Genomic DNA, 72,089 nt, shown 5'->3' with positions numbered 1-72,089 from the left:
AATAAACACGGGTTTAGTTGGGAGTAGCCACACTAAAACTGCGATTGGATAAAAAAAGCATTATAAAATATTTAGAATAACAATAACACACGCTTTTAACATCTCATTGGAAGACTCTCATTTTATTTTTAACAACTTCGCCAAAGAGATATTTCACAGTTGGGTACGTACAAAAAAATTTGTATGCGCCTATTTTATGGATGGAAACTTTAGAGATGCTAATTGTGTAAAAAATTTGCATTTAGTAGTGTTATCGACATTGTTGACTTAATTCAACGTTATAGATCAAAGCGATAAATCAATAATTTAGTTTACGCCTGTATGTATCATATTAAAACATCAATTAAAATCGAGAGACCATGATGTAAATAAATGTATGCATGATTAAAAGTAAACAAAAACAAAAAGTAATAGTTGATCATTAATAACAATTTTGTTGAAGAATAGTCTCATTAATTAACGCAAAATTTATTAAATTCCCTTTTCGCTGTTTTTTTCCGATAAAAACATTAAAAATTTGTTTAAATATGAAATAATTAATGATAGTTGCATCATTGATCGTTAAACAGACAACAACCGGAGATGATTCAATAATTTTTATTATAAATTTACATAAATTTTAAAAAACAATTCATAAATTTGGAATTTGAATGAAGACACTTTAACATATTTATAACAAAAAATCGCATAGCATATAAAAAATTTATTAAAACGTAATTAATTTCATCATACAAAATAAAATCTTATAATTAACAAAAATTGATAAACATTTTTTTAACAAGTTATGGATAAAATAATCGACTTTAGTCAATGACAAATATTATAATTCTGTGTATTTTTCCGTCTAATCTAAAGCTTCATACACATTATTTCGAAAGAATGTAATTTGTCTATAGAAAAGCACTGATTGTCATTGTAAAAAAAAAATTTTCATGGTGGGGGAAACGGACGAATTTTGCCGACTTAAATTCTGTCGAGGAAGTTAATGAATTCGTTATTTTATTATTATTTTCGTTTATATATCGGCAGCTACTAACAGAAACTTCGTGCCAATCGAAACGTTTGTCTCTTGATTATTTGAAAGATATAAATAAATTGTTTAGGGCATATTAAATCGTAGCTTTGGAACGAATTCAATTCTGCTCAATATGTTTAAAGAAAATCATTGACAATTTTTGTATTTTGTTTTCAATGATTTTCTTTAACATGTTCGATAACTCACAAACCAATCGTATAAACATCGAAAAATTTGATCACGCTTTTCTTTCAAGCAATATATGTTCTGAAAATCATACGCAGTTCGATCGATTTGCATAGATACCGGTTTATTACCATCAATAAAAACATAACCTCAACAAGCAAGATGCAAATAGAAGAAAAACAACGTTACGCACAAATAAATAACACAAAAACCGCAGTACGCAGAAGTGTTACGCAGGTAAATATACACATTAAACAAAAAAAAAAATTAAAACTTACCCTAAAATATTCTCAAAAACAAACATAAAAAAAACTAGATTTTCACTTTTAAAAACCAATAAAACGTTTCACAAAAAAATATTGTTGACCACTTTTAATTTAAAAAAAAAAAAAAAAAAAAAAAATAGATAAATTTAATTTAAATAAAAAAAATAAAATGTAACAAAATTACAAAAATATAACAAAATAAAACAAAATATTACACATTAAAAGTATGTATTGTAATAACAACAAGTTGTATTAAACTAAATGATAATGATGATAAATAATAATTCTAAATGAATAAAATATTATTTAATTATTTTAATTATAATTATTGTCGTCATCATACGTTTGTTCATATGTATACAATAAATATATATATATACACTTACATGGATACACTCATACGTATACATTTATGTTGTAACCTCATATAGTCAAAGCTCCTTGATTATAGTAAAACTATCAAAAAATTATTATTAAAAAAAAAAACACAAATCATCTACTATGTCAATCGACCATGAATCCATTTCAATTTTTTTTGTATATTATTATTATATTATTATTAAGGATATGTGAGTGTGTGTGATCAAGTCATTTCAGGTAAACAAGTAAAAAACAAGTGAAAACAAACAATTGACTGAGTTAATTGTTGAAATACCATGTATAGACAGTGTTGATTACTCTGACACATTACACATACATATTTGTCACACACATATAACTGATATACCCATATATTAATACAATTTGCGCATAATATGCGCTCTCATGGGTAAACAGTGATGTTTAAGAAAAAATATTTCAAACAAAAGTTGTTTATTTTTTTATAAGGAACATTTTTTACATTTTAACTTTAGTTCTATCTCTAATGGTTTACAAGATGGATCCTACGGAACCAAGACCCAATTGCCCTATGTTGCTCATTTACGAACTCGACCTCACTTTTTACGTCCTCAGCACGCTTTAATTTTCAGCTTGATATCTCTTTTCGTTTTTGAGTAATCGTGATGATAGACGGACAGACAGACGATAGACGATAGGCAGACAGACAACCGGAAATGGACTAATTAGATGATTTTATGAACACCTATACCAAAATTTTGTTCATAGCATCAATATTTTTAAGCGTTACAAACTTGGGACTAAACTTAATATACCTTGGTATATTTCATATACATCGTATAAATATATTTTTTCTATTTTTAACCCACGAACTAAAAAAAGGGGTGTTATAAGTTTGACCGCTATGTGTGTATGTCTGTCTGTCTGTCTGTGGCATCGTAGCGCCTAAACGGGTGAACCGATTTAGATTTTTTTAGTTTTTTTGAAAGGTAATTTAATGGAGAGTGTTCCTAGCTTTGTGCAAATTTAGGTTTCCGTATTTGCTTACAAATTTGCATAAATAGATAACTTGAAATTTTAATAAAATATTCTTTTAGTCCACCTATAAAAAAGTGTCAGGCTCATACATCCTTAAATGGGTCATTTTTTTCTGTTTCGTTTCGTCATATTTTTTCCATTGTAATAAAGACAATAGAAAATATTTTTTTATGCAGATCAACTTACTAATAATGTAGGTGCTGGCACGTGCTCTATAAGGTGTTTCACCTGTTTTTTAAAAAGTAAAAAATTTTTTATTTTTTCATCCACATCTGCTATGTGTTTTAAAAAATGCAGATAGCAGGAATCTGACAGTGCGAACAATTATAAATTGGTTCTATGGTTCTAAAGCAAAGAAAATGGCTTGTACTTCATATAATACTTACCCAATCCATAGAAAAAAGTCCTTACTTAAAACTGTCAAAGCTGTCTACCGTCTAGCATATCCAAAAATGAGATAATTTAATTGAGAACCAATTTCTAAAAAGTTTCTTATGTCGCCCTCTACATTCAAAATTATCAACAATTCTTTTTAACTAGTTTTATTACAATAAACCGGTTTGGATGAATGTGTGATTTGCGATATTATCATATCAATTAAAAATATACATTTATTGATGGTATTGAATATCATTTAATTTATAAAAAAATATTTTTGATAATGAATTGGAGTGACTGTAATATTTTTATTATACGTAAATCGGTTAAGCATGAAAAATACCTTCTACAAATAGGATGCGATATGCTAAAATAAAAATAATAAGAGTTGAGATTAAAACAGAGAACGTATTCAAGGTTATGTAAAGATCATTTTTGTTTATTCATTACAGCAGTAATTACACACATTATATAATTTTTAAGAGTACTTATCAATATTTAATAAACACATTGAAGGCGTTATTGCTGTTATTCAAACAAAAATATTTTCCATGAAATTTAAATACTGATTGTATCATTAATTTGCAAACATTTTACACTTTTACCAATTTTGATTTTTGATAGACTTATTAATATGGCCAACAGCCTATTTCTTTTTGGCACAGTTTTCTGCGATTTCTTTTGCGAAATCGTCGTCAAAATTACCCCATCTATCGATAAAAATGTTGCGATATCTCAGAAACTCTGCCTTCAATCATTAAATTAACCTGATTTTTATACTTTTTGAATCAAAATTATCCCACCCACCGAGTTTCGTCAAATTCCAAAACAAAATATTTTTCCCGATTTTTTCAAAGGGGTACCCCTTAAACAAATTGCAAAAAATCGAAAAATTTTTTTAATCTCCAATTTCGATAAAACTCAGTATATAAGGTAATTTTGACACAAAAAGTACAAAAATCGGGTGCATTTGATGACTGATCGAATAGTTTTTGAGATACGGACTAAAATCGATCCAAATATTGCGATAGCTCAGAAACTCTGCATCCAATCATTTAATTAACCTGTCCAGTCTGGCTTTCAGATTTTATGTGGCATAATTTATTGATAGGGAAAAAGCGATTAAAAATATTGAGCAGAAGAGACATTGATATAAAAAATTACAAAAAACTAGTACAAACTTATAGCCAAACAATAGTTCAAATTTATAGCCAATTTAACTTAGAACACGGGGTACATACGAATTAAATATTCCATTTGAAGTTGAACTATGTTCATACACGTATTGTATGATGTAAAGTTCCACTAATAAATTAACACGTTCGTAGTGTCATATTAAAAAAAAATTTGTAATTTTCTAAGTAAATATGACTTGTATGTAATCTTTTGATTCATTTTTTATGTATTTAAAACAAAAAATTTTTTTTTAAGAACTGTATAGTTCAGCTTATCTAAAGTGTAAAATAAATAATTGAATGATAAAATTATTGAAATATTTTATCATAATAAAAAATATAAAATTCATAAGAGACGGCGTTATCATTCCAAATATACACGGAATGAAATACAAGGCGCTTTCCAATAGATATTATTTTATACCAGGAACACAAAATACCCAATAGCGTGTACTGAATAATAAGAACAGTAGGGGATCGGACTAAAGTTTTTTTACTCCTTAAGGTGAAGAATTCTCACTGGACGTGCAGAAAAGTGATGTTGGTTTTTAAAAATTTTTACTAGTATGCAAGATATGAACGTTTAAAATTCTTAAGTAAACAAAGAGGTACGTACCCACTAGTGACGTCATAAGTATGTATCGCCATAGAGATCACATATAAAACATTGTTTTGCTAAAAGAAGATGGGAAACCTTAGAATGGAATCTTTGATTGCTTATAGCTTCTTCGTTTTTTAATCAATTTTAATTTCATTTTCAAATTTTGTCATGGTATCAAGCCTAGTTTTACATTTTTATCCGGACAATATGGCCAATTCGACATCAGGATTTTTAGCTTTTTGACTAATTGATGATAACAACAAGAACATTTATTTTTTTGCGTTGCGTACTTTTACATACCTTTGCCTACTTTTACGTACCTTTGCTTACTAGACTCCATATTGCATTTAACGGAAATAGCTTCAATTTGTGAAACATTCTCGAAAAACGATTAAAATTCTAGAAACTACCTTAGAAAATTTTCGAAAACCGGAAAAAAGGCAGCCGTAAGCCCGCTATATTTGTGTTGCTTTTATAAACACTTCTAATTTATACAAAAAAATAATTCAGGCACGGACATTTAACACTTTCTATTCAGAGTATCTCAACAACTAACTCAGTTGATTGTTTTCACTTGTTTTTTATTTAATTTAATTCCAAAAATATATAAATCATTTTATTTAACCTTGCATTTATTTATCACACACATATAATGAATTAAGTTTGCCAAATTAATTGCATACAAAGTTAATTTAGTAAACAAAAATGACTTTTCATTAAAATAATTCTTCATTAATTTCCCTTTGCTCAACCTACAACATTAATTTGTATACTAATGAATTATGTTAACGTGAAATTAAATGATAATTTGGCCAGATAAAATTTATTTTCTTTGGTAAGTGTTTTATGCGTCTTAAAAACCTTACACTGAAACACTTATAATATTAGATACACGTGCATTTCAATAATTTATTAAAACTTACTTTAAAATTTATTACATTAAAGTTTTATTATTATCGTACAAGAGACGGTATATAAGGTCGATCTTCACCTGATGAGACATCTGATAACCTGATGAGACATCTGATAACCTGATGAGACATATTTTTTAACCCTCGCACGAAAAAAAAAGATGTTATAAGTTTGACTGCAGTGGGTATGTGCCTGTCTGTGACATTGAAGTGCCTAAGCGCATGAATCGATTTTGACTTTTTTGTTTTGTATGAAAGGTCATTTCATGGAAAGTGTTCTTAGCTATTTTGGAATGTATTAAGTGCAAATTTAGGGTTCCGTACCCGAAACAAGTAAAAATTAGGTATTTAATGTGCATTTATTTTTAGTTTTAATTATTTTAATAATTGAAGGTCTTACTATATTTAATTAATTAATTATATGTAAATGGGAATTTTAACCGACGGATAAAGAAAGAGATTGTAAATACGATTGTATTTTGTGCGCGTGTACGTTACACGATATCTCTACTGTTTATAAATCAATTTTAATTATTTTTTTTCTGTATTGGATTGAATGTAGATAGATAGGTTTCTGGTTTCATTAAAATTTTAAGAAATTTGTTATATATAGATGGGGGGGGGGCGAATAAAAAGAAGGGAAGACATTCTTTTTGTAGTCATTAAAACGTACGGTAGGTTAGGTAAGGCTAGAATATATTGGCTGTCCACCAAAGGCATACTTAGGCTACAGAGCCTATTGTGACCATATTTGTCTTTTAACACCTTTTTCGCTGATAATTTCATTTTTCATTTTCATTTATTATTTCCAAACCTAACCTAACCTGAAACGTACGGTACGGTAAAATCACCCAAAAAGTGAATAATAACAAATTTTCCAAAAGAAGGAACCGAAAATGCACAAAACAGTAAGAAATAATTACTCCAGTCAAAAATTTTGAGAAATTACTATTTTAAGTCGACTTTATCCCTATTCTTAGCTACAAATCATTTTTTGACGTCGATTTCATAATGTGATTGCTTCCAAGGAAACAATTGGTAAAAGTATTTATTTTAAAATTATTTTTTACTTCTTCTTGAAGCTGGTTTCATTTTTATTTTTTTAGTTGGACTTAAGTGATATATTAATCTATAAATATATAGGAGACTTTCTATAGATATAGATAGATAGATAGATAGATAGATAGTCACTCATCACGATATCTCTGGAACTATAAGACCTAGAGACTTGAAATTTGGGAGGAATATTCCTTTTGCCAAGTAGAGGTCAGCTAATAACGGATTTTACGAAATTCCATCCAAAAGGGGGGTTGCGGGGGCGTTCATGAATAAAAAATTCATATTTTTCAATTATGGCTTTTAATAGTTCAAAACTTGGTCAGAATGTTTTAAATTACATTTAGAAATTTTTTTTAACCTTCGGAGGGTAGAAAGGTGTAGCGAGAAAGTGGGAAGGAAATATCGAATATTTACAAATATACCTAAGTGGAGTATCAAATAAAAGAGCATGACGTGTACATTACAAAACTGTTATCCAACGCAAGGAAATGTGGAGGGAGGGGTGCAAGTGGGGATGTTGCCCAGCAAAGCGGGCGGGTAACAGCTAGTATATAATAAATATATGCGAACATATACGGCGGTATTGTGTGTGACATTCATAATATTTTTAATTTTTTATTGTTTTATTCAAAAATCATAGCCTTGAAAAGTTATTAAAGATGAAATATTACACAATATATTAAATAATTCATTTAAATTAAATTGTGAAATTTTACAATTAAAATTTTAAAATATTACCTTAGTATTTCCAAGTAATAGGTAGTATATTACATTTATAGTTGCATACTTGTATGTCTATGCCAAATCTGGATCTAAAAAACAACTTTGATATCAAATTTGGATGTAGTTACTAGTAGCAGAATTCAAAACCGTGAGGTCGAATTTTACTCAGGCTAGATCAGAAATCAGCCCATTATATAGCTGCAACTGAAGTTAATAAAATCGTGCTTATAAAAATTCAAAGATATATTTGGGTTCAGTCCCTGTCTATTACAGTACCTAGACGCGAATAATTTTAGGTCAGATTATGAATAAAAAAAATAACAAACATAATTAGAATGATTACAATATTTTGATGTTTTTTCAAGTGCTTAGACGACGGCCATGATGATTACGACTGGCTGGTTATTGAAATGAATACAAAATTTAGATGATACATAATATGATTATAATTGAGATAATAAAAATACTAACAATGTTAAATAACAATAATAATATTTACTTTGAAAACATTTAATAAAATTTAGGTTATTGGAACAGTTTCATAAATTATTATTTTTCGTAAACAAATTAAGTAACATTTTACGTTATTTAATACGTTTATGAATCATCTTTGAGTATGGCTTCTCTTCTAACAACATATTATAGAAAACAAACACAAAAACAAAAAACAGTGTCGGCTCGCAATATATATTTAATACGGGAAGATCATTTTTGGACATTGCTATACTTTTAGAGCTATCAGATGTCCGCATTCAGACACCTTCTTCGATTAAATTAATTTATCGAGTTTCAAGCATGTCAACTTAAAAAAGACATTCTATATTTAAATTTAACATTCCTTTTCTAGATATTTGGAAGAGAATATTTACGAATATCTCTACTTGGAGTATATGAGACGTAGCAAGACAAAAATTTGTACAAGTACTTCGTTGAGCTGGATGAAAATTTAATAGACAGTTTTTTGAAGCCACCACTGAAACGCATAATCATCGACTACTTAAAATTATTGAGAGGAAAATTATTTACTGTGTAAAAATAATATTCCTACTTTTTCATTCATAAATTAATTGAAAGTCGTCATATTTTTAGTCATATTCCCCCAAAATATAGACTCATTCACTATATCGAAGATCAATGGAGAAGGCATGAGTGTGGGTTGAAAATCCATTACATGACTCTCAGAACATAATTATTGAGTTTTTGAAGAGTTCTGAAGAAATTTATGTGCTTTCCGTGCAGTGTCACAGTTCAAATGATTGTTCCCTTTATTTCAAATTATCTGAAATTCGGTAGATAGGGTTGTATACTAGACAGATCGATGTTATATAAGCCAGGGAAAAAACTACCTTTTATTACTTTGATCTTCATTACAGGCTCCTAAAATTGAGGTAAAGGATTGAAAACTGGTATCAAAAATTGGGCTAGAGTCAAAAATGTACCTTATTAACTTTTGTGAGTGTTAACTTCCAAGCCTCTTTCTCTGTTTCATATGTCGAAATATAATTTTTTAAGCGATTGTTTTGGCTTTATGCATTTTTACAGCCTATCAAAATTAAGAAATAAGGTTTAATTCGATACTTGAGTTGTTTTTGTCAAATATGTGTTTTTCGGAGGCGGTAACTATTCAGCCCTCTTTTCCGTTCTTTTATGTAGTAGGAAATATGATTTCAGTGATGGAGCTTTGCCGCTCACGAGTTTATTTCTTGATTTAGGTTACAACACAATTCAAATTTATGGTTTTGTTGACATATTTTTTTCACTTTTCTTATAATTTATAGAAAAACATTTTCTTGACGCCATTATATTGGCATAACTTTTTAATGATTAATAGTTAAACTTTGTTATTTTTTGCGGATATTTATGATCGGTAAAGAACCTATTTTGTTCGGGAAATATCTGATAATTTAAATCAATATTTATTAAAAAATTGTTTCACTTTAAGATGTTATCTCTTTATAGCCTTCAAAGGAATTTTTATTAATTTTAATGAATTAATTTTCCTTGTGGAATCAAGTTACAGAGCCTTTTTCAGCCTTCCCTACCTGACATTATAGCTTACACATACTTACCCATTCAAGCAAAAATTTGTTGTTAGACAAAAACAAGTTGTGATGATTGAGAAAAAAGAGTTCCATGTTTAAAAAAAAAAATGTAAAATAATTAAATCCTCCTTTCAATGAGTAATCAACTTAACGCTTATCTGATCTGTTACATAAGTATATAATTTTAATAATTATTATATTGGAAAAAATTCACATACCTTCAGTACTGCTTTTTCCCCATCCGTCGTAAAAAATACATAAAATCTAACAAGATAGCAGAAACTGAGTTTGCCAATCAAAATTAATCAAGAACGGATTTATGCAATCGCTTTAAGAGATTTAAATAAATTATGTACTTGCAGTAGTTATCTTTGCAGTAGTTATTATTTTTACATTAATTGATGGATCAAAATCTGAGGAATGATTGGCCCAGCATATCGACAGACAGAAAAGCTTGGAAGAATTCTATTTATATTTTACCGTTGTAGCAGAAACAGAACCTGGTAGATAAGATTAATAGTACATTTTTCATTTTCAAACATTAACTTCCCAATAAAGAAAAGTTCCAAATCAAAATTTTCAGGGTATCCTTACGTTTCACGGTCAGGAATGGTATATATATTATACATCTAGAGAGAAAAAGTAAAGAAGTTTGTCACCCTCGGCTCCACCTTCAACCTTTACTTGATCTGGTGGTGTGTTTACTATTTTTGTGCTACTCGGAAGCGAAAAGTGGTAACTTCGTTTACCATAGCGTCATGAAAGTTGACACGTTTCACCCGTAGGAGAGGAAAAGCTTTTAACACCAAAACACCGTGCACGCATGTGTGTGTGTGTTTGCGTTCGGGGGCATTTTTTCGTTCACGATTTCTTGTAAATGACCGGTAATAGAATGACTGATATTTGAGATAATTCATTTTATCAATTTGTATAATATTAAAAAAATATTATCCCAAGTGCCGGGTATTGTGATCTCAGTACTTCCTGCATTGTTTTGGGCGATTGGTGAAAATTATTGTCATAGCCTCTTTGATTGTAGTTAAGTTTGCAAAAAAGCAATGAAGTTTGTAAGTTTAATTTTTATGATCGTTGCTACTAACCATTAATACTTGCTTGTAAGTAAGTCACTTGCTTCTGCTAACTAAAATGACTGAGTAGGTACATCATAAATAATCTACATATATCGTTAAAAATGGAACACAATATTCCGGAAATGAAATGCCTCTCTGGTCGCTTATATACCGATTTGTTTATTATTTATTAAATGAATAAATGATGCCCTTGTGGGATGGTGATCACAATCTACACATTATTGAATGTAACAACATATCATCATTAATATTTGTAAGCATTAAACAGATAGAAAAGTTATTATAACGTTGACTTGTATAATAAATTATGCACGTAACTTATATGAGGCTTAGATTCTTATCTAATTTATTAGGCAATCATCTAGGCAGTGTTAGTGTTGAACATAAAAGCTGTTGCATTCACATGAACAGCTTTTTTTAAAATATCTTTACATGAGATTATCCATTCTGTAAACTGGATTACTTGTAGCATTATTTTATTTAATCGTATTTTGTACTTGTAAAAATAATGCTGCAAATAATCCGGTTTAAACATATTATGGTCTAAGAGACAGTATAAGGTCGATCTTCAACCATGTGATAACCAGATGATTTTTTAACACTCCTATCATAGTTTTTCTATCGAAATGTGTTTTTTTTCCATGAACGGTCTTTTTCAGGGTAGCCTATACCATTATTATATCGTAATTAAATTATCTTTCTTCTGATACTAATTTCGATTGGTTAACAGAATGAAAAATTATTTTCAATTTTTGAATTAAATCTATTAAAATAATTCTTATAAAGTGGAAATATAGTCCACGTTGTTATATAAAAGCTATATAGATATATTGGCTGATCGTCTATTATTTTTTACCATCAATGAAATAATTGATTCTATCATTACAATGATAATCAACCGTTGCACGATGTAAATTTTATGTAAATTATTGATCAGCACGTTTTCTATTTTACATTCTTTATTGTTTTGTGTTGCTTTCGACCCTGATACAATTGAATATACAACGGAAATGTTTATTTTCAAATATTCATATCAATTATCAATATGATTTTTGTTTATACATTACTTGCATTTTGCCAAAAAATTAATTAAAAAATTATTAAATTGATTTTAAGGATGAAAAAGGTCGTTTATAAATCACACGTTAAGCTTTTTAACAGGCTTTTTACTACCTTTCGTAGGTAACAACATGCTAACATTCGTATTGGCCCTGTTACCGCTGTAACTTTCATATTAATAATACAAGTGAAATTTACAAAATTTAAAAAACCCCCGATAATTTTTCGTGTACGTGTACCCTAAACTCTCAAAAAAAAATTTCGAAGAACACTCTGCATTAAATTACCACTTTCCTTAAAGCCTTCTTCAAACTGAACCGAATTTGAGGATCATTGCCTATTTTTTAGTTGTTTCGGTTACGCAGCCCCAAACTTGCACTTGAAACATAGTTAAGAATACTCCCCGTTAAATTACCTTTCAAACGAAAAAAAAAATCCAAATTGGTTCATCCGTTTAGGGAATACGATGCCACAGACAGACATACAGACACACATATACATAAACATACAGACATAACGGTCAAACTTATAACACCTCATTTTTTTTGTTCGGGGGTAATGAATAAAAAATTCAAAATTTCATAATTTTTTTCAATTTTTGTGTGTTTTCTGCTAAGAAATATGGACGACCCTAAATTAAAAATACTCTAGAATTTTTTCACTTATCTCTTGCACGATTCTCTCGATCTTCAATATCAGTCTCCTTTTTGCTTATGTTCTTACATTTGCCACAAACTTTTTCGATTAAAAACCTTAATAAAGTGTTTAGAAACAATGCAAAGATAATTATATAAGGTATCGAAGCAGCCCTAAAATATAGGTGCAAAACACTTCGGATTCAAGATACAGAGTGATAAAGTTTTAACACAAAAATATGATAATGGTAAGTAAATAAGTCATTTTTGAAATTTCTTATACACAGCGAAAATGGTTTTCTTGGATGAGGAGTAATAAAGGGAAAACAAAAAGTGAGACACAAGAATTCTTACTTCTTGAGACACAAGAATAGTTTCTTGCTTCAACAAATCTCTTTTTCTGTGTTATAAGATTTTAAGATTTTTATTTGCAGATTTATGATTTATTTATGAAACTATACTATAGCTGACATTACAATCATTTTGAAAACAGGGTAAAATTCAACCTTTCAGAAGATTAATAAAGCATAGAATGCTTAAAATGATTCCACACCATGTCCACAAATTTAATGATGCATTTACTAAATTAATAATAGTCAAAACACATAAAGAATGCTGTTGATTTCCTTCAACCAAATAATTAATAACATGTAAAGTACTAAGCAAATAAAACAAACAAACGCTATCTCTCGAATGTCACTAAATAGTAAATTTCTTTTGTGTACCCAAAATAATAATAATCATAAAATTATTTCTGCTCCATAATAAAGATGTTCTTCTTCTTCGTCTGTGTTGTGAACATAAAAGATGTGGGTGTTGTTTAACATTTAGATTTAATGCCATTAAATACTAGTTCATTTGTTTCATGAAATGTTGACGTTATAAATGTTTTTATTACTCACTAAAATATGTTCGGAGTGTGGTATATAATTATTATAATTTTTAGCAAAATATTTTCGTAATATTATTTTAAGTACTCTTAGTTTGCTTTCGTAATAATAGTGTCTTCTATAATAGTGTTGCATTTTACAATTAAGAATGATATTTATTCAGATAATTATTATATTTTGATGTAAATTGTTTTTTATAATTAGGGTTGTTGAGCAGAAAATTAAAATATTTGACAGGTTCTTCAAAAGTTAACGGTAGGGTTGGTATATTATTTATTTAAATAATAAACAAGACAAACTTATTGTATTACGTTATACGTTATATGCTCTTAACAGGTCCGTAATTAGAGCGTGGCAAAAGAGGCACAAAAAGTTAGTAAAGAATCATAAAAAAGGCGCTCATTAATTTACATAAAGTCATACAGTCAACAAATTCGATTTTTTTGATAACACAGGTAAATTTTGTCAGATTTTATTGAATTTTTTTTTGAAACCCACTAATTTTGGGTCTTCCTTTTCAGCTACGATGTCAGTTTTTCGCTAGCTTTCACTAATGAGCTTAATTACGGGACCAGGACTTCACATTCTTGAAACCTATTAGAGCCGGGTTAATTTTGATCACAAATTTGAAAATTTTGACCCAAATTTAGTAGGATTACATACTTGGTTATTCAAAATTAGATAAAATTTTGATGTGATAGAGCAAAATTAAATTTTTTGGATTCTGATGACGTTTTAAAGATAAAAAATTCGATTTTTTTGATAACACAGGCAAATTTGATCCGATCTGATTGGAATTTTTTTTTGAAACCCACTAAATTTGGGTCTTTCTTTTCAGCTGCGATGTCAGTTTTTCGCTAGCTCTCACTTATGTGCTTAATTCTAGGACCAGGACTCCACATTCTTGAAACCTATTAGAGCCAGGTTAATTTTGATCACAAATTTGAAAATTATGACCCAAATTTAGTAGGATTACATACTTGGTTTATGAAAATCAGCGAAATAAGCACTGAAAACAATGTAAGAAATGCAAGAAATGAAAAGCCCAATTTGTATAATTTATGCTTTGTAATACGAAATCACAATTTGAAGGAATGATTAAAGTCAGGTTGATATTTTGACGAAGCACTCTTCCAATATCATCGCCCCTAGTTTTACCTACTTCGAAAATGCTATATCCATAATTCTTCACCATTTATATTGAAATTGTACACTTGGATTTGTATTTTAGCAATGGCCTTTCCATAATTGTGTCTCGCATACTTGAGTTTACTTTAAGAAATTTTCAAGACTAAACAACACATGCAAGACTAAAACTAACGAGCTAAGATAAAGATGCCATAGTTGTAAGACTAAGTGTGTAAAATAAAGACAGTAAATAATCTTGTTTTTGGCCTTGGTCTTTAGCTTTATCCAAAAGGGTAATTAAAAAAGAATGGATAAATTTGTTTTCTAAATTGTTCATAAAAATTGATAAATCTCATCCAAATAATACATTCACGACAAAACGAGGCCAATTCTATTGATGAGAATATTTACATCGAACCAATATTTATTAATAGCTTTTATATTCTGTGATCGAATATATATAGGAAACATTTTTCAATTTAACGTGTTTTTAATCAGATTGAAAAATCAAATAATATTTATAACACTTATTTCCAAAAAAACATTTGCGTACACTAGAATAATTTCAACGAATTCTAAAAATAATAATTTTTTGATCATATATTATTTATTTTAGCATTCCAAAAATAAAATATTATGACTAATATTATTTGAAAATTATTTTTATTGGGTGTCCCAATACTAATGTCACAACTTTATTAAAAAATGAGTGAAAAACTAAAGTGTAATATCACTTTGGGGAGAGTGTAATATCAGTTATCAAAATTGACATCTGTATAATACATATATGTTTTTTAAAACCATTTTTTAAACGTCTGTTAGGAGCACTGTTATTCCTGGACAAGTTTTTGAAGAAGATTTAAAATATTAAACAACTTTTAATGAAAATATGTGATCCATGGTACAATACATGCGAGTCAAGCTCTTTTCCACATGTAAAATATAGAGTATTTTAGCAAACAGCATCATATAATGAATGTAATCATTGAAAACATTTAGTCGCAGAAACGAAACACCAAAGTTCGAAAATTTGAACAGTAAGACGGATTTGAATTTGGTTTTTTGTATTCGATTCGTTAGAGCGTACACGAAATTAAAAATATATAATTTGCATAAAAAACATGCATTTTATAATTGCATTTTAAATTAACCGTAAATATACTAAATTCACAATTCGGCTAATAGTGATGAAAATTATTCCAACTTTGTTTCTCGGGGATTTTTGGAATCTCTAAATACAAATATCGCTACAGAATCGGTCTCGGAATCCTTTATGATTAAGGTTTATGGTGATAAATTACGAAAAACAGCGGTATGGATGTGCCATCACCTCGCTTGGAGAAAAATACATCTAACGCCATTGATTTTATTGCAAATACCATGACATTATAAAATGCTCCATGCTTGGGGTATTATGTGCCAAATTTTCAATTTTTCTAAGCAGTCGTTTTTGGAAAAACAGTAAAACCGCGGTAATCCGATCTATGTCTAATCCGACTCCTCTTGTAATCTGACATACCTATAACAATAATTTATATGCAGATTTATTATAAATACAAGAATATTTCGCACCTAAAGTGAGAAATTGGTTGAAATCCTATAACTTGGATATAGAATTTGTCAGATTATAAGACATTCTTTTTCAAAATGTTCCAGACTACAGGAAGGGGTTTGAGGCAGTACTCTATAACAGGCATGGGCGAGTTATTGGGCGAGTTTATGTGTGCCATAAACTTTATTGTGTATCTCTTTATCCAAGTCCGCATTGCTTATAGGGAGGAGGAAGCGAGTCGGATATACGACTCTTCTACCTATCTCAGTTTCTCTTATAGTATATATGAGATAAGTAGAAAAAATTGTTGTCTCTCTGTCTTTCTCGTATTTTTGGTTGTCACTGGTTAGGTTGTCACTGTCTAACTGGTAGTTTAGATACAGGAGTCTGAGGGACTACTCTAAGTCACGTTTGCCTATGCCTGCTCTAAAGTCAAACGTCGGATTACCGTGGTTCCACTGTATTCATAATAATATCCTTTTTTGTCTAAGATTTCAGCACACTGTATCCATGTATCTAGAAAAATTCTAAATTGTCACTATGTAAACGTTATACACTTTTTAACCGACTTCAAACAAAAACGAGGGAGGTTATCAATTCGACTGTATTTTTTTACCGATTGTGATGATTCTTTATCTGTTTGAAAGCTGGTGCTTCCCGTTTGGTCGCATTTCATTTTGGTTCAGTTCTGACAACGGCATCCATGAGAAAATCATTAAAGTCTTAAATTTGCATTAAGTATGCACGACAAGAGGCGAATAACTCAATATCACTTCGATGATTCTTTTTTTAGTGACAAATTAGTTTGTGTAGTATACAAATTAGTTCAGATTCACTAAAAATCACAAAATAAAAAAAACTTTTAACAAAAAGAAAACCGACTTCAAAAGAAAAACTTTTCCAAAATAAATTAAAATGCACTAAAAAGTAAAAAAATAACGATAATATAATGTAGTTAAAATTATTGTTATTTTTGGAGTCGGTGTCAGCCAAGGAAACAACTCTGACAGAACAGTTTTCTACATTAGCTTGGCTGACACCGACTCCAAAAATAACAATAATTTAACTACATTATATTATCGTTATTTTTTTACTTTTTAGTGAATTTTAATTTATTTTGGAAAAGTTTTTCTTTTGAAGTCGGTTTTCCTTTTGTTAAAAGTTTTTTTATTGATGAAGTATTGCTGTTATAATTTAGACCACCTTGTATAATAAAAAGTACAAATATAAAATGCGTATAATGTAAGAGTTATTTTACTTTATAAAAAAAAGCATTCATATGAAATAATTATAAGTATTTGAATAGTTAGTTTATTTTAAAAACACCTTTAAACAAACCATATAAACACACAATATTATTAAAGAAAATCTTTGGTGTAATGAAAATAGAATATTGGCTTGATGCCTAGTTAGGAAATTCATACAAAAATATTGTATACGTTTAAACCGTAAATTACTGTTTAATATAATAATATAAAGACGTCATATTTATGACGTATATGATGTATATATTTACTTAATGTACTACATATACTAAACACTAATTACTTACATACATTCCTGTAACGTTTATGTGTGTCATTAAAAATTGTGTTTATAATTATACAAAATTATTTTGGAATTATATTTGTTATGCGTAGGATTGTATTTATTTTTAAATGTGTTTATGTCTAATTATGATTATTATATATACCATGTATATGAAATATACCAAGGTATACTAAGTTAAATCCCAAGTTTGTAACCCTTAAAAATATTGATACTATGAACAAAATTTTGGTATAGGTGTTCATAAAATCACCTAATTAGTCCATTTCCGGTGTCTGTCGTTTGTCCGTCTCTCATCACGATTACTCAAGAACGAAAAGAGATATCAAGCTGAAAGGTTTTGAAAAGTTTATGGCGTGCTAAGGACGTAAAAAGTGAGGTCGAGTTTGTAAATGAGCAACATAGGTCAGTTGGGTCTTGGGTTTGTAGGACACATCTAGTAAACCGTTAGAGATAGAACGAAAGTTTAAGTGTAAAAAATGTTCCTTATAAACAAATAAACAACTTTTGTTTGAAACATTTTTTCGTAAGCTACACTGTTTACTCGTGAGAGCGCAAATTAGGCGCAACTTATATAGTATGTACTAGCTGTTACCCGCCCGCTTTGCGTGGCGTAAAATATACCCGCTTTGCTGGGCAACATCCCCACTTGCACCCCTCCCTCCACATTTCCTCGCGTTGGATAACATTTTTGTAATGTACACGTCATGCTCTTTTATTTGGTACCCCACTTAGGTATATTTGTAAATATTCGATATTTCCTTCCCACTTTCTCGCTACACCTTTCTACCCTCCGAAGGTTAAAAAAATTTCTAAATGTAATTTAAAACATTCTGACCAAGTTTTGAACTATTAAAAGCCATAATTTAAAAATATGAAATTTTTATTCATGAACACCCCCGCAACCCCCCTTGTGGGTGGAATTTCGTATAATCCGTTCTTGGTTGACCTCTACTTGGCAAAAGGAATATTCCTGCCAAATTTCAAGTCTCTAGGTCTTATAGTTCCAGAGATATCGTGATGAGTGACAATCTATCTATATAGATCTATAGAAAGTCTCCTATATATTTATAGATTACTAGCTGTTACCCGCCCGCTTTGCGTGGCGTAAAATATACCCGCTTTGCTGGGCAACATCCCCACTTGCACCCCTCCCTCCACATTTCCTCGCGTTGGATAACATTTTTGTAATGTACACGTCATGCTATTTTATTTGATACCCCACTTAGGTATATTTGTAAATATTCGATATTTCCTTCCCACTTTCTCGCTACACCTTTCTACCCTCCGAAGGTTAAAAAAATTTCTAAATGTAATTTAAAACATTCTGACCAAGTTTTGAACTATTAAAAGTCATAATTTAAAAATATGAATTTTTTATTCATGAACACCCCCGCAACCCCCCTTGTGGGTGGAATTTCGTAAAATCCGTTCTTAGCTGACCTCTACTTGGCAAAAGAAATATTCCTGCCAAATTTCAAGTCTCTAGGTCTTATAGTTCCAGAGATATCGTGATGAGTGACTATCTATATCTATAGAAAGTCTCCTATATATTTATAGATAGATATGGAAATATCAGTTATATATGTGTGACATATATGTATGTGTAATGTGACAGTGTAATCAACAAAGTCTATACATGATATTTTAACAATTAACTCAGTTACTTGTTTGTTTTCACTTGTTTTTAAATGTGTTTGTGTTGTCAAATTATGATTATTGTAATTATCTTCTTAGTGAGTGTACGTGTATGGTTTTTTTTATTCTTTTGATTTTTTTTAATTGTTCTTAATTGTATGTGTTTCAATATTTTTAATACATTTTTTTCGAAATTTACGAAGAGAAATTTTTAATATTTGTAAACATAATTAAGTAGGTGTATATAATATTTAACTATAAAAAACAAGAGCATTAATCTACAAACTCCAACCCCCATCCAACATTGACAATTCTATCATGTTGACTTAAATAAACCGGGATGCATTGGAAAAGTTGGGAAACAGCACCGGTTTTATTCAAATTGAACTGATTTTGAAGATCAGCGCCATGTTTTAGATGTTTTGGGTACGTAAATCTAAACTCGCACTTTGAACATGGCTAAGAACACTCTTCATTAAATTACCTTCGAAACAAAACGAGCTACATAGACAAATAGGCACACGTAGCCGTCAAACTCATAACAACCCTCTTTTTGGTTCGGGTGTTTAAAAAATGCCACAAAAATTCTATTAACAGAGTACACTAAGTTGTTCCAAATTTAAACAATTTTCCGAACTTTTAGCAACTTTTCTTATTAAAACCTTATTAAAGTCAAATTGGTTCATCCGGATTTTAGCAATGAACAAACATTTCATTTTTATTTATATAGATTTAAATCAGTGCAAAATATAATTATTGTAAATTAAAATAAATATTTATGCAAATAATAGTTAATAAAATTTTGATTAAATTGTAAAAATTAATTAAAAACAGGAAATCGAAACTAATATATCATATTTGTATTTACCATCCATATGACATAGAACGATGAATACAGACTGATTCAGTTAAAGATTATAGATGGAATTTTGAATCATGGCAATATTTTATCAAATTTAGCTTGTCTTTTTATACCATGTATATATGAAATATATCAAGGTATATTAAGTTTCGTCCCAAGTTTGAAACGCTTAAAAATATTGATGCTACGAAAAAAATTTTGGTATAGGTGTTCATAGAATCACCTAATTAATCCATTTCCGGTTGTCCGTCCGTCCGTCTGTAGACACGATAACTCAAAAACGAAAAAAGGTATCGAGCTGAAATTTTTACAGCGTACTCAGGACGTAAAAAGTGAGGTCAAGTTCGTAAATGAGCATCATAGGTCAATTGGGTCTTGGGTCCGTAGGACCCATCTTGTAAACCGTTAGAGATAGAACAAAATTTTAAATGTAAAAAATTCCTTATAAAAAAATAAAAAACTTTTGTTTGAAACATTTTTTTGTAAACATCACTGTTTACCCACGAGGGCGTTAATTAGGTGCAAATTTTATAGTATGTATTAATATAGGAATATCAGTTGTGTGTGTGTCTATTTAAAAGTGAATATCTTTTGTTATTTACGTGACGTTAAAAAAACAAACGATTGCGCATCAACACTATGTATTATAGTACCTATGTATTAATATGGGATTATCAGTTATATATGTGTGACATGTATGTTTGTGTAATGTGACAGAGTAATCAACACTGTCTATACATGGTATTTCAACAATTAACTCAGTCAATTGTTTGTTTTCACTTGTTCTTAATAAAATGAGAACTGATGAAAACTATTATTGATTGACTTTCTGAACTAGAATATTCAATTTGGCACGATGTTTCCCGTGACATCTGGGCCGATGAAGCTCAACATTGGCGAAAATGCATTGCCAGGGTGCCAAAAATTCAATTGAGGCACTCGATATTTGCAAAAAAGATGCGTTTTCGAATGTGAAATAAATGCTTCGCGTCTTGGCAGTTTTGTCTGTGACAATAGCGACGAATTAACGCTCTTTTGTGTCGACTGCAAAACATACCTTAGAACGACAATGTCTGGAGATCAGCTAAACGATTTAGTCCTCACTCGATATACATCGGTGTAGAGGTAGATGCACACAGAGTTTTGGAAAAGTTTTTCTCTGTACCTCGCAGAAAAACAGTGACTGAATATCACATTTTAACATGGCGAACAAAAGTTTGAATCCCTCCCTTGGATAATTCCTGTACACGGACTTGTAAGAGAAGAACGTGTTGATGAATAAATAAAATTATGTCGTATTCCAAGTACAATAGTTAAATTCATTAAATATTAAAGATTAATTACGTACAAAAGAAACACATTAAAATATAAAATAAAATACAATAGAGGGAATATGACACAAAACAATTAATGCATGAATGATTGTTTGTAAATTGCAGGTAAATACTTACAAATGGGAGAATAAAACAGTATACGTATTATAATAATGACTTGAAAATATTAAATTCTATTTTATTTTGCAAAAATTAAATAAGCATGTCTATCAAAAATTTTTCCATTTATTCCATTCAATGGGTTTTAGTTTTGTACACACAAACAAATCAACAAACCATAACTCCTGATAGGGTGTGGCAGTTACACTGAATTACTTTTTATATTCATCAAGTATGAAGTTATAATTATGTCACCTTTTTAAATGTAGGTTGTTGTGTCATTATTGTTTAACTTAGTCGCTTACGTAATTCATAAAAAGCCCTATATATTATAAATGTGACAGTAAGGATGTTTGTTTGGTTCTTTGTTACGCTTTCACGCAAAAACTAGCGAATGGATTTGAATGAAACTGTACAGCAATATAGCTCATACATCAGAATAACACATGATCCCTATATAAATGTGAAAGTAAGGATGTTTGTTTGTTTGTTTCTTACGTTTTCACGCAAAAACTAGCGAATGGAATTGAATGGAAATGTGCAGAAATATAGCTCATACATCAAGCTCATTTCATCATTTTAAACCATAAATTAAAGATTTCTGTAAAAATTTATAACAGTAAATGAAAAACAATTCATGACCTTATTTTCTGATATACTCAATGAATTATGACTATTTAATGTAAGGGGGATAAGTGAGATCAAGAAAGGTGGGGGCTATAAAGCGGTGGTTTTTGCTTTTAAGTTCAGTGAAGCGGGCGGGTATCAAGCTAGTATCTAAATAAACTATAGATGGTATAAAATATTATTGTACAAATAATTGATATTCAAGTTCAATTAAATTAACAATTTGCATGGCTTCTCAAATCAGTGTTAATGATTAAATTTTTATCAGTGTGAATAATCTATTTTCCTGTTTTCAGAAAAACAAGCCATAGGCTTAAGCATTAGGATTAGATAGAAATAATCAACCGAGATATTCTATGGCTAGATAGGTACTACGAAACATTGTAACGATGCCTTGATGAGTGTTTTTTTAAAAATATTTATCGCATGAAGTATCATAAAATATCTATTTTTATCACGGAAATGTGCATTTTATAGGTAACATATTAATCCTTTGAGACACATTACATACAAATATAGGATAACGACTACTCCAATCATACATAGGTACATGTATTACAAATATGTTTCCTGTTTTTAGTTTATTATCATAATATTTTGCAAAAAAAATATAAGAAATAAACTATTATAATCATAACAAGTGACGAAAATCAATTGACTGAGTTAATTGTTGAAATACCATGTATAGACAGTAATGATTGCGCAATCGTTTGCTTTATACGTCATGTAAGTAAAGAAATATAGTCACTATTTCACACAAAGAAATAAGAGTATCTTTCTTCTCACCACCTCAGTGGAAATATTAATAAACAAATACATACATAAAATAAATTTATACGTGATACAATACAATACACGTATAATGCTCTAACCTAATTTGCGGCCTCACGGGTAAACAATGATGCTAACGAAAAAATGTTCGAAACAAAAGTTGTTTATTTTTTTTATAAAGAACATTTTTTTGCATTTAAACTTTTGTTCTATCTCTAACGGTTTAAGAACCAATAGATTATTATTGCTCATTTACGAATTAAGCCTCACTTTTAACGTCCTCAGAACGCTATAAAAATTTCAGATAGTATCTCTTTTCGTTTTGTGCTGACAGTCAGACAGGCAGACGAATGAATTGGCGAAAGGACAACTGGAAATGGATTTAATGAACACCTTTACCAAAATTTTCTTCGCAGCATCAATATTTTTAAGAGTTACAAACTTGGGACTAAATTTAGTATACCTTGATATATTTCATATATACATGGTATAAAAAGTACACCCATTTTCAAAATCTAGCATTTACCATTCCAAAAGCAGACGAATTGAATTAGAACAAGACGTGCAAATTGGAATAAAACATTGAACATTGAAGTTTGAACAAGAGTTTGAAACTTAGGCTACAGATTAAAACGTTTGAGTATAGAAGATGATAAAAGTTTTCGAAACTCAATTTTTTGAGTGGGTTTTGTAATTTTTAACATCCTTTTATCAGCTTGGTATCTATGGAGCGGAATCTTCGAGCGTGATTCCCGATTTGGATTCTTCAGGATTAACGATTTTTTATATAAATAATTTATATAATTCTGGTGGAAGCGCAGATAATATTCCATAAGTAGAATAAATAATAGTTAAAAAAACTAGAAAACACACTGCAATAAAAAGTAGAAACTAAATAATTGTTTAAGAAAGCTAAGAAAACACGCTTTTGTTACTAGCTGATATAAATGTAGAAAATAATTTTGAGATATTTTATTATGACTTTTACCAATTTCTGTCAATAAAATATTTACAATAATTTCAATCTAGTAATCGACGCTTTTTTACCATAAAATGAATTTTTTCTTCATTACTCTCATTTTCTTTTTGAACTCATAAAAATTATTTTCTACTTAATTATTTTAGTTCAGCTAGTTTTTAGAGAACCATTTTTTTGAATATAATAAAAAACTTTTGTTGAATCATTTACAATGTTTTTTTAGCTAACATAAATTATTTATGTCACAGGAGAAAAGGTATAATGAAAAAAAAAATAAATAAATGAACAAGTGAATTGTTTTTATTTCCTATGTTCTTCGTTCTAATGTTATAAAATATAAATTCGATTTTAATGAAATTTTTTATACCCGAACTATTGTAGAATATACAAACAACTATATAGTTTAATTTCGGTTGAAATTCAAATCAAAAATATATCCCAGTAGACAAACCAGAGTAATTCTTATACATTTAGTAGATTTAAATAATGAAATAATATGAGGTAAGAATACTAAAAACAGATATCTTGTAGATATTTTATCTAGACGGTTGTTTTATGGAAAAGTAAATTGAATGTTTCATACATAGTGATGCCGCAAGATGAGAAAAGGCGCTTAAAGCATACCTTTCTATGAAATCGCTCGGTTTCGTTTTAACAGTTAAAAACTATCTTGAATATTAAAAGTTTTTCGTTAAAAGTTGTTAGCTTGTAAGGAGTCTATCGATTGATATTTATAAAGGAGTTTCTAGAAATAATAAAAATACAATGTATTGTTGGTGGTGGCGCAGGGAAGTTGTATGAATTATTTGTTGATGCAGGAATCATTTGTTTTAAAACTATTATTTATTTTGATAAATTGAAACATGTTTCATGTTAGATGTTCAATCATTCCAATTCAAAATGTTTTTCGGTTGTAAAACTGGCACATTTTTACGGCTTAAAAATCGATAGAGATTGAATCATAGTGCCATCACCTACTACCATATTAAAAACATTTCTTGCTTCTTTGTTTCGTGTCTCGTCACATCACGTCTCACAGAAATCGTTATTCAAAGCAATATTTTCGAACTTCGAAATAATATATATCTAAAATTAACTTACCTATAAAAAAATATTTGCGGAAGTCTATGAATCGTTATTTTATCAATCTGCAACAAATACAAAATAATTAATAATTTTCTTTTTTGAAACTGTTAATGAATTTTAAATGCTTCAATAAATAGGTAATCAAATATCAAAGAACTGAAAAATGTTTCAAACTGTTTCGTACTACGACACTTTGAAATCGAAGACTAAATAAACCGCGCGCCTATTTGTGAAATTAAGGGAATGAAGAATTATGTCATTTTAAAAATATAATTTTCTATCTATTTACGGGAAAGTCTGTACAAATGCATTTCGGCGGCATGTATTGCTTTTTTTAGTCAGACTTGTTAAACAATTGTTTCGATTGTTGTACAATTCTGATATTTAGTAAAATAAAAAGAGTGTTTAAATTAAACCAAAATAGAAAAGGAAATGTATAGATTGTATATATTGCGGTATTGATCATTCAATTCGTATAATTCATATAATTCGTATTCACAAATCGAAACATTTATCATTTATACAAGCGAGAAAATAAAACACAGTACCAAGTTTTATATATATATGCAGAAAGTGTATTGATCAGTTGAGAGAAAGATGTCTTAGGTTGATTACATTTTGTTAACGTAATCCAAGCATCGAATTATGTTTGTTATAAACTTATTTAAGGAAATATGCAAGAATTAAATAATAGTAGGGATTTCAATAAAACTTTATAAATACATTTTTTTAATTAACAAAGTTTCCAAAAATCACAAAAAATTCCTAGATTATCGGCCTTTTTATTATTATTTTATCGTTCAAAGTTGGCTGAAAAAATGATGAATCATATAGGTTATCCTTTTCAATTGGATATTTCAATATCAAAAAATCTAGAAAGTGTGATAAAAACTATCTAAAATATTTAAACAATCTTGTAGTTTATAATAATACCATAAAAATATAAAGTTGTCGATGATATAAAAACAAAATTTTAATTTAATTATGAGTTCATCGAAGATCGATTATTTGATGAACAGAGACGACTGTAGTTAGAGTATTGATGATTTAAGAGTGATATATCTATATTATCAACTTTACAAGCTTCACTTGCACACAATATATCACATATTTTTGTAGTTGCATGGTATTGTAAAGCTAAAAATAACTCATCACTTGACTACAAAGCATGTATTTGGTTTATATGTATGTATCGTGCAATTAACCAAAACTTTTTTACAATATTGTAGGGAAACAATCACCTTAAAAAAAAATTACTGAAATAGTTAAAACTACCGACCTAGTAAGTTAAACATTTTCAATAAATTACCATGTGAACTTTGGTATACTACGTCACTTTTACCCTACAATTATTATGTTGAATATTTTATTGTTATTTAAAATTATAAAAGACATTTTAAAGTTCAAAGAGTACTAAAAATTTTATTAGAAGTAAGTATTTATTAATACATAAAATACATTCAATATAAATAATGTATACGACTCCACCTTTATGAAAAAAGTTCACAGGTCATGTAATTATATATTTTTGTTTGAAATACTACAATTCATTAAAAAATGTTTTATAGTTATATAATAGTATCGTCAAACGGTAGCGTTCTTGTGAATTTATTTTAAAATTTACTCTGCCAAATTTGTATATCCAATACTAATATCAATATACCATGGGAATAATCCGGGAAACACTCTTTTAAATAAGAGTTAAATTTACAAAAATTTAAAACGCCCCTGACAAATATTGCCTGCAGACTTCTAAACTCGTACTTGAAACATACCTAAGATCACTCTCCATTAAACCCTTCCTTATACGCTTCTCCAAACTGAATGGAAATTTCATTTTGAAAATTATGGCAGACTGACAGGTACACATTTGTTATGGAATTTGATGAAACTCGGTGGATGGGATAATTTTGATCCAAAAAGTATAAAAATCAGGTTAATTTAATGATTGGATGCAGAATTTCTGAAAAACCGGAATATTTTGATCGATTTTAGTCCGTATCTCATAAACTATTCGACCAGTTTTCCATCAAGCAATCACTTGCATGAAATGAGTATTAAGACTATTTTTAAGGTGGTATAAATAAATCAAGTAAAAATTAATTAGAAATGAAAAGCATTTGACCTAAATTTGTAAATAATAAAGGGTTGCTTAAATAAAATTAATAGCATTAGATTTAAAAAAATATTTTCAAGATAAAATAATTCATAAATATTGCATAACAAATCTTGGTAATCAATAATTTTAACACCATTTAATGTGCAATAAATAAGCCGGAAAATGTGGAAAAGTGGTGGAACAGCTCCGATTTCAAAAATTTTTTGTGTACGTATTCCTTAGGCCTCTAGGAACATTCAGCCGCACTAACCTTGGCATTGGAAAAAAAACTGAGAAAGTTAGGGTAGTTTTCCCATCCCCAAAACTCTCTAAATAGTAGCAGTGAAAACAAATCAATATTTTAACTCAAAAATCGTCTTCCGAGGGTTTTTGAGGTCGTTGATCATGAATTCAAGGTTAAAAAGCAACTGAATATGGTTTCAACCCCATTAAAATTACCCTTAAAGTGATAGAGACAAAAACTTTATTAAATTCAAAATTTTGCCTCAGAAATCGTGTCTCGTGGAGTTTTTAGGTAAGGTGTTCAAAAATTTAAGGTCAAAAAGCAATTGAGAATTGTTTCAACCCCATCAAAAGTACCCTTAGAAGTGTCAATGATAAAAAAAAATTGAAAATTCTGAATTTCACCTCAGAAATTGTCTCCCTCTGGTTTTAGAAGTCATTGATAATGAATTTGAGGGCAAGAAGCAACTTAATGTAGTCCCAAGCCACCCCTAAAGGCCACCCCTAGAAGTGACAGAGAAAAAATTTAAAATTGTTCCTCGAATATCGTCTTTCGGGGGGTTTTTGGGGCCGCTGATCGCGAATCCAGGGTCAAAAAGTAACTTGGATGGTTGCAACCCCATTAAAACTACCCCTAGAAATGTCAATGATAAATAAATTTTGAAAATACTGAATTTCACCACAGAAATTGCCTCTCTGCGGTTTTAAGAGTCGCTGATCATGAATTTGAGGTCAAAAAGTAACTGAATGTCACAGCATCCTTATTAAAACCTCCCCTAGAAGTGACAGAGATAAAATTTTAAATTTGAATTCTCTCCTCGAATATCGACTTTCGGGTAATTTTGGGGGCGCTGATTACGAATCCAAGGTCAAAAAGTAGCTGAAAAGGGTTGCAACCCCAAAAAAACTACCCCCAGATGTGAAAATGTTAAACATTTAAAAAAATTTAAAATTTCGCTTTGAAAAGCGTCTCTTGAGGGTTTTCGGGGTCGCTGATCACGAATCCGGGGTATAATTAGAAAAATTTCAACGTCCAATATGATTTGCGTGAGATTTTTTGATTCAATGTAGTGTTTTGATTCAACGGACCCGAAAACCAGCAAGACACGATTTTCGAGATGAAATTTAGAATTTTCTAAAATAAATTCATTGTCGCTTCTAGGGTTGGTCTCAATGAAGTTGCAACCCTCTTCAATTACTTTTTATCCCCGAATTCGTGATCAGCGACGCCAAAAATCCCTCAAAAGACGATATTCGAGGAAAAATTTTAAATATTTACTCTGTTACTTCTAGGGGTGGCTTTTAGGGGTGGCTTGGAACTACATTCAGTTGCTTCTTGCCATCGGATTCATTATCAACGACTTCAAAAACCACAGAAAGACAATTTCTAAAATAAAATTCAAAGTTTTCAAAATTTTTTAATCATTTACACTTTTAGGGGTAGTTTTAATAGGGTTGCAACCATCCAAGTTACTTTTTGACCTTGAATTCGTGATCAGCGATGCCAAAAACCCCCCGAAAGACGATATTCGATTAAAAATTTAAAATTTTATCTCTGTTACTTCTAGGGGTGGCTTTTAGGGGTGGCTTGGAACTACATTCAGTTGCTTCTTACCCTCAAATTCATTATCAACGACTTCAAAAACCGCAGAAAGACAATTTCTGAGGTCAAATTCAAAATTTTCAAAATTTTTTAAATATTGACACTTATAGGGGTAGTTTTAATGGGGTTGCAATCATTTTCAGTTGTTTTTAAACCTTGAATTCATGATCAGTGACCTCGAAAACCCTCGGAAGACGATTTTTGAGGTGAAATATTGATTTGTTTTCACTGTTACTATTTGGGGATGGGAAAACTACCCTAACTTTCTCAGTTTTTTTTCCAATGCCAAGGTTAGTGCGGCTGAATGTTCCTAGAGGTCTAAGGAACACGTACACAAAAAATTTTTGAAATCGGAGCTGTTCCACCACTTTTCCACATTTGATGGTATTTTCCGGCTTATTTACTGTAGTATAATAGTAACATAACATAGCATTTTGCTTAATGCTTGCTTACAACTCACTGTTGTATAATAAGTTAAATTTAATCACTCAAATATATTTAATTTAATTCATAAGATAGTAGTCACGTTATACTTTTGACTGAGCTGAACGAACATTATAAATGCTATTAAAACAATCTGTAACCGCCACACAACCTCTATACGCGGACTAAATATTTTATAAAGAACAAGAAAATAGGGGACAGAAAATAGTTTATAAACTCTACGGATGCTTAGATCTTTAAAACTACGCGACGGATTTTGATGTGGTTCTTGGAGACGAGTGATTCAAGAGGAAGGTTTTTATGTATAATACATGTATAATATAGTAGAGTAAGGGGTTGAAATAGGAGTTGAAAGGGATGTGCTTCAAAACTTAAAAAGTCTTTATCTATTTTTAATCTTCGGGATGTGGAAAGGTGAAGCAGGAAAGTGGGTATGAATAATCGAATATTTGCAAAGAAGAAAAAGAAAAGAGCATGACTCGTGCATTACAAAAATAGAATCCTTAAGTTCACTGCTTGTAATTTATACAATAAATTTGATTTATGCTGGTATTAAACTACCCCAAATATCTTATAACTAAAGGCTTTTCGGAACTCTTCTCTAATATCGTCTTCACACTCATCTATCATACATTTAGACCAATGGCTAAAAATAATATCTAATAAGATATCAAACACTTGGAAATCACTTAGTTGGCGATAATTTTGATCGGAATATGAAATTATGATGTGAAAATATCGGATTTCACAGTAGATGTTTGCATCAAATTTGTATACTCTGTGTGTACAGAGGTAAATAACAATAACAAATAATTTGCACGAAAGTGACTTTTTTAACCTTGCATAACCTTTTAGATACAAATTATACTTCTTTTTTTTTAAATAAAGAGTAGATTTAGAACATTTCAAACAAAAAATACATTTTTGACAAAGTAAAGATAATAATACGTGCTTATTGTGCAAAAAAATAATATAATCATTTTTGCTGATTTTGTAAAATTTATGTTACTTGTACAACAAAGTAACTATATATAAGATCAATGAACCGGTTTCATGTTTTAGATATAAATCAAAAAAATTCAAAAGTGTATTATTTTGAATGGAAACATAAAATTTATTGATTATTTTGTATAAGAACATCTTGAGTGTGCTGTGTAGGTACGTCTTTGTTCTAATAATCCATAATGCACCAAGAGCTTAATCTACCCAATTTCGACCATGCGATATATAAATACAGTACAATCTCACTTATCTGACACTTCAATAGACTGATTCGATCAATAATTCGGCCACCTCCGGCAATCCAATCGAAAAAAAATAACCAAAAAAGATGATTTTTGTGCCAATGACGATATTTACTATGAATTTTGCCATACCATCCATTAATCTATTCCAATAATCCGATACTCTCTGGTTTTTAATAGTGCCGGATTAGTGAGATTTTACATTCAAAATCGGTTATAACAACAAAAATGTAAAATCTCGATTGAATCCCTATATAAACACATATATAAATGTATTGGCTGTAACGACACATCGGTTATAGCGACCAATATTTATTGAAATTTGAAACTCACATATCAGCAATAATCTAACTCGGATATTATATCTTGTAAAGCCGTTGCAAGATTATTAGAAAGGAAAGTCGTCTCTCGAGCTTCATTGACTTTATTATGGTTTTTATTAACTCATATATCGGTTACAGCGACCAATTGTCATGTGAATAAGTCAGCACTAATGAACATCGAGAGTACTTATGCACATTTCTAAACTTTAATCTAAAAATGAACACACCGCTTATAACGACTCTTGATAATAACGATCAAAATTGTTGATCACTTCAACGTCATTATAACCGATATAAATTGACAATACAATACGTCTAATATATTTCACGATCGATATTAAGCATAGGATTATCATAATTTCAAAACAAATAAATATTATTGCGTACAAAATAACCAATAAAAAATGAATATTTAATTTTTTTTTTCTCAATATGATTCAATTTTATGATCGCTAATAAAATTTAATGGAAATTTTCAATTTTCAGTTTTTGTTTATGTATCTACATAAATATTAAAATAATTATACGTAAAACATTCATTTAAAATAATGAAAATTGTTCTGTTTTAATTAATTAACTTTATGATACCTATGAGATGTTTCAATTTTAATTGTTCTTCAATAAAGTAGGTATTTCATTAATATTTAGGGTGTAGGTAATTAAATAATGACAAAATGATTTGGAAAACCGAATTGATAAAATAAATACGGGAGACTACTAAATAAATCACTTTCTCTACCAATTGCGTAGATAGTGAGTTTAGCTATTTGTCGACCCTAATAGCTCAGTTGGTTAAGGCGTAACCAAATTCCGTAAGCTGTATGCCTAGGGTAGCGGGTTCGATTCCCGTCGTCACAAAATAATATTAATTTCATTTAATAGTTATGGTATATGCATGAAAGAGGTGCACTCAGTCTCTCGAAATAACTGAGGAGATGATAAATGAAATTATAAGCAGAAAAGGTTGTAAAACACATATATGGTATCATAAAGGGTCCTACAGCCTAGATGTATCCCTCGTGGACAGCCATTATAATCTAGTTTAGCTATGTACAGTACTACACAGGGTTCCACAATAGTGACGTCTTTGTTCAGTGTGTAGTTCAGACAGATCCCTGTTTTTCCTGTCCACGTGAGATCTTCCTTTCAAATTACATGATTTACCTTTTTTACATGATTTAGCTTTAAGTTACTCACGGCTTAAAATTGTACCGCTTTGGAAAAAACAGACTAGAGAAATATAATTAAGATTTAATTTTGTTCATTATGAAATTTGTATATCACATCTGTAATAAAATTGCCTGTAAATAAAAAGAAAGTAAATTATGCACTTATATACTATTTTTCTAGTTTGTTTTAAGCCACGGGTACCGAATTGGAGAATTCTTCACGGGCCGAACTAGTTGATTCTGTTGCTTTATATCAAGTACAGAAAAAATAATCAGTTTAAGGCTTTCGGTTGCTGTTTGTGCTTCTTATTAACTTTTATTTGATAATTTCCCATCATTCATTAGTATAAGTAATAACTAATAATTCTCCAAAAGCGCTATTGATTTCAACATCTCAAAACAAAACTACAAATCGACTAAATTATTTGAAGTGGATAAACTTCATTTCAAAATTTACAAAACTGGCAAACATTTATATACTTCTGTACTCCTTTACAGTTACCGCTAAATACCATTATAAATAATTTTAGCCACCAGGTTACCCTATATATTTCTTTATTTAAAATAATGTGATTTTGTAATAAAAGTCAATTATTAAGTTGAATCGTAAATAAAATAAATACCTCTTCTAATCGACTTGTGTCGTTAAGAGTTAAAATTTATGTTCTTTGAATAATATATAACCAAAGCTTTTTAGGACTATTTAAATCAGTAACATAATTTAAATATAATTTAAATCACAACTAAATTAATCAGCTAAACAAACCGAGTGCTTGGCACAAGTTGGGTAATCACAGAAGTACGTCCATAATATGTTATCACACGTATTCTGTCCATAATTTGGGTTGTGATCATGAATTAATTACGATACAAGTGCGGTAAAGAATTCATTACCGCAGAAAAGTAGTTCTTATCTCTTTCTAAATAACCATTTTCAAAATAAATACTGCCAAAATAGAAAAATTCAATTGAAAAAAAATTATCTTTTCGTAATAATTTTCATATTTTTATGTTGTGATTATGGTTTTATACAACAAATTGGAATTTTTTATTATAAGTTATTATAATAATATTACCTTTTTGCTGACAAATTTTTATTTGTCAGCAAAAATTTAGAAATAAAAATATGTAGTTGATGATCATTGTACTTAAAGAAACCGTTTAATGCGTGCTACAAACTTTATAGGCTTCAAAATGATTAAAAAAACGGCAGTATTTCTACTACGGGTGTGTGAAGTTAGCCCTCCCAAATGGGAATTTTTCAAATATTTGCTTTCCTTTCTTATATTTTTGAATTTTCATTTTCAAAAGGTATGGAATGCCCTAGTCAGACTAGAAAAGAGAGCATTTAAAATGTTTTTTGAAGAGATTCTGTATTTGTGTTTGTTTTACTGCTTTGAACGTAGTGATATCGAAAGTTTGCAAAATCTCGTATAATTCAAAAACCCCTAGCCGTAAAAAGTTGTAATTTTGGATTTAGAAGTGTTATAACATCTAGCACTGTTGCAACTTTGAATTGTAGCTTTGTGAATATGGTAGCAAGTATATAATTTCTTGTTTCTAGAAAATTTTAAAGTAGAATAGTCAAATACTTATTTTCTTGACTTCAGTATTGAGATCGTTGACTTAAAAAATAGTTATATGTTACAAGAATTTCAAAATAAAAGTTAATTGGTTTACTTCAATCCAGGAAGTATTTTACAGTAAACTTTATAAGCTTTTTTATATTAGGTACCCCATTTTTTGCTTTCAATATATTTAAAAATAATTTCATATTTTAAACTTGTATTATATTTTTAAACTAAGTGTGTTTTTTATTTTATTATAGTAATCCAGAATTTATCCCCACAACCTATTAAAAAAATGTTGATTTAATATATCGCCATAAAACCAGGATTAGCAGTAGAAAACATGTCTAGCGGGAGAATGTTCGAACAAGTCGACAAACCACATAATTTTTAAAATAAAAGCTTTCAAAAGAATTTCTCAATCTACATAAACCATATTTGTTTATTATTCTAATATTTCATAACGTAATATACAGGGTGTTTTCTTATTGATATCAGAAAATTATATCAGCAAATTTAGCTTATCAAGGCAAATGGAAAAGCTTTTTGCAAAATTTTGATTGGAGGTCTGTATTGGTGAAATAATTTGATAAATATGTAATATTTTGTTGTTGTCTTTATTTATAACAAAATAGTTTTTTTTTAGTTTTTCATAACCAATTAAATCAATTATTGTTTTATGATAGTCCCCTCTATATTCTGTGTGCCACCTACTACGTTTAAAGAGTTTGATTGGTCTGTGAATGCATAAATCCATCTACTTTTTCCATAGCCATCTCCCGAATAAGGCCTCAAGTCAAAATTTGGTAAAGAGCTTAATATCCATTTGTATTGATAAGCTAAATTTATTTGTATATTTCTGCTATCAATAAGATAACACCCTGTATGTAGGAAATAAAATTTACTATAAAGAGTGGTTTGGTGAGTATTATTAGGAAAAAAGTTAAAAATATATGAAGTGGATGAATGTATAGTAAAATACTAAATGTAGGTAGATATACACCTACCTAGAAGTGTATACTTTTAGTACATACTATATTACCTACTAGCAGCTAGCTGTCGTTATAACACTAGCACCTACTATATTTATACAAGTGAGGATGTCCTTAAATGACCTACATTCATTTAGCGCTTGCGTATATCGAGGAAAACACATTCAGGATACTATTTATACATGAATATAGTATACCAATAGCATGTAAATATTATAAATTACATGATGGCTACAATTTATGAGACAATAAAGATTGTAGACAATTAAGGTAGTACCAGCATGAAATCACTTTTCGACAGATTTGGCCGAATTTTTTTTCTCGGGTTTATAATAGCTTTATTTATGAATTCTTAAAATTTCATAATTTTTGACCGTTTAGATCGCGAGATATTTAAAGACAAAGTTCGCGATTTTGAGGGTCATGTCCCATTAAAGCATGTAAAATGTCCGGTCTCTCCAACTATTTTTTATGATATTATTATATATTGAAGAAAAAGTAGAAAAAAATGTTTATACAATAGAATTCTAAAAAAAAAAATTTAGAAATTAATTTTCACTTTCGAGATATTAATTTTGACGTAAATTGATCGAAATTGGGAAGTTGGCATAATTATTTCCCATTTTAAACGGTTAAAATTTCTGAAACTTTGGGAATTAATAGTAAGCATTATTAAATTCTTAAATTTAATTTTTCGTTAAATTCTGTCGAAAAAAAAATTGTACCATTGCTTTAACATAGAAACTGCAAATACCATGCTGGAACATCGTTAAATTTGTATTTATTTTTTTTCTTACATGATACATATACATATATTTTTATTTTAGCGACGTTCCAGTCAAAATTTAACCTACTTCAGGAATCTTAAGTATAACAAAGCACATGTTGTGTACCCTGACAAAAAAGTCGAATTCATGAATCGTAAATTTCGGGTTCCCCATGTTTTTCCAAGTTTCAATTAATAATAAGTACACCACAATAAACATTAAATTATAATGCACTTTACAAATCATTACAAATTAACGGGATTTGTCAAAATTCATCCCTATCCCCTACCCTTGTATATTATAAATATGAAAGTAAAGATGTTTGTTTGTTTGCCAATGAATGGATTTGAATGAAACTTAACAATAATATAGCTCATACATCAAAATAACACATGAACTATAATTTATAAAGAAATAAACAAATTAGATTTAGTCTGAATCGTTATTGTGAGCCACTTTGACTATTAAAATATATAACCTTTGGTATTTAACCGAATATTTCTATCCTTATCTTTTATTGCCAACAAATCGATTAAAACTGATATAAATAAAAATGAACAAAGTAAACAAAAAAGAAAAAAGTAAAAATATATATTGTGTTAAATTTGATTTTCTTTTAATGGCACCCATATTTTAAAGTATCCAATTTAGTTTAATTATGAGAAAAATTGTAATTTCTACGTGTTCTATATATGCTTTTTATATTAGAATGGCATTTAATGCAAATTGCAATGCTTTTTATAAAGATAATGTACAATTTGCACAATTATATCAGCGTTACTCGGTTAAATTAACTATATTTGTATTATGTTAGTTTTATAGTCTAATTGAATAAAAAAATTTATTGTCACTATATTGTACCACATTTCTTGATAATTTTTTTAATCCCTATCCCTATTATAAATGTGACAGTAAGGATGTGTGTTTGTTTGCTACGCTTTCACGCAAAAACTAGCGAATGGGTTTGAAAGAAACTTACAATAATATAGCTCAAACATCAGAATAACACATAAGCTATAATTTATAAAGATATATTAAAGACAAATTAAATTTATTCTGACATTTTACTGCTCCATCTATGATTATCGTTTTAAACCATAAATTAAAGATATCTGTAAAAATAGGAAATGTCAAACAATTCATGGCCTTCTTTTCTGATATACTCAATGATTTATGACTACTTTTCACTTAAAAAAATTGAAAATTGTGCAAAGATTTAAGCTGTGTAAAACAATTCCCTCGAGTGTTATGGAAGGAGAATAAGTGAGATCAAGAGAGGTGGAGGCTATAAAGCGGTGGTTTTTACTTTTAAGCCCGGGTATCAAGCTAGTATAATATAAATGTGAAAGAAAGGTTGTGTGTTTGTTTGTTTGTTACGTTTTCACGTTAAAACTACTGAATTTTAATAAACCTGTACAATAATATAGATCATACATCAGTTTTTTTTTTTTTTAATTTTAATAACTATATTATAATTTGAAGACGTGAAGTAAGTTTTATTGTATTTGAAAGCAAAATTCTCAATACTTCAGGTTGAATACCTCATTTAATTTATTACTTAACAAATCCAAAAATGGATAAAAATAAGCACCACAATCAGCATTTTAAATTCGTCTAGGCTATTTTCTGTTTTAAAGCTTTTAAAATTGAGAATGCTATCTATAGTAGAAAATTCTTCAAAACGGAGTCAATTTCGAAGAAAAGCAATATATATAATAAATGTAGGTATATATTGAAAGTTGTTATACACTTATACAGTAACATTTCAATATATTATTCAGACTATATTAAAAATAAATTATTAATCTACCCTATATAAAAATACCACTCAAAATTAAATTTTTGCATGTCAACTACCATTTTAAAATAACATTTCCAAAAATAAAGGGTATTAAAATTAAAAGCGTGTATTTAATTTCACTGTCAATCATTTTAACTCACTCAATCTATTTTTAGAATGCAAAATAAATGCATTTGAAATTAATCTAATGTATATCTATTTAGTTTTTTTAATTAAAATGTGCATAAGTGAAAAAATATTATCACATCATTTATTTTTATTGATTATTGACAAATTTTATTTTTGATTTATGAGTTTGTTTTTAAATAAAAATTTTGTATTCTTAAATGAGTTAAAGTACAAAGTTTTATATTTAAATCTTAAAAACGTATCGACATGCAAGACCGCAATCATTAAACTACGATTTGATCAAAACTAAACAAATAATGATTTATTGTATAGTGAAAGTGGTTTATAACGTAACAAGAGTGCATGTCGAATTAATATTTCCCTGGTACTGTTTTAAAAGAATATATATTAAAATTGCTATAGCTTCACTATCCTTCGTTCGATTTGAAATTATTGTAAGAATATTAAAAAATGGCTCAGTGCATTTTCTCTTCGTATCTATTGCGTGTCAATAATCTGCCGGTGGAAATGACTTTATCTTCTATAGGAAGTTGGATGGCAGTACTTCCTAAATAACCTGAATAAAAGTTATTTCAAACTTTATACTGAATCGATTGTTAGGTGCAACATTCTAAAATAAATTGTTTTCTTTCTTATATGTTATCCAACTTGACTTTTAAATGATGAAAAAGGTCAAAGTCAACTTTAAGATATGCAGTTTAGAATAAATTGTGTCTCATCTTATGTAGCTGTAAAAAAGAAGTTTGTAGCTGTAAAAAAGAACATAGCCTCACAGAGTGTACTCAAAAATGTTTGCAATAAATATAAGAATTGATTAACTCCAAGTGCAACACAAAAGAATTACAATATCAATCCTTTACAATAGTTATCGATTTGACTTTCTAAGCCTATATATTTTCAAGGACCAAAAAAGGACTATAGACACACAAAATTCGGATTGTTGAGATGCGTGAATATTTTAAACACTACCCGATAAGACATGCCTTCAGTAACTTATATCTACAATCAAAGTCGCTGGAATACTTTTATTTATTTATTTTTTTTACATTCTTAAATTCAAAAACCTTTTTTGACTTACATTCAAAAATATTAATTTGATTAATACTTGTGATAGGCTGGTGTAGTGAGTGCATGGTATATGCATGAAGGAGATGCACTTAGCCTCTGAAATTGAGGAGCTGGTAAATGAAATTATCAGCGGAAAGGTGGTTAAACACATATATGTTATCACAATGGGCTCTATAGCCTAAGTGTGTCCTTCGTGGTAGCCAATATAACCTAACCCACATTCAAAAATACTATACACAATGCGTTTTTAGCGAATAACAACGCAGAAGAAAATTGTTCACTTATTTTGTGGGACCTTACACCTCGGACCAATTTTACTTCAGGATATGCTTCTGAAGATGTGCATTATATGTGAAGATGTTAGATTTTGTACTTTAATCTACAATTTCAGCAGAGTTAGCAAAAACTCTGTATTGTAAGATCTTGTTCCTGTTATTAAGCAAAGACTTTGTATTATAAGGTCTTGTTCTGTAGCAACTTGATTGATTTCCACTTTCTAAGGGTAATTGGCTATTTGCAAGATGTTAACCAAGGATCTAATCGATCTTGTATATGATCAAGAAGAAATAAGAATCGCCAAGTCGCTACAACTTCAAAAACTTTTCATATAACTTTAACTGTACTTAAATAAAATAATGTTTCCCTATAAATTCGTGTGTTATTGATTAATAATTTGTTATTTTTATATAAAATAATATGTGTCATTAGGGTATGTATTAGTTAATTATGCCAACATCGTATTACTTAATTACGGAAGTTATTTACATGTTTTTTTTATTTATGTATCAAACTATTGACTTTGTTTGTAATAAGATTATTTTTCATTTCAATAAACAAATAATATCAACAACCATTATGTTATATTATTTTGTATTTAATAAATAAATCGCTTATAAAAGAGTATCGATTTATTGGTGCAAGAAATTCAATGAGCCTTATCAATTTATCTTGAAACTTATTGGTCAATGTTTATAACAAAATCAACCGTTAATAATTTTGAAAATTACATAAGATCAACAAATATCATCATTTCAAATTGATTACTCAGTTTTTGAGATCGATAAGAATATTTAATTGATAAGGTTTATTCAAAATTCGATTTTTTCTGTTCATATTTTAGTTCTAGAGGCTCTGTTATTTTTCAAAATTAAAAATTTATTTTTTGTTTCTCAGTTTTTGATCAAAATAAAAAAACTCCCGGAATAACGTACTATCCCGTAATAATGTACATTTACCTTATTACTAAACAATGGTGAATTGAAACTAATATATTTTAGAATAATTCTAGACACTTTTTCTAAAAATTTTAGTTTATATTTGTAAAATAAATGTTTTTAAACAGTGTAAGAAAATATTCTACATATTTTTACTAATTTATTCTATTTTAGGTAAAAAAACATTTTCTTTCAAGAAATTATTATGCGTAGGTGGAATGTCAAAAGTATACCTTCCGGCTTCCTTTTGTGGTATTTTCATATTACATAAAAAAGAAATTTAGATAACATTGAATGTGATGAAAGCTACTCTTGAAACAAGAATGGTTGCGGTTGTATGCTTTAATATTGTGCAAATACAAAGTGGTACGTCAAAAGTGTTCTGCAGGAGCATGACCTATGTTAAAATTAATGTAAAAATATTTATGGTGTTTTACCAACGTAAGTTTCGCGCAGGTACATATTTTAGATTTGAAAAAGTCGGAAGATAATGCAATCTATTTTGAAAAAAATACTTCAAGATATTTATTTTTACAATAATAGTTATTTTAATTTTCTATTTTTAAGAGTAATGTGGCAAATTTGATATCAGCCATCGACTCTATTGTTTAATTTAAAAAGCATAGCCTGTTGTTTTTTGCTCGCTGTAGTGCCCAAGTAAAGCAGTGTTTCTATTCGATCGTGTGTCACACTAAGAATAAATCGGATGAATAGAAGTTTCTAATGATTAATCATGATAGGTAGATAACAAAACACTTTTATTAAATAAATCCAGTAAAATTAGGCATTAAGTCACTTGACCGCAAACGCATCAGAAAGTGTTACGTAACGCCATGTCAAATACTATTAATGTTGTTTACATTTTATCCGAGCATTTTTTATGTACCACTCTATATTTCAGTATCTCAGTTTATCCACCTAAAAATTTTACTGTTCATGCTTTTGTTGTTTGCTTTGATTTTATGTTTAATAAAAAATAATATGATCCAACTGACATGATAGATTAAACTTTACCTTTGAGATTTTCCTTCGAAGTTTTTTCTCAAGGTTATATGTTATATCTGTTATAATAGAGTTCAACTAGAAAACTAGTATCAAGTTAAATAAGTAAGCGTTAGAGATCTTCAGTGATAATTAGTCTGAGTTCCGTATTGACGTCTTATATCGTCCATTAGAATTCAACTTTTAAAGTTTAAAATTGTGTTTGGCGCTAATCAGATTTAAACTATCAAGTAACTTTCTTCAATATTTTCGTGTATTATTTCTTTAGCATATTATGCAACTATTGTAGGAATTGCAACTATTGCTAGTAATTGTTGTAGCAAAAGTATAATTGAACCCTAATTTTCATAGGGGATGCAAATGTTTGTTTATAGTTGGACTTTCGGTAAGCTTTTATTGACAAGCAATATTAGGTATTATGTTTAATTTGGGTCTTGAATATTATTGATATTCAAAATGAAATAAGATTGAACAAATCTATTTCCTGTCATTTCTCATCGTTGACGTTATATTCAACTTTTATTATAAATATATTTCCCAAAGATCAATAATGCCACATGTTATGAAAACAGTATAATAAAAAAAAAGAGTATATAAAGGTTATGTTATGCTAATGTCAATCTATTATAGGTAATATCCGATATATTTTATGTAGAAAAACAGTATATAAAATAGTTTAATATACTTTAAACTTTAAACGATTATTTAAAATTTAAATAAATATTTGAAATCGATCAAATAAAATAGGAAAAGAAAATCAAATTTAAAAAAGATTCTTTTTCTTCAAGACAAAATATCTAAACAGTTTGGGTGGAATCCAAATAACCCGATTTTAGAGCGTATCGCAGAATGAATAATGATTGTTAAAATACTATGAAATAACTTGTTTTTTCAAGAATACTTGGAACAATAGTGACTTTTGACTCTCTTTTTTCTATGTCAAACGTTAATTTTCAATTCAAATTTAACGTTCGAGAGCTTTTACAGAAAAATCCTTTATAAAACTATAAGAAGGTATAGATATGATTAGTAAATTGAAAAAATTATATTTCTATACTATCATAGAATAATCAACACCATAGCCTAAAGTTAATTACTTCTATTTCTTGGACAATTAGACCTATGTCATATTTGCTCGCCTTAAGGGTTGAATTGCAAAATATACTTTCTTACTAATACAGTGCGTATAGAAATATGTACAATGCTAGTTTTGAACTTGACTTTTAAGTACGCAGACATCGTAACACGAAATTTTTATATATTTATCTTTATTAATAGTTGTGGTGGGCTGGTGTAGAGTGCATGGTATATGCGTGAAGGAGGTACACTCCGTCTCTAAAATTAAGGAAAAGGTAGTAAAACACATATATGGTATCACAATGGGCTCTAGAGCCTACGTGTGTCCTTCGTGGACAGCCAATTTAAGCTAACCTAACGTATGAACGCACGTGAAAAGTTATACTTCTTCGGTAATAACAAATATAATAATTTATAAATAATATAAACAAATAATACGTGCACTCACTGTAGAGAAGTGTAATTTCGATTATATATATTATTTATTGATGACACTTGATCTGTCATTGATCGATCCTTGTTGATTGTGGGTGAAATTTCGTTCATTGACTTCATACACCTTCATGGTGTTTCGCGTCACTCTGTACGCACGCATTATAAAAAGTCACTCTCATATTGTTTTCGTAACGCCCCTAAAGAAGTATAAATTCAAAAAATGTCATTTAAAAGGAATGAAAATTAAATTTAAAATATAATAACAAAAATATTTTTATAATTTAACCTTCACCTTTTCATGCACGCACTATATTGTCGTAGTTATTATAATTATTCAAATTATTTTCTATTCATTTTGTTTGTTATTAAATATGTAAATTTACTTATAAGTAGATATTCATATAGGTATAATAAAATATAAAACTAGTATGCACATTCTATCAAAATATCAAAATAGAAAATTATTAGGTTTTAGATTTATATTTTTAAGTATTTCTTATCAAATAAGTATATCTGAAGTTGCCATAGCTTTATGGAAATATTGTTATATCAGTCACATCTTAAAAATCCTATGTATGTGTAAAAATAGCATTCAAAAGGACGAAAAAAAAATGTAGTGTTTGAATAATAAGCAAAATTTATACAGATCTTATTAAAAAAATATCCCTTGATAAAATACGCAGCCCTAGCAAATTTTTCCCCAACTAAAAAATGCCTCTGAGTGAGTATTCCGATTTCAATAATCCATTTTTTATTGAACAGGATACAGTTCGAAGTAGGTACCATATAATTTTCTATGAAATAGGAAATCATTGATTGTTCACCCACTGAATTTTCATCTGTGATCCAATAGAGAACTTGCATTAATTTTTTTAACTACAAATTCATATATAAATGAAAGAATAATTCATCTAATGTATATTTAGGTAATAATTCTATTTTGTTACTAATTATTAATAAACCATTTTTCATTGTGTGGCTAAAACGATGTGTTGACGTCACTATGCGGGTTGAATTAATACTTTAGAAAAATCATTTTCAATTGTAAAATTACATGATAAATCAATTTAAAAAAAAATTTTTGGCAAGGTAATTATTGATTGGAGTCGGTAATTATTTTTTACTTTTTCGCCGGTTCTATTTTTTGGGATAAAGTTGTTAGTTTTTCATGAATCTGCAGTTAGTATTTGATTTGAAAATAATATCCTCTCTTAAAAAATAGAGAAAAATTACAACAAAGTCAACCGAGCGAGACAATATGATTACGTTAAAAACCTTGAATGCCATGTCATATAATGTATACCACACATGTGGGATGATTATATGACTTTTTTATCATTGATATATCATCTGATTAAATCATAAAATGTAAAAATGAATGCTTTTCATATAATTTTTATATTAAACTATTCGATTACAATACAATTTGCCAATATTTACGAAAGAATTTTGCAAAAAATGGATATAAACTAATAATGCTAAATAAAAAATATATATCCAGTATTTTTCAAAGAGGCAGATACTCAGACAAAACGTTCAAAACTAATTTGCTAAAGCTAGCTTTAACACATAAAGCTGTAGTACCTGAATTACAATGAATCCCTTGAATCATTTTGTATTTTCTCAATCGATTATTTAATAGACAGCAGCATTTGTATTTTATCAAAATACAGGCAAGTCGAAGAAACTAAAAATACAACTTTTTGCGTTAAAAGTTAAAAAATTGTGATTTTTTGTCCTGTCCTGTCCTGTTAAGATGAAATGTAAGATGATTGTTTACGAAAAAATACGATACTTCGCTTATATTTTCAAGTTTTTTCGACACCTACGCATTTAAATCGTACTTACCAGACGTCAACTGATCGGTTTTTTTGAGATTTATAACTTTACCATGTAATTTTTTTGCATTGGAAGTCAACTTTATCGCAAAAAACCGTTTTGTTGAACTTTTGCGAATTTTTAGGTTAACTTAGCGATTGATTAGCCGTAAACATAAAACGCTATGTCTCTTGGCATTTTATCTTCGGTAAGAACGTATTTTACGTTTTCTGATATAAATTGGGTCTCCGTTGATTAATTGAATTACTAACTAGGAGAGACTATTTTCATATTTAAAAAATGACCTTTCAAACACATTATCGTAAATTTTGATTAATGGTTGGTACTACAGTTATTATACGCTCCCCTATACTAGTGGTGGCTAATGAGCTTCGTAGTATCATTCTTCTGACTTTTGCATGACTGATTAGAAATATAAAGACTAAAAAAACTTTGTAATCACATAAACGATTGGACAAAATAGTTATAAACACGATGCATTTGGTTCATGTGTCATTAGGTCAAATAATAAATAAAAACAGTATAAAATGTGACATTACCACTGCAGTAATGTCACATACATATTTATATTTGGGTGAATATACAGGATTATTATTTAAAAAGTTTCCAGCTCATGAATGGTTTAAAAACTAGTTTAAATATCAAAAAGCGATATAAACTTGTTCGGAAGGAAATAAAACAAATTGGTCTAGTTTTATTTTCCAAAGGGCGCCTTCTGAATCAAAAATGTTCAATTTTTTTGTTGTTTTTTAAATGGAACCATCTATTTCTGTAGCAGATTTTGATACTTTTTCGTATCCCTTAATTTGCGGCTTCTGTTTGCAGATATTTTCAGGTTAAAAAATTCTAGCAAACAAGCTTTATAAAACGTACAATTAGAGATTTCATTTAATAACACAAAGCTGATAATTGTCCTTCTGGCTATAAGGAACCCCTGATTTAATCACATTTCAAAATTTCATTCCGCTTTTGAAAAAATTAACTGGAAACTTTAAAAGAAATCATTCTGTATACCAACAACTACATGAGAATACATTATAATTTAATATTTTTATAATCTTGTTCCTATGTGAGCATTGTTGGTTGTAAATGCGGAAGCTATGATATAGCGACACATTTGGCAACGGTTATTAATAGAATGACGGTAACAGACAGGCTGGTAAACAAACATTATACTCATTGTGAAAAGTAAAAAAGTTTGATACTAGAGGGGCGGGCAGCGAAGGGCAGCTGTTTCCTGGGACTTAATTCATTACCACTGTTTATTGACTGAGTATGTGTTGATTTTATGAAATTTTTACACTAAAAATTCGTCTTTTACCTTTTCATTAGGCAAAAGCTGGAGGCGGGCTAGCATTTCTGGTCCTGACTGTATTGAGAAATTGTCATTATATCGTAACCTATCATTTGATAAAGTACTGCTGTTATATTTCGAACCACCCTGTATTTTATAAAAACAATACGAGATGTCGTAGTAACATCAGTAGGTGTCATTCACTAAGTTGATATCGGTAACAATTAATGTGAAGTTTTCAATTAGCAGAAATAAATAAAGATCAGGAAATTGTTATGTATATGTAGTTTTTTAGTTCGAACGTACTTAAATAAAAATTCAATTTGTATTTTGAAATTAAAATATGACGTCATTTTTTGATTAAACATTTTGAGATTAAGAAAAAAATTGCGTATAAACATTATGAAAAGCTATTCCGATAAGATTTTACGCAAATTAAGGAAAAAATTTCTTTTAAATTGCTTTTATTAAAAAAAAAATTGTATGTTCAACATATTTATCGCAAACCTAACTAATGGTGTCGTTTCTGTTTTTTATTTTTTAATATAATGTTTTCCATAAAGAGTGATAGATATAACTTTAAACTTAAACAACTTGTGAGTCAGATATTTTGTTGTAATTGTATTTAATGGTAAAGGTAATCGATGACATTGTTTGTTGACGTTTGACGTTTCGATGATGTTCACACGCTGTCTGCTTATTCAAAATTAAATTTGGGAAAAATTAGGATATACCTCATACACAATTGACAGTTTCATTTAGCTTAAAGTTTTATCTATTACTCTTAATGGAAAACCTTTGATATAAAATAATGAATAAAATGACTTTCAAATGATTTTTTATTGAATACGTTTGACAATATTATGTTAAACTGATAATAAATCATATTAAATTGAAATATAAAATAAATAATATTTTAATGAGTCTTTTACAAGCATATAACAGGCGTAACTCTGATTAATGTGGTTTCTTTATTGTCTCGTATCTTTCAAACGGCTGGATGGATGTCGACAGTAACGGTATTGTTATATTCGACTTAAAAATCCAAGTGTCCTTAGATAGGTATATGAAAAAACAAAACAAAATGGCGGATTTTTGGAAAAATAAATTGGTTTAAAAGTTTCCTTATAGTAAGTACCTTTAGTAAGAAGATTTTTTTAGTGCCAGGACACTAAAAAGTCAATAATAAAATAAGACTTCTTTAAAAAAAATCTGAAAAGAAAGAAACAAGTCCAGTAGTTTACATAGCAACTTTCAACAGTCGAGGCCCATTAAAATCTAGACCTGCACAAATCTTCCTAATACGGTACCCCGACTGTTAAAGTCGCTAAGTAAATAACTGGACTTGTTTTTTTCCTTTCAAATTTTATTTAACGCAGCTTATAATTTTACTTATAAGTCTCAAACAACATGTATCTTACACAAACACTAATACGACATGTATCTTACACAAGAGTATAATATTTAGAATAGAATAATGTTCATAATATCCAATGCTTATTTTTATGCATTATTCTAATAGCATATATTTTAGAACTTGGAAAAATTAATTGTTATCCATGTTATATGACTATAACAGCTTCACTTGTAATTAAATTTAAAAAAAATAACTAGATAAGCTAATTTTAATCATACATATAGTAATTATGAATGCAAAACTTGAAGACCTTAACACATAAAGCATTATCAGAAAATTAAAAATGAGTGAAATCCACTTTATTGCACCTGACACTATAAAGAATATTAATATATACCATCCATCATGTGTTAACTTATTACATCATAGGAGGATTAGGATTGACTATGTTAGGAATAAACATTGTTAGTTTTAAAATAAACTATTTTGACTAGAAAATATATTTACCTATTCCTGTGTCAAAAAAAAAAAAAAAAAAACATATACACTTTTGTAACGCAGAAGTACATTGTATTGAATTAAAGGAAATTTTGGGTTTATGCATCGATTGGAAGCATAGTTTCTAAGAAAATCGCTCTTTTATCCAATTTTTGGTTATATCTCAAAAGCCACGCATCCAATCATTAAATAAACCCGATTTTTGGAATTTTTGGGTCAAAATTATTTTATTAAATGATTTTTATCGATATCGAAGGCACAAAAAACTTTTCGATTTTTTGAAATTTTCTTAAGGGGTACGTACCCCTTATAAAAAATCGAAAAAATCAGGACAAAATTTTGGTTTCCGATTTCGATAAAACTCTGTATATAAGGTAATTTTGACCCAAAAACACAAAAATTATCTTATATTCCGTAGGATCCATCTTGTCAACCATTAGAGATAGAACAAATTCAAAAAAATGTTCCTTATAAAAAAAAAATAAACAAATTACAAATTATATAGTATGTAGGTATTTTATGGGAATACCAGTTCTGTGTGGCTATTTACTTACATAACGTAAAAAACCAACGATTCCATAATCAACATTCTTTACATGGTATTTCAACCATTAACTCAGTCAATTGTTTGTAGTCACCTGTTTTTAATCAAGATAATCCTTGAAAAACTAAAATTTTTCTATTTTGGTTCGTAAACTATAATATAAAAATATTTTTTAATAGCACACGTAACAATAGTGAAGTAATAATGTCATCAAAAATTTAAAACAATTTTTATGATGCTTATAAATAATAAAATGTAAATTACTAAATTGATAGCATTAAAAAAGACATTACTTTTATAGTATAATTTTATTAATTAATAAAGAATCATTTATAAAACGGGTGGACCATTGAATTCGATATTCCAGAATCCGTATTATTACAGGACTTGGTACATTTAACATCATCTCGATCAAAAATCCAACTGTTTGAAATCTTCTAGGTTGGATTATTGTAGATGCATACATACAACTTTAGGCATTGAATGTTAAAAAGGCCAAAAACAAATTTTACGTATTTTACATAAAAAGAGACAAGCTTTTTTCGAAATTACGTAGATTTACAACAAAGTTGGAAAATTGGAAAGTCTATTACAGAATACAAAACAAAAATGACTTCATTTTTATTCTTACTGACTTTAAAATTATTAAAAATTTTATTAATTAAAATTAAATTTAAGTTTAATAAAGCTAAGTTTATTAATTAAGAGATTTTTTCACATAACCGCCAGTTTTTATAATATCGCACTCACAACGTTCAAAAGGCATTTTTGTTTGTTATTGCGTTTAAACAGACTCTATTGAACAAATTTTGGAATCAGATTAATATGCATACATAAAAGTATGTTCATAATTAAATAAAGTTTTCCGAAATAACATGTATAAAGGGAAGACCATACACAAGTTATTCAACTAAGAAAATAGATGTTAATATCTTCCTGTAAAAAAAGTTATGAAACGATTTATGACTGCGAGACAACAACGATGATTTGTTGTTTCTTATGACCTTTTGACTAAAACAAATACAGCTATGAAACTCAAAAATGGACAAATTTTGTGATACAAAGATCTGAAGGTCATGCATACTTTGACTGACTTACGTTTGATAAAATATAAAATGGGATGAATGCTAATAACACCGGGTCGTTCTTCTTAATTTTCTGATCATTTCGCACACTCTATATTCATACCATTAATAATTTACAATAAATAGTTGACCTTGAACGGGTCATCATTTAAATGTATTGCGTGTCGCTCACGCATTTTATACTTATAATTTTAATTTATAGTGAGTGATTGACACCATTTTAGTGGTGTATGCAAAATTATATTGTTACATCACACGAACAAATTTTTTATTAAAAACTAAAAGTATTTTAAAATTTAATTAATAGAAAATGAATAATCGTGTAACCATTATTTACTACAATTGTGTGGGAGTTTCAGCCCTACTAAATAGAAATATTGCTTTACTAAACTAAAATCGCAAAACGCGATGAAATGATTTTTCTTTGGTATGTTATTTGGACTCCTTAGGAGAGTGTGAAACTATGTTTTCAAGCAAAGAATAGTTATGCTACCTGCGCAATACGTGTAAAATTGCAAAAATTTTCTCTGTAAATATATTAATCTAATATTGATTTGTGCACTTTTTTTTTGTTTTATCTTTATATACATAATCGTTGGTGTGCCTGTTTGGTATAGTATAGTTTCTTAATGAGTGGACCGATTTACTTAAATTTTTACACTGTATTTGTCTGTCAACACGATTGTTCTTACTTTCCCAGTGGTGTATTCTTACAAGCGAAGCAAGTTCGGAGATCTAACATTCTATCCAAATGAAAAGTCAAATCCAGGTGGGAAATGTCATTCTCTCTTTCCCATTCCTAGGCTCTTCTTGAGGGTTGTAATCACTGGGATTGTTCTCATATATTATATTTCTAGTCAAGCAAGCTCTAAGGTCGAAGGCTAAAGTAAGATCAAGGCGCCTATTTGGTGCCTAAGGAAATGGATCATGAAAGCTTTAGGTGAGTCTAGGAAGTAAGGATAGATAATATGTTGTGATATTTATTTGTAATTGTCGATCGTGGCGGAAGAGTAACGGCTAGTGTGAGTATACAATAACAAAAAATGAAAGTCTCTTATGTTAATTCTGTATTCACCTTACATATGAGTACAAAAATTATTATGTAACACTCATTGTATACTTAAACTTGTTGACATTGACGATCTTAAAACGATGCAATTCATTTGTAAAACAATAATGTTTTTTTACAATTAGTTTTGATTCACTTTAGATATTTTAATTTAATTTAGGTATATTTATCATTTTTTTGGCAGTTTATATGAAAAATTTCCATTAAAGGTGAATTATTATTTGTTTATGTATTAATCACATAAATCTAAAATTTTTTTGAATTTAAAACAAAAATGGAAATATGTTGGTCTGTTTAGAATATTTTATGGCAATTTTATGGCTACACAAATAAATAAAATTTTCAAAATGTATTTTTAAAGTGACTTTATTATCGTTATCAAAACATGTTTATTTAAAAATCATTAAATGAACGACCTAATTTTGTCAATAAATTCAAGTGACAAAAATCAATTATGATAATAAAAAATTCGATTAAGTGCAAATTTGACTCGCGTAGAGAGGGTTCCGCCATGAACATTATTGGGCAACTGTACCAAATCGCGGTGAACTATGAGTTCCCACATTATGAATTTTTTCAAAATTTAGAAGTAATTGGTCATTTAAACAGCATAAATTTCATAGATAGTTTTTAACTACTTCATTTAAAAAAATTAATATTTTCGAATTTCTCCGAACGAAATAGTTTTAATAAAAAAAAGTTTTACTCTCTTAATAAGTTGCCTCTAAAAACAAATCCTAAAAATCAGCTTTCAGCTTTCGTTGGGATTTCAACGAATCCTATGAATGATCCCTATATTTTGTGTTTTTTCAAATTAAAGGGTTAATATTTTAGACGACAATCGGGAAAGGACGGTAACGGACAATTTTCGTATATTTCTTTTACAAATTGGTGTTAATGGCTTATCCTAACCATGAAACGTAAAGATATGTTGAAAAAAAATCGCACATATTACAATACCTATACTGAATTAAAAAGTAGGAATATTTGTGTCCTCCAAAATGAACTTTTCTAATTTTCTGATTTATTCCAAGAAACCATTCCATAAAATCATGTATCTGTCAAAGTAAAATAAATTCGAAAACAGGTGTGATCAGGCAAGGACTCCGTTTACTCGTCGAATGACGGAACCCTAAAAATGGTCCTTTTTTAAACATAAACCATACATATAATATTATGTCAAGGATAATAATCAAGAGTAAAATAATAATTTTTAACATATATTATTAAATTATTAATAAATACATGAACATTATAGTTTCTTATACGAAATGACCTTCAATTCAATTATTACAACCTGGAAATTCCCTCTTAACTAATTATTATCAATTACAATATAAAAAAAAATGTATAAAGAAGCCAATTTTATTTTAAGAAATAATTAACTTGCTGCCTTATGGCATGAGCCTCAGGTTATTCTACAATTTTTTAAGAATTTTTGAATATTTGTATTTCGATCGAGATACTTTATCAATTTTATTTTCCGAAATATTTTATTAAATATTATTTTTAAGAAATAAACAGTAGTTCTATAGACTGGGAGGCGATGTTAAATATTACTTGATAAGTTGATGGCATACAATATTTTGGCCGGAATGAGTATCGAGAATATATAAACAGTAGTTCTATAGACTGGGAGGCGATGTTAAATATTACTTGATAAGTTGATGGCATAAAATATTTTGACCGGAATGAGTATCGAGAATATACAGAGTGTCGCATTTAAGATAAAGACACCCTCATATTTGCATTATTTATAGGAATATCGTTTTGAGATATTCCACAGTCATAGAGAGTGACGGGTCTCATTTTTTAAGGTACGTAACTGAAATGAGAACTTCTATAAATTGACAAAGAGGCCCGAATCTGAATATTTTGTCTAGCGTCAGAGATGGTCAAGATGGAGATATCGAAAAAACTATTGGAAAAAGTTGGTTAGAATATTTTTTCATACCCATATACCGATTTTGCAATAATTTCTATTTTCATTAGTGTGATTTACAAAATCAATTTATTTCTGAAAAAATTGTTGAAGATATTGTTTCTTGAGTAGGAATGGTTGAATAAATGTTAAATCGAATAACTGTATCCAAATAGGAAACATCAAAGTTTATCTGATCATACAAAGCTCAAAATTTGTTTCTTTCCGAAACGTTTCAGATAACGTCCTTTTTTTTACTTGATTTTAGTTCATGTTTGCCATTTATTTTTACACAATATTGATTGTATTTTTCAAAAGGTAAGAATAAATATTATCGTGTCCATAATGAAAAAAAATATATATTTGTCAAGTATTTTGTTTACTTTTTCGAGGATTGATAAATTTCAAATATATCTCCCAAAATATATAAATTATGAAAAAAATTCTCATTTGTTTGCATATTTTTATTTTTTTGTTGGCCACACTGTACTTACTTAGTAAATGAACATAATAATTTAAAATTTTTTATTTTCTGAAAACAAACTATAATTGTGGGTTTCCCCACAATTGACTTACTAATTAATAATTAAAAATAATGATCAGAACGAAATTTGATTAGCTGATATGGAAAGATGTAAAAAATGAGAAAAATTAATGGTTTCCCGGAATGATACTCGTATCAACTCATGAATCGCTTCGTACCTACAGAATGCATTAAATACACATTTGTTTTGCAAATATGAATTTGTATCTTAGACCATTAAGTACATAGACTGAGCATTGCCTATTTTTCCGTACAGTGAGTGGTGTGTCAACATCTGAGGTAATTGCTTGGGTCAGCTAGAAACATTTACAAAAAAAAAAAAAAAATACATTTATGAAAATAATATAGGCACATTTATAAAAAAAAAAATACCTATATTGAATATAGGGTCAAATTTTCATGTAACAAAATGTTTTACATAAAACATTGTGATTTTCATCAACTTTTTCGCTTTTCTACTTAGAAAAAAACTTATCACTTATCACTTTTTCTCTTACGAATCTACAATACAGGTATGACAACACTTTGTTTTGACATTTCTACACCACCGCCATGATATATTTGACCTAAGCAATTACCTCAGATGTTGGCAAGCTTAACATCGTTTGATGCTCAGTCTATGTAACTTAATGGTCTAAGATTTGTATCAAGATTCCTCCATATCATTATTTACAAATAATTATATACAGTAGAATCTCGATAACTTAAACCTCGGTAACATAAAAACCTCTGTTACTTCAAAAAATACTATGTTCCCTTCCCATCAGAGCCCAAAACCTCTATAACTTATAAGACGCAACCTCTATAACTTAAATAAATAATCTCTGTATAGGCCCTCAGTAACTACATAGAAACATGTACATACCTCTATATTAACTAGTGTACATAGAAACATGTACATACCTCTATATTATCCTTTACCTAACATAGACCCTTGATAACTTAAAACCTCTATAACTTAAAATATTTTGTGTTTCCCTTGGACTTTAACTTATCGAGATTCTACTGTATTTTTTTTAATAACAAACAATGAACCATTTAACATTTATAAATTTTAATTTGTGTATAAAATGAAAGTATAGAAATATTCATAATCATATAAACAAAACGTAGGTATATATCGTATCGATATATTGTTGATTGAGCGATCAAATATGTCTGACTCTGACTCAACAGTCTATATTTTATTGTTCCTTTCATTTGTTTAATTAATTGATTTGTATTTCCGATTTCAAACAATAGTGGATTATTTCATTCAGTTGTAGGTAATATAAAATTAACAATAATAATGATTATAAAATATATATATCGTATTTACCTAATACTAAGGCGGGAAATAATTAACTGTTATTATTGAAAATATTATTCATTCATGATATCTAGATACGTATTTGAGTTTCATGTTTTAATTATAATAATACATACATTATCGCTCAATATTTTAAGCCAATAATAATTTATAAGCCATCTTTAAGAGTATTCGATCATAAAGTTAATTTTCGACGGAGAATAAAATAAACTGATATTTTTGTCTGCAATTTTAAAATCATAAGAAATTAAAAGAATTAAATATAATTCTTCAGCATCAGTTAAGGTGATTGTTAACCTACAGTATTGTAAAAGTATTGGTTTACTTCACGGTATACTCAATGTCACAAAAAATGCTCGTTTTAAAACATTCTAAGTGTTACTATTATAACATAACATATGATGCGTACGCTTAGAATGGTTTTAACTGTGGCACTTTTTCTGACAGTGAGTGTACATACGTATAAACCAAATACATGCTTTATAGTCAAGTAATGAGTTATTTTTAGCTTTACAATGCCACGCAACTACAAAATTATATAATATATTGTGTGCAAGTGATGTTTATAAATTTGATAATATAAATATCGCTCTTCAATCATAAATACTCTAACTATAGTCGTCTTTGTTCATAAAATGATGGATGTTCGATGAACTCATAATTAAATTAAAATTTTGTTTTTATATCATCGGCAACCTTATATTTTTATGGTATTATTATAAACTACAAAATTGTCTGAATATTTTAGATAGTTTTTTATCGCACTCTCTAGATTTGATATAGAAATATCCAATTGAAAAGGATAACTTATATAATTCATCATTTTTTCAGCCAACTTTGAATGATTAAATAATAATAAAAAGCCCGGTGATCTAGGAATTTTCTGTGATTTTTGAAAACTTTGTTAATCAAAAAATGTATTTATAAAGTTTTATTGAAGTCCCTTGTATTATTCAATCTCCTTAAACAAGTGGAATAAGTTTTCAGCTTATTAATATACGTTTCATGGCCAGGACAATGTATTGACACCACCTTTATAATGGTGTTTTTGTACACATTTAGTGTGTGTGTGTGTGTGACGGCCGCCCAGACTATAAAATTTGACAGTTTTATTGTAATTGTATAATTTTTTACAAATCTCTTATCAGTAATTAAGTTCAAAACTCAAGGTTACTAAATAATAAAAGTCATAAAAAAAATAATCGCAAAAATAAATATTTGGCAAAAGATACAGTGAATAAAAAAAAATCATATTATTCCACAACAACACAATTTGAGTGTATGGTTCCTGGCTACTCATGGATTATGAACATGAATGCCATTTTAACCTTGAAATAATTATCGTAATTCAATGTTATCAAACATACAATAAAATTTAATTTACATATTAGCGTAATACTCGTACAGGTTGGCCATCCAAAAAGAAAAAAAAATATGTAGCTTATTTCAAATCACATTCTTCAATCAACCTACAATATCAATTACCTACATTAAAGTCTAATGGTTCTAAAACCATTCCTAAATTGTCTATAGCAACAACAAAATGCCCATAATTACTTTCACGGTTAATTCCTGAATATCTAGAAAAAAAATCAAACCTCCCTTAACTTGAAGAAGTTATTATCGCAAGTTTAAGAAAGATATCCTATTTAACAACAATTTGACCAAAAACAATTTCCCAGAAGTCATCAATGAGCGTTCCAAGTTCTTTCCTTGTCTATCATAAAACAATTAATATTTCACTCATTTCCTATCAAATAAATTGAATTAAAACAAGTGAAAACAAACAATTGACTGAGTTAATTTTTGAAATACCATGCATAATCAGTGTTAATTTCTTTATCACATAACACATACATGCATGTGACACATAGATACATAACTGATATTCAAGTATAGTACATACTATAAAACTTCTACCTAATTGGCGCCTTCACGGGTAAACAGTCATGTTTACGAAAAAATGTTTCAAACAAAAGTTGTTTATTTTATGATAAGGCAAATTTTGTACATTTAAACTTTTGTTCTATCTCTAACGGTTTAAAAAATGAGTCCTACGGACCCAAGACCCAATTGACCTATGATGCTCATTTACGAACTCGACCTCACTTTTTACGTCCTGAGCTGTAAAAATTTCAGCTCGATATATTTTTTCTTTTTTTGAGTTATCGTGTCCACAGATGGACGGACGGACGGAAATGGACTAATAAGGGGATTCTATGAACACCTATAGCAAAATTTTGTGCGTGGCATCAATATTTTTAAGCGTTACAAACTTGAGACTAAACTTAGTATACCTTGCATATTACATATATGCATGGTATAATTATTGATTGGCCAATCTGTACATATTTATCATCTATAGAATCTGCACACAATCAATACAATATTAAATATTTTTTATCGAGGTGGCACTAAATAATTCTTATAAGTCATCATTGTTGGATCAATAATTTTATTATTTGATTTCAGCACCAGATAAATGTACCTATCTTGAAATGTATATACCTGATGTAAATATTTCCAGCTTCATTTGTAGATTCAGAAAATTTTCAGAAAATATTATAAAGAAAAATTTACAGTAAAACTTCCCCAACCATAAACAGTTTAAATTTAATTTAAAAATTTTGTTATTTGAATAATAATAAAAATATGATTGCGATATTTTTGAATTTTTGATACACGGGGAATATTTTTAAAAAAAAATCAAGCTATTTTTCAGATCTATAATTTTTGGGATGGAATGACCCACCAAGAATCATGATGAAAATGCTCCTATATGTAAGAGTAAGTTTAAGCACAATGGCATCAGTTTTGCGCGATACTTACAGGTGAGTTGAGGTGAGAATATGAATGTTACAAGCCCTGGTGTCTCCCCCATGAACAAGCAAATAGGTTGCCTTATTTTTATACCATGCATATATGAAATATACATAGTATATTAAGTTTAGTCCCAAGTTTGTAACGCTTAAAAATAATGACGCTAGGAAAAAAATTTTGTCATAGGTGTTCATAAAATCAAGTAATTAGTCCATTTCCGGCTGTCCGTCCGTCCGTCTGTGGACACGATAACTCAAAAACGAAAAAAGATATCGAGCTGAAATTTTTACAGCGTACTCAGGACGTAAATAGTGAGGTCAAGTTCGTAAATGAGCATCATAGGTCAATTGGGTCTTGGGTCCGTAGGACCCATCTTGTAAAACGTTAGAGATAGAACAAAAGTTTAAATGTAAAAAATGTTCCTTATCAAAAATTAAACAACTTTTGTCGTTAAACATTTTTTCGTAAACATCACTGTTTACCCGTGAGGGCGCCAATTAGGCGGAAATTTTATTATATGTACTATACTTGATTATCAGTTATGTATATGTCACATGTTTGTATGTGTAATGTGATAAAGAAATCAACACTGACTATGCATGGTATTTCAACAATTAACTCAGTCAATTGTTTGTTTTCACTTGTTCTGTCCTCTGTTGTGTTATATTATAAACTTAATTGTTTTGTTTGCCAATCCTTATATCTCTTCTATTATTCTGTTAAAAATTTATTAAATTATGTTAAAAATTATTCGTTCGTCACCTAACCAACTTTTTTTTTTCGAAAATAGTTTGTTTCAATAAAGCTTATCGCTGTTTAAATATAATGATGTTATAATATTATGTATCATGTATGTTTTAACATGTAAAAAATTATCAAAAACGCCACTATTAAATACACAATTACCTGCTACTGTTATAGATAAGTTAATATTTGTATAGATAAGGTGTGGCGTCTATTTTTTAGTTCCTCGAAAATATAACTTATGCACTGTTTTGAAGGTCAACGGGATAGAGTGGGAATGTGATCTAAATCCGTTTAAATTCAATCTACATACCGTTTTTTTTTATCTCTCTAGCTCAATGTGGAGAGGCTTTATTGAAGTTTTAAGCCTTAAAATTGTCAAGAGTCAAAAAATGCATAGAATTGTCCAAAAAAAGAAAAAATTATTTCAAAATATAAGGTTTTCTATTTTAGGCTTTGCATATTTGTATACCCTTTGCAAAGCCTTTTCTTTGGGCTAGAGAATATGCCCTTTGAAGACGTACTTTTAGCAACCCCTCTTACCACTGTTTTTTTTTTTTTATAGATATTGCGTGTTTTCCATTACTGAAAAATAGATAATTCCAATTTTAATAAAACGCATCTTTAAATGATAATTATATGATGAGCAAGAAATATAACTTTAGTGATGGTGCTCTGCTGCTTGAAAGTTGTTTTTAATTATTATTGCCACTAATTTTAAACAATACATTTTTAGTATGAACAAATTAACAAAATTTATTTAAAAAAATTGATAATCATTATTTTTAGTCTTAATAAATAATCACACCATTTATTGTGATAAAATTTTATTTATTTTTTATTGAAAAACACTATTTAGAGAACGCCATAAACTACGTGGCTCAACTCCAACCAGACATTGTAGGAATATGAAGATACTAGCTCGACGCGTGCGAAATTTTGAGTTATAAAAAAATGAAAAAAAATTCGATAAAGCGGGTTTTTAAGGTGACAAAGACTATGGTCTAACGTAACCACACAGGGACCATTTTTTATTTCAGGGCATCCCACAATTTCATTAACCATGTCAAAAGATCTCTTAAATCTCGATTCATGTTAGTATTTTGTACTAATGATTGATGAACTACAAGCATTTGTCTGAAAAACGATCGAATGTTACCCAGATTCACTGTTATACATATTTAATTCTTGTAAAATGCTTCATCAAACTAATGTTTCATTAATGTTACGAACAAATTTCGTTGTAAACCACAAAACAGTCCAAATGCAAACGTAGGCTATATTTTGTGTTTTAAATAATTTTGTAATTTTCCCTGTTATATGATATCGCAAAGAATTGATTGTTCTCGTATTTTCAATAGAAAATTTTTATATTTGTTGTTTAACAGTCAAGGCTAGACATATACTCATAAAGTGTAATTGTATTTTGTAAGTACTTAAAAAAATTAATTTAAAAATACGCAGTAATATTATACAGACTGTTTTTTTAAAAAGTTTCCACTCTTAAATTTCGAAAATGGAATGGAAGCATTTACCTGTGATATGGGGTCAAAAAAGGATGGGGTCAAAGGTCATTACCCTTTACCTAATTGGATACAATATGGATTGTGACTTTTGAACCATTTGTATTTTACAGTTTTGCAAGAAGCTATAAAATTTAATACCTTTTTTTCACATTTATAATTATAGTAAACACACAAAATTTAAAAACATATATATACACTCTTGTTACCTTCGGCGGGCGGCTACCCGATCTAAAATCAACCAAATTTTTGGCGTCGTTTAGTATTTGATAAAATAAACATTCATAGGTTTGTTAAATTTGAAAACTTTAAAAATAAAAATATAACGCAATAAATATTTAGTAATGTGATAATAATAATTAATAAAATAATATAAGGTTGGTAATAAATTATCATTATTATTATCAATGTTGGCAACATTATCATTATTATTATTATTTATATAAATTATGATTTACTCGTAAATAGAGGATGTACGTTTATTTTATCAAGCAAGCAAGCAAGTAACTAAACTAACCTATCTGGGTAATAATAATAACAAGCTGGGTTGGATATGGCTTTTAGAAGTGAGTTATAACTTTCTAATTTACGAAATAAATATCTTAGTATAATAGAATAATGGAAAAAGATATGGCTTTACGTGTTGGACACAATGGACATGCCGAGTCCACTCGCACGGAACCTGGAGACTGGAGTTATTAAACAAATTCAGCTTGCTAGAAGTGGCACAATGCTGCCGGACACAAACATCAAAAAATCCGGGAGTTCCATTTGCGAACTGCAAGTTGCTCCTCAAAGAGGATATCTTAAAAAGGCCAATCTTAGATGGAGGGAGGAACGTACTTGTGATACTACAAGACTTGCAGGACACTGGATGGGCGGCAGCCATGCTGAACGCCTGAGACTGGAAGTGTATCACGACTACTGCAGGAACTGTCACAGTGGTGAGGAAAAGGAGACAATATCTCATCTTCTCTGTCACTCCCCAGCTCTTGCCATGAGGATATGGACTTACTTGAGCCAGCCTCTCTTTGGAGACCTCTCCGACCTAAAATCCGTCGACGTCAAAACTCTCCTGCTGTTCTTAAACAGCTCCAAGTCGTTCATGGAGTAGTGGCCGAGGATGAGTCAACCCTTTTTCAGTATCACAACGGACCCTATGGGCTAAGTGCCCCCCCCTCAGGACAGCCACTCTAACTTAACCTAACCATAATAGAATTGTAAACACCTCCAATACAACGGATGTAATAGAACTTTCGAGGCAACAACAATTACTTTCTAGCAGAAACTTAATAATATTCGTGTATTTGTAACGTAGGTATGTATGTATATATGTACTCATATGAAATGTACAATAGACTAATATTATGTACAATATTTAGGTATGTACACACTAATCATTATATTCTAGCTGCCATTATTTACTTGAATATATTTTAGTTAATATTACCACCTGATCCACACAATTCATAGCCTATTCATAATATATTGTTGATATAATAATAGGGATGATCGTTTTACTTCAATACAGGGTGGACCATTTAAATCTATACCCCTAATAGTTCGTTTTGTTGTTAATCGATCAAAAATTTACTTAACCAACCGTTGTAGAGTTTTGATGTGAGACATCATGTTCTGATCTAAATAGTCAATTTAGATCGTGAAAGGTAAAACATAGAACAACACTTTAAATCCAAAACTTGGTCTTCATTAAAAAAAATAGTTTATATATTTTTCGAAAATCGTTAGTTTTCGGAGAAAATGTGAACAGGCGTTAAGAAAAATTTGCATTATATAATTCACCTGTTTTCTAGATAGGATTGAATGGCAAGTTTAGAAATTCCGACACTCTCTCTTCTTATTCGTCTTGTTCTTATCATCCAATAATATTCATAAAGAACACTTTAATGTCCACTCACCTGTAACAAAAAGAAATAAAATTATTACTTATCCGTTTCAATAAAAATTTTGCTTTTTGAAACACTAGTTTATAGATATATATATATATATATATAAGAAATTTTTAAGAAATTCATCGCTAAAATTGTAATAGCAATAGTACGCCAGAAATCTTATTAAAGGTCACATTTGATAAATTTTTGTTCTTCGCTAAATTGTGACATTAGCCTACATCGAAAAAGCAAAGAGCAAACATTTTTCTTACATGGAATTACGAATCACAACGGATAGCATTATGAAAAAGCTTACAATCGCGTGAATGATAAGTATTAATCGCTTCCTTTATCGATATACAAATAAATAGAGTTAGTCTTTATACTAAATGATTGTATTCTTTGTTCTTTGTTACACCATCTCGAATTAATATGACATGTAGATCAGACTTTATATAGAATAGAACAAACTACAGCTTTGATAATATTATTCATATATGAAATTATATTAAATAATATCATATGTAATAATATTTGTATCAAACTAATATTTAATAAATTTTCTCATGTAAAATGTGCTTCTTTACGTTCAAATAATTCTAGTTCTTCTCTATGTACGTACATTCAAACAAACCATATATTAATTAATCATACATAACAGAATTTCATTACGAAAGAAGAATTCTATGACAAGAATATTAGGTATCAAAAAAAGGTATAAAAGCAAGAAAACGAATAAAATGAACGAGTTGTTTCATTAATTAAATTGGACATATCCGAACTAGAAAGTTCGTCACCAATTAAGAACTAACTAAGAATTAATCTACCTTTAAAAATACTCAAGTATTGATTGGCGAAATTGATTATAATTTTTCGCAAGTGAAATTTACAAAATTTAAGAAAAAAAACCCCGACAAATTTTTCGGACCCGGAACTCTAAACTCGCACTTAGAACATATCTTTGAAGACTCTCCATAAAATTACCGTTTTCCCAATTGAACCGATTTTAAACATTATCGCCATTTTTTTAGTTTTTTTGGGTAACGAACCCTAATCGCTCTATTGAAAGAACAGTAAATTACCTTTCAAACGAGACCAAAAAATCAAAATCGGTTCATCCGTTAGGCGCTACGATGCCACAGACAGACAGACACACACACACTGTAAGTATCCTTATCGGATATTTACGTCAAATAAAGAACACACCCTCCAAGTATCAGGTCTCTACGATCAGCGGTTTAGGCTGTGCGTTGATCTCTCTGTCAGTAATTCAGGACAAAGCATTTTATATGTATAGATGTTATAATTAAACACAATAAATTTAAAAGTGTAAAATAATTATAATTCTAATAAACATGCAGCCACCGGCAAGATTAAATTAAAGTAAGTTCACAAAAGGTAAAAATAACACCAAATGACATGACATTTAATAAATAAATAATTTCCAAGATGAATAAGATATATTATTTGCTTAAGACACTGTTGATTTAATATTTCATCAACCGACTAAATTTTCAGATTGCAACGAAATCTCAACAATTGCATTATCTTTTCCTATCTTAATTGATTTAATAAATCATTTGCTTTTAAATGATTAAAACAAATATTCTTTTCATACATATATTACAGAATATTTATTTAATATATTAAATTACAAAATTCACAATTTTATTTTTGTGTATATTCATTTTAAAAACTACTTTATATTTTTCATATTTTGTAAATATAATTTATAACTAATAAAAAATGTAAATATTCATCATGTTACTTCAAAGTCGTTAATTATAAACAAAATGATAATGAATACATGTATAACGAATATGTTGCATTAGCATGTATAGGTAAAAATATTTCAACATAAATTTTGTAGATTTATAAATAGAGCAGGCGCTGGATGGGGTTGAGTGTGCAAAATATGAGTACCGCATTTTGTCAATTGATTCTTGATCAGAAAAGCTTATAGATTAATATTATGAATCTTGCCAGATACCCTATTGGTCCAATTTTTATATACCCCTAGTCCTCCAAAGAAACAGTTAAATGACATTTTTTTGAATCAAGTAAAAATTACTCTTGATTCTATGGGTTATTTAACGTCAAAAAGGCTCTTTGTGATTTTTTTGTAAACTTCTTCGTTTTCGAGATATTAACAGTTTAATGTTTGGAAAAATTCCAAAAAGGCCATTTTAAAAGCTAAAAGACGGTGCATAAAATTAAATTTTTGAGTTTATCAAAATTCCAAAATAATGTTTGAACATCCTTTATGAACTTCTGAAGAGAAATTACAGATTCTTTAATTCTAAAGCCTCAACTTATAATTCTTATTAATAACAGTGTGTAAGACTATTAGCTTTTCTGATCAAGAATCAATTGACAAAATATGGTACTCATATTTTGCACACTCAACCCCATCGAGCGCCTGTTTTATTTTTAAGATTTATAAATGTTCGTACATCTAAATTAGTTTTAATAAAAAACTGTCATTATTGTTACAAAATAGTACGAGTTTTTAAATATATTTCGTAACATATTTATTTGACTATAAAATTTTTTATATTTGTAATAATTTTTGTCAATTATTATTGCATATGAAAACGGAAATATGCTATATATTTTTTCCATTACCAAAACTAATAAATTCTTTTATTTTAAAAGTTTTGAAACAGTTTTGTTAGATACTTTTAGTTATATTTTATACATTGTGTTTTTCAGATTTCATAAAATATACGTAGATAAGGAAAGAATATGATATATATAATACCTTTTCCGAAAATAAATCGGAAATTAAAGTTTGATAAACATTTTTACTTACAAAATTTAAAAACATCAAGTGAAAACAAACAATTGAATGAGTTAACCGTTGTAATACCTTTCATAGACAGTGTTGATTACTCTATCACATTACACATACATTCATGTCACACATACACAACTGATATTCCCATATAATACATACTATACAATGTACGCCTAATTTGCGCCCTCACGGGTAAACAGTGATGTTAATGAAAAAATGTTTCAAACAAAAGTTATTTATTTTTTAATAAGGAATATTTTTTACATTTAAACTTTTGTTCTATCTATGACGGTTTACAAGATGGGTCCTACGGACGCAAGACCCAATTGACCTATGTTGATAATTTAAGAACTCGACCTCACTTTTTACGTCCTTAGCATGTTAGAAAAATTTCAGCTTGATATCTGTTTTCGTTTTTGAGTTATCTTGTTGACAGACGGACGGACAACCGGAAATGGACTAATTAGGTGATTTTGTGAACACCTATACCAAAATTTTGTTAGTAGCAGCAATATTTTTAAGCGTTACAAACTTGGGACTAAACTTAGTATACCTTGATATATTTCATGTATACATTGTATAAAAATTAACGTAGAATTCAAATAATTCGTACTTTCAATGAAATATATTTCGAATTCATGAAAATCAATGCAAATAATAATTTGTCAATCCAGATATGAAAAATTTTCGAAAATTTCAATGTAAAAGTCAAAGAGAATAGTCAAGGAAGTTTCCAGCTATTATTGAACATCAAATGGTTGGTCTAAAGATAAAAATAATTTAAAATTTAAAAAAAAATTCCACAAACTTATATTAAAATTTCAATTCATTAAAATTAAAAATAAACTAATAAGTTATATTAACGTAATTGAATTATTTCAATCACGTGTAAAAAAAACTAACCAACTCTCAAATATACAAATTTTTAATATTAGATAATCACAGTTAATGATTTGACAAACATTTATGTAATTACTTTCAATGAAAAATATATTATTTATGTAAATTATTATGAATTCGAAGTAAGGAAAATAAAAACTAGGTATTTTTTTCACATTAATATTTCATTGAGACAGAGAATACACAAACTGTACTGTACATGTGAGATATATCAACACGTGATGCAGTTGTACAGACACAATTGGCTAAGCCAAGTTTTTAATATGATTATGTATGTAGGTAGGAAATGAAATGTACCAGATGAGCCATGTGAAAGTATAGGGAGTGAGTGATAACGCAATGGTTTGTTTTCTTACGTCATGTAAGTAAAGAAAGATAACCACTCTTACACAAAAAGTTATAAGAGGGATATAGTAATCCTCTCAGTTTTTCAAAGGATGTAGTAATAAACAAACAAATACATACATATTATATATAACGTATAAATTTAAAATTTATACAATATATTTCTTTAACTTAATTTGCACCCTCACGGAAAACAGTGATCTTTACGAAAAAATTTTGCAAACAAAAGTTGATTATTTTTTTAATGAACATTTTATACAGTTAATTTAAATGTAGAAAATGTTCCTTATAAAAAAATAAACAACTTTTTTTTGAAACATTATTTCGTAAACATCAATGATAAATGCATTGTCATCCGATTTAGAAACATATGCAGGGAAAATAAGTAAAAGAACTTAAAAGCGTCCAGTATTTATTATTATGCTGAATTTCAGCTCATTTGAGCAAATGAGAGTTGCTGGATATGACAAAAAGTAGCGGCATCTATAATGATATTACAAGAAACAAACTATATACATACTTCTCGGAAAAATTTAGTAACACGAATACTTTAAAATGGACAATGTTTTCATAAAACAAATTTTTAAGAAATTTCTTAACTGTTACACTCTTGACATGAAAGGTCATAAGCTGTAATATTTTGGTATATTTCCTTACCAGTTTTGTAATATTATGTTAGAAATAAATGAATATTAAAATGGTATGAGCAAAAATTCTCTGTAAGTTTAGAAAATAATTAAATAATCGTTCTTCTTGTATTTTGGGTTTTTTTTTTTAAGACAATTTTTCCAATAAGTGTTGTATAATATTTTTCAGTGAATTTCAAAATTCAATTATTTACACAATTATTTATAATAAAGTACTTGTTTTTATAAAGAAGAAATAATGTTGTCTGTAACCTTGGAAACAAAATTTGTTTTTAATTTTCCGCTGTAACAGAAATTAATCGATATTTGTGTACAAAAGTGCTTCTTAATGTTACAGTATCTCTTGAATTATTTTCAGCAAGAAAATGTAGATATTGCTTTTGATTTTCTTACTTCGTATATTTTATATGGCTAAGGAGATAGCTTACAATCGGTATATACACATACTTTCACTTTAATATTAAATTGTTCATATCGCTTATAATGACTATCGATTATAACAAGGAAATTTGTTGGTCCATTCAATATCGTTAAAACACAGATTTTGACTATAGTTTGCCTTCTCCATATTTGTACGTATTTCTGATAAAGATATATACGCACGTATTTTGATAAGACGTATTTTGATTATAATCATAATAACATCATTATTTATGGGTGGAATCATAAAAAATTATTTTCTACTTTTTAATTCAATAAAAGCTTGCCCGTTTAAAAGTTTTTTTTATTTTAGTTATTTTATAATACATACTGTAATCGTGAAATATACAAAGATATGTTATACATATAATAAATACATAATATAGTATGATGATGATACTTTAAATAAATGGACAAGGTCATATCTACTGCACTGCAGAATGAACACACAACATAGCACATGTGTATTGTATGTATATGTTGCAGCCAACTACTTAATTAGCCGTGCAGGTAGCAGTCTAGCCTTTTTATTAAACGGCGACGTTTTTCTGGGTGTGAATGATATTTCGCCGTTGCGTCTAACTTAATAACGTATTGAATAGATTAAATTTAATTATAGTATATTTGATAATTATAATTTTAAGTTGCCGAAGAAGTCACAATAAAGATACGAAACGTACAACAGGATCAACTGTAATGTTCTGATTTGTTATTCCTAGACCAACTCCCCTGTGATTCAATTTATCAATATTTAATACATTTCATAAACTGGTCGACTGATACTTAGGCTATTCATACAATAGAGTGACTATTTGTGAAAAAAAAGATGAAATATAGGACATTTGAAATTGTTAATTTATGCAATCATGAGATCAAATAGCAACTTAATAACAAATGTAAATGATTAAAATTAAAATAGTGAAACTGATTTACAGCCGAAGTCTTTCTCAATCAAATACGACTTTCTGAAGTATCGTCGTCATTATTTGTATCGAGTACTGCAACTCCTGCCGTGAAAACCAGTTTTGTATTTAAACAAAATCAAACTGCGAGAAACACCAACAATATATTGAAATGAATAGGTTAGGCAAGTAATTAAACGTTATCCACCGAAAGGCGCCGTTAAGTAAAAATGTTAGGCTGTTAACCGGACGACTAATTAAGCAAGATGCCTGCAACATATATACTAAGTATATAGTATGTATTGTAGCATGTATGTAGTAGGTACCTATTGTAGTAGAATATCTATCCAATATGTAGGTGCAAAGTACTTATAGTGCGTCCCTTGCCATCAAAAAGTTTACCAAAGTGATTTTCTTTTGCCACCATGTCAAAACGAGACAGAAGAGAAAGGTGAACAATATATCTAATAGAATTTATAGTTGTTTTCTCGTAATTTTCTCGAAAATTTTTTTAATGTCATTTTTAACATAAATAAACATGCTTTCCAGTGGCTTTAACAAATTTATATCAAATATATGAATAACAGTTCGCACCCTTTCAACACTCCGTGCAAGCCGTCAAGTGGTGATAAATATTGAGCAAAATATTCCAAAACTAGATAGAACAAGTTTACAAACGAGCTATGATTTTTCGTACAAATGCAGCTGTTTGAAATTTTGGTTAAACAAATGTCCCTTTGATGCTTTGGTTGGGTATATATTAATTACTGAACTACATAAAAATGCATATAATTTTGTGATAACGAAAATAATTATTTTAAAATTCAGTAAAAAGTATGCCACGTGTTAAAACTATAATTTAAAACGTTATTGACATAGAAAATAAATGATAAGATAAAAATTAAATAAAGCGTGATTAGTTTTATATTTTATGTTTTGAATAATCAAATTTTCATTCATTACCTATTAATATCAGGTATGAAACTATTTGGATATCTTGTCGTTTTTCACGGTAATGAAGACTTTATTGCAAGGTTGTCTCAGAAACTCCGAATTCAATCATTAAATTAACTGTTTTTTTATACTTTTTGGATCAAAATTACCCCTATCCGCAAAGTTTCATCAAATTGCAAAACAAAATTTTTTTGCGTTTTTCTCGATTTTTTCAAAGGGAAAAAATTGAAAAAAAACGAAAAATTTGAACAAAAATCGGGTGCATTTGATGACTGGTCGAATAGTTTTTGAGATACGAACTAAAATCGATTGAAACATTGTGATATGTCAGAAACTTCACTTCATTTGCCATCACTTATTTCCGATCGATCAGTCAGTTCCATTTATATATATTATATATATATATATATATATATATATATATATATATATATTTTAAAACAGAATTAGAATATCGAATAACTTAAATTAAACTGTTTGCTTTGAAAACGGACTTTGTTTTTTCCAAGGTTGGCCTCGATCAAATAACTCAGGTTTCCTACTTTATCATTTTTACAATAATATTTAAGTACTTGTTTATATAAAGTTATTGTATATCTTTTTGTACCTAATATATTATTTTGTAGTATATTTATAACAACACAACCTTTTATGTCATAAAATTAAAATTTAATTTATGAGTTTAATATTAAATAATATACTTACCTATAGTAAGTACACAGTATTTACTTATTAATTATTATGCATATAGGTTAAATAAATATTATGTACATGTGAACTATTTTCATATGTTTAAAAAATACATTTTCTTATCAAAAAACATAAACCAATTTGCTTTAGGTAATTATTTTTATGTATGTATAACTGAAATGCATTTGTCATTAATTATCTACACATATTATATTACTAGCTGATACCCGCCCGCTTTGCAGAGCAATTTCTCAATTTTAAAACAAATACTATTACGTTATAGTCCTCACTTATTATCCTTTTTGTTCACTATCCCTTTTTTGAAAAGTTTTGCCCATGATACTCGCTGATATTGTAACTTTCCATAGGTCCAATCATTAAATTAACCTGATTTTTATACTTTTTGGGTGGGAAAATTACCCCATCCACTGAATTTCATTAAATTCCAAAACAAAAGAGATACCCCTAAAAAAATTTCCAATTTCGAAAAAACTCAGTATATTAGGTAATTTTGACCCATGCATTTGTTGACTGGTCAAATAGTTTTTGAGATACGGACTAAAATCGATCCAAATATTGCGATATCTCAGAAACTCAGCATCCAATCATTAAATCAATGATTTTTATACTTTTTGGATCAAAATTATCATTCACAATTTTTTTTGCGTTTTTCTCGATTTTTTCAAAGGGAATAGTATTGTTGCACATTTTTACAAGATAGGTTCCGCAAATTAACGACGAAAAGCGAACTTCCGATAAAGGTGGGATAAAGAAACTTTACCAATCTATATTTCGAAATAGAAGCGGTTTAACACGTACAATTTTTTTGGATAAACACTTTTGGTTTGATGTACCTACAACTCCTTTACAACCTATAAAGCGTGAGTTAATTTTTCGTCTGTAGCCATAAGCGATAAGCTTTAAAATGAGGGGTAAATTATGGATATTGGTAGAGGAATATGGAAGATCTCGCCATGTGACAGAAAAACAGGGCAGATAGATTATATATAAAATGTATATACATTGTATATAGATAATTTGCGTTTAAAACAATTTTGTTTTAATGATAAACAGTCATGTGTATTGTGTTAAACCAAAAATTTTTAAATAGGTTATAATTACCTATCAATTTTTTATCAATTAATATCATAATTCAATGAACAATAAATAATAATTAATTTTTGTTTTTTTTTTTTAATAAATAAATAAACTCAATATTCACAGGTAATTATTTAACCATTATTATAAATTTTTATAATTATTTTAATATTTATCATATTAATTGATATTCAACAAACATTATCAAACCAGCAAACCACTCACGTGGAATTAAAATTCAATAGTATTGGTTTCATAATCTTCGTTTATTCCTACACGTATATATCTCTATCAGAAATACGTACGAATATGGAGATCGCAAATAACAGTCAAAATTGATTATGACGACGATTGAAGGGGCCAATAAATTTCGTCCTTATAACTGATAGTCGTTATGAGCGATACGTACACATGTCGAACGGTATTGACTAATTCCAATGACGATTGGTCGCTATAACCGATAACTGAGTTAAGACGGTTCCAAATAAAGTTAATAAGACTCAAATTAAGGAGATATGCAAGGATTGAATAATACTAGGGATTTCAATAAGGTTTTATATACATTTAAATCACAAAAAATTCCTATGTCATCGGCCTTTTTATTATTATTTTATCGTTTAAAGTTGGATACAAAAATGATGAAACATAAAGGTCTTTTTCAATTTTATATTTCTATATCAAATCTAGAGATTGTGATAGAAAAACTATCTAAAATATTAAGACAATCTTGTAGTTTATAATAATACCATAAAAATATAAGGTTGCCCATGGTATAAATACAAAATTTTAATTTAATTATGAGTTCATCGAATATCCTTCATTGATGAACAGAGATGACTATAATTAGAGTATTGATGATTGAAGAGCGATGTCTATATTATCAAATTTATAAGCATCACTTGCACATAATATTTTATACATTTTTGTAGTTGCGTGGTATTGTAAAGCTAAAAATAACACATTATTTGACTACAAAGCGTGTATTTGGTTTATATGTGTGAACGGTGCAATAAACCAAAACCTTTTTACAATACTGTAGGTTTACAGTCACCTGGGAAAATCAAATTTAGGAACAATGGTTTTCTTGGCTCAAGAAGATTAAAAATCAAACGAAAATTCTCGCACCAAGGAAAATTGTCTTTTTGATTAAGTGTGTAAGAATATCATGCGGTCCAGGAAATATCTTTTACATTCTTTAAAATATAACCAAAAAAAAAAATTTTTTTCCTTAAAATACAAATTTTAAATTCATAAATTACTTTAACCTCTAAAAATAATTTAATAAATTGTTTGATGAATCATTTTAACAAACAAAAACTAAAATATTACTAAATCTAAAGTGTTATTACCTAATATAACGTAATTTTTAATGAATTAAAAAGGGGTTCCTTAATTAATTATATTAATTATATTAATTACTCTTAATTTATTATTTTGATTAAGATAATACTATTGTTATTTTCTTCAGATAGTAGCAACTTGATATAAGAATGATATTATTTTAATTTAGTTTGTAAATAAGATCGTGTTAATAGACGTAGTTGAATCATTCAATTCATCCTGTCACGAGGGAGACCGACGCTGTGCAAAAAGAGTAATTCTGAAGTAATTGTATTTTTATTATCACATTTATAAATTCGAATGAATTCAATACGCAACCTTCTTCTCCAATTTAACTAATTTTTATAGAAGCATTCTTCGATTGAATTTTTCGGCTACGGAATCCTAAACTCGCATTTGATACATAGCTAAGAACACTTTCCATTAAATAACCTTTCAAACAAAAGCGAAAAAATTAAAATCGGTTCATCCGTTTAGGCGCTGCGATACCACACAAAGACGCACACACATAGCGGTCAAACTTATAATACTTACCCCTTTTTTTTAGTTCGGGGGTCAAAAATACAAGTTCATTTCGAAAATTTCGTGTAAAAATTTATATTTTTAAAAAGCGAATGATTATCTTAAATGTATTTAAGCTTAAAATCAAAATATGCAGACAGATTGAATAAAAATTTATATATCATTACGATACATTATACGATTGAACGAACTTCCAATTTACATAAAACACAAAAAATAAATAAATTATTTTAAATTGAAATTATTTTTAATTATTATATAAGAAAATATATTTATTCACTCATCATAATCTATTATGAAACCGGAAATGATTCAATTCATTTGTCGGCCTTAAAGAGGAAATTATAATTTTCTATTTATTTAAAAGTTAAAATTTTTGTTTACATTTATACTGAATTTATGCGTCTTAACTGTATTTTAATTTAAAACTTAAAGTATTTCGTTTTGGGGTGCCCAATAATCGTTAAAAATTATATTAAGGAGATATGCAAGGATTTAATAATACGATAGATTTTAATAAGACTTTATAAATACATTTTTTGATTAATAAAGTTTCCAAAAGTCACAAAGTTGGCTGAAAATATTATGAATCATATAGGTTATCCTTTTCAATTGGATATATCTATATCAAAACATCTAGAGAGTGTGATAAAAGCTATCTCAAATATTAAGACAATCTTGTAGTTTACAATAATGGCATAAAAATAAAAGGTTGCCGATGATATGAAAACAAAATTTCAATTTAACTATGAGTTTATCGAAGATCCATCACTTGATGAACAGAGACAACTATAGTTAGAGTATTCATGATTGAAGAGAGATATC

This window comes from Chrysoperla carnea, chromosome 3 (assembly GCF_905475395.1).
Source record: "Chrysoperla carnea chromosome 3, inChrCarn1.1, whole genome shotgun sequence".
Lineage (NCBI taxonomy): Eukaryota > Metazoa > Arthropoda > Insecta > Neuroptera > Chrysopidae > Chrysoperla > Chrysoperla carnea.
The sequence above is the reverse complement of the archived record's forward strand: the minus strand, read 5'-3'. Positions refer to the sequence as shown.